Below are 72,089 nucleotides of genomic sequence, written 5' to 3' on the forward strand. Positions count from 1 at the left end.
GACTAGTTACGCGCCAAACTTTCATACGGAAGAAGAATAAAATGATCTTGCTGATTGGTTGCTATCCATGGTTTGACCAGTAGCAAGCTTTGTACCTTTTATTACATGTACTCTATAACTGTTCAATCTGGGTTCCAACTAAGTCACAAAGGCCTGTGATAGTAATGTAACAAAAATACAATGGTGATCTGTATGTTAACTGATACATCTTAAAAGAGCTGCCTATGACATTCTAAATATATTATATCCTCATTCCCAGCTCCCTTGTATTTCCATTCCCTCCTATGTTCTCTCTGTATTTGTAATATAGATTTTCTCATTATTGGAATCTATTGGCCTGAGTTTGCAGCGCACGTGTATTCTGATGATGTCATGTCAGTCCTCGGCCCCATAGGATTCTCCTAACTACCTGCCAACATGAAATCTTTGAAAATCACAATGACCTCAAAGTTAAAAACTGCTTCAAGCTGCTTTTTTTTTCTCTGTAAGGCATGGCCGGATCTCGGATATTAGGGGCCCACTATGAACAATGTTTATTTTTCTAGGCTAGGAACCCCAGTTGTCATAACATGGACAGTAATTGGGGAGCTAATCCAAAGCCATTTGAGATTTCATACTTGCAGTTTAGGCATAATCCTTTCTGTCTGCAAGTAGGAAATGTTGATTTTCCAGCTACTTTTTATTCCTTTGTTGACAAAGATTCATTCAAGGCTCTGAAGCTTCCGATGGCTACTCCCAGGAGTGTGATAATCATGCTGATAGTGGTGGTAACTCAGAAATACAATATTTATTTATTTTTGAGTTACTTTTTTTTGTGAAGGTTGTGACTAGTACTAGCTCCCAGAAATTGGTTCCACAGGCTGCTACAAGTGATACTGAGATTCCCAAAACATATCTTATATCAGTTGTTTTTAACCTTTTCATTTAGGGACCCACCATTTTGCTCAGGAAATATGCTTTATAAACCAATTAAGACTAAAATCATTTGTAAGATTAAGGAACAATATTCACTGCAAATTTATATTTCCAGTTTGCTTTTTATTCTTTACTGGTGAGCTCCTTTCCCTCCAAAGACTCCACATTTACTGATCAGTTCATTGGACAACACATTTTATTTGTGACCATGGAGTTATATAAAGTTTACATTTTAAACCCTTTTTTTTCCTTGCTAGCATATGGAGAACCCCCCTTTCTTCACCTGTAGGTGTCCTTACTGTGGGGCCGATTCACCAAGGGTCGAATATCGAGGGTTAATTAACCGTCGATATTCGTCTGGGAATTAAAATCCTTCGACTTTGAATTTCGAAGTCGAAGGATTTTAGCGCAAATAGTTCGATCGAAGGATTTTAATCCAACGATCGAAGGATTATCCTTCGACCAAAAAAATGTAGGAAAGCCTATGGTGACCTTCCCCATAGGCTAACATTGACTTCGGTAGCTTTTAGATGGTGAACTAGGGGGTCGAAGTTTTTTCTTAAAGAGACAGTACTTCGACTATCGAATAGTAGAACGATTTTTACTTTGAATCCTTCGATTCGAGGTCGAAGTAGCCCAAAAAACACTTCGAAATTAGAAGTTTTTTAACTTCGAATCCTTCACTCGAAGTTAGTGAATCGGCCCCTTAGTGTTAATATGGAACTGAAAGGCATGGAATAGGAGTTCACCAAGAGTCATCATAAATTAAAAAAAAAATTGGTTTAAAATATGCCAATTATTTTTTTGTCTAATTCACCATTCTCCACTAATAATTATTTTTTAAAGAAAATGTTATATTTATTTTTCCTAAGAGACAAGACTCAAATAAAATACAGTGGCAACCAAGGGTGACTCCTATAAGGGTTACCTTCAGCTTTGGATACTCTTACAGTTGCCTGGTTGTTTGACCTAATAAAGTTTTCACTTTTTACAACAAAGAGGTGCTGCAGCGGTATTTTTTCCTGTATGTCTATGCAAACCCCTGGCAAGGGTTTCCGGACTGCTTTGCACCCAACCTACAAGGTTAAATAAGGTGGTTGAAGCACACACAATATTTTCTATTTAGGACCACCATTAGAAAAACACATGTTGCTCTGGGACTCTGTAAAGTAAAACACTTTGGATGCAATTCGTCCTTGATAAATAGTAAATTTTGTTTTTCACTCTTCTACGTATGGTTACCAAAAACCATATGTACATACTGTATGTGCAGTCAATGCAGTCCTGCTTTGACTTAATTTATTATGTACTCTGATTTAGGTGGTCCTATGCAGTTTTCCCCTTTTTCCTCTCTGAAAGCTTGGTTTGGCAAATAAAAGGATTCCTTGAGAACATACATGATGACCTGTTCCAAAAGAATAACGGCAATTTGCTGTATTTTATACTATAGAGACATGATTCATATCTTAGGAAGGAACATGTAATTCTCACTTTTTAGCTCTGTCAAGGCAGGTGTTCTAAAACCCCAAGGCATCTTCATTCTGTCTGAGAAGGCTACTAGATCAACCACATGCACAGGAAAAGTACAATGTAAATACAATGTACACACATGAAAATACAATGTTCACAAGGTATCTCTGGTGCACTAATAACATTGAATATAATACACCAACTGTCCAGCCCCCCCGGATTTGTAAGAAGACCAAAAAGGCTCAGGCATAAGGCAGCAAGATTTTAGGGGCTGCATCCTAATTTTTTTCCAAAGCACTGGGGGTGCCACTACTTAAAACAAGGCCTCTGGGATACAGATCCTGTAGTATAGACCTGTGTGTCCCTTGCAATATTGTGTGTACTGCCACAAACTGAAATATACAGATCAGTCTAACCCACATGCTCTCTGCCCCACTTGAGACTTGATTATGACTTGACAATGATTATATTGATAATTAAAACATTAGGATTTGGGGAGAAAAAGCAACAGAGCATTGAAAATAGGGTTTAATGATACAGAAGAATCTGACCATCTCTGTATGTCTAAATTCTATCCATTGAACTCTGCCGACATTATCTTGTACTTCTAAAGTGCTGCTCCTACTGGCTTTATGAGTGTTATCCCCAAAGCTCTAGACAGGTAATATACAGCACATAAGACAGGACTTGTTATATATCTATCCCAGGCATCTTAGAGAATATTTTCTATGGCTATAGTCTGCACTGAATAACATGTATTCACCTACACCTTCTGTATGTCCCAGCCCTACTGTGGCTACAGGTTGACCTGTGTCAGTCCCTAGTGCAGATAAATATAAGGAATGCCTAGCTGCTTGCTCCCAAAGCAACTGATGCAATTACAATGCACTTTGTGGCACACCTCTGTTAGTGCGCCTTGATGCTCCAGAGACTCATATGCGGCAGACTCCCGGCCAACTAATAGGAATGAGTCACAATGGGCAACCGGTGTTGACCTTTGCTTAAACAAAATTAAGATTGGGAGGGAAAGGAAAGCTAAACAAAGGCAACGATACCCACAATACTTTAAATATACATATACAGTATATATAATTGATTTTCATGAAAATGCTCGTATACCAGAACACTGCAACCGTGTAAAAATGAGATGGGTCAAAGCACATTATGCGATATTGTTTCTGTCTTGGAAAAGAAAATTTCTTTAAGGGTTAAACGTCTTCCCACAGTTCCCTCTCCCTCCCACCAAACAATCCTCTTGTTTTTTTTTTCAATCATTTTCTGCCCTCCTGAGCTGGGCTTTTGTCTATGTAATTATTAGCTTCACTTTCCGCTCAGATCTAAACGCTTTGTGTTCTTTGCTTGTGAGTTCTACTCCAATTATCTCCCTCCCAATTAAGCAGCCTCGAATAATCGAGTTCTGTTTTCTCGAGGGTTCTTTGTGCTTCCCTGAGAGAGCCTGGAAAGGCTGTAACCCCTTAGTTGCTGGAAGGATCTCTGATCTATTGCCCTAAAGCTTTACGCTGCTGACGGGGTTAACTTGCGGGTAAATGAGAAATCTTTATCCCATGCAGAGGATTTATTCAATACGTTAAAATGAGCAGATTAAGCAGTTCCGTGTGTGCGTTTTAAAGCGGCAGCAAAAAGTTACTGATCTTAAGGGCAAGTTATTGCTCCTTAAAAAAAGTAAAAGCCTCTCTAAAATCATAGCTCATTGTGCAAAACAAAAGGCATAATTTACAAAACAACTTGCACCTGGGGTGATTAACGTTTAATTTAACTTTTATCAACTGTCAATTGGTTTTCAATTATTTATTTTTTATAGCTTTTTTCATTATTTTTTCTGACTTTTTCCAGCTTTCAAAGGGGGGTCACTGACCCCATCTATGACCATTAAAACAGATACTCATTCAAGCAGGCCTGAGTTCAATTGCAGGGTTACCTGTTTGGGACTTTGGATGAAGAGGAATGAATGTTTCTGCACCTCAGACACTTTAAATTATGTACCTTCAGCTAGGAGTTAATTAATAAGATGATATTAAAATATCCTGTCGTACGCTTTGCAGTGTCACAATATGGAATCTACATGGGTTCAGTTTTATTTCATATATAGAAAGAAAGAGTGCAATCCTTCAGCTTTGAATTCCGGCACCCCCTGAAAGGTTCCCATTGCTGGTCCGTAGTGTGCTTTATGGCCCTGGGCAAAATTAACTACAGTTGAACAAATTGCTGAGTAGCGGCAGTCTAATTAGAGGGAAGTCATACAGAGCAGGGAGTGGCAGTGCCAGTGGATGGTGCAGAGTAAACCTCATAAATATTAGGAAGAGAATGAGGCCCTTTGTCACCCTTTGCCTCTTCCCCCTTGGTCCAAAGTCAACATTTCCTCCCATGGCCCCTGCGCCCCCATGAACCACCCCCCTCCACCCTAAATTGGCAATTTACATTCTTCACAGCTGCCCCCAACTACGTGTTAATCTCTCAATCCCTCCTGTATTGCGGGGAAGTGGGTTACCTAATGCAGGAGTCTCTCAGCAGGCTGTCACAGCTATACATGGCGGCTGCATACACAGCTCACACGGCATAAATACATCTTGCAGGCGCAATAAAACACACGAGTATTAAATAGCCGGATCTCCTGCGATGTTCCATTAAGACACACAGACCCCTGTTCTGCTTCTCTGGCAGGCCCAGTTGTGTTATGTTAAACGCCTGCGGCGCTGCTCTAGCGACTCTCTAACCTGCCAACACAGACTAGTTATATTGTACCACTGACTCGATACATATAAAAGTGACTGGCTGCAGCTCACTGTTTATTACAGACCCAACCATACTGGGAGGAGACTGCCATTCCAGGCAGCAATTGTTGTACATACAAATGGGGTCAAGTTATAAAAGTCACAAAGTTTGAACTTGGTCTAGTAACCAATTTGATGTTTGTTTTAAAACAGGTGCACAATAAATGTTACCTGCTGACTAGTGATGTGCGGGTCGGGTTCAGGGTTCCTTTTATAGACCCGCCTGCTGATGACGTCATAAAAGGGGCGGGGCGAGCAGGCGCACATCTATAAAAGTTGATGTCGAAAGTCGGCAATGTAAGGTCGCGGGCTAGGAGAGCAGGTAGAAGAGCAACCTGGAAAGGAGGGCGCAAGGTTGGCCTGAACCTGGTATTGGGCCGGCCCGCACATCACTACTGCTGACAAGTTGTTACTGGTTATTATTCAGGATGCACTGAATCCCGGATTCAGTTTGGGATTGTTCCGAATCCAAGCTATTGTTTAGCAAGAGTCGGATTTTGCAAATCCAAGAGCCTGGCTGAACCGAATCCGAACCCTATGTGATTGAAAAAATCAGGGCACGTGCTTTGCTTCGGGTTTTTATGCTGGCATCTCTGGAAGGGTTCAAATTTAATTAAGTATTCAACCAAATTAGTAACCTTAGATTCGGGGATACTGTTGAACACGAAAATGCAGAGTTCGGTGCATCTCTAGTTGTTACACATGCTGAGGAATGTAATTAAAGTCGCAAAGAGCAAAACAATTCACACCAATAAGACTAAAAATACACATCTCGCAATGCAATATTGTTCCTTAAACTGTTATTACATTGCGACTTTTAATTGCACATGCTTAAGAAGGGCTTGAAGGTGTCGTAATCTTTTAGCTCAAACATAACAAATTTTTTCATTAAGAAGTTTGATTACATTAACTGCGCATTGGCGCAAACTATAAAATTCGCAAAACGGTCTTCCCCTGTCGGAAACGGTTTCCGGGTTCGCAAAAGCTATATTAAACTCGCGCAAAGGCATACGTTTTCGCATTGCGAATCGTTTTTCTGTTAGCCACTTTTATAAAATTCCCCCGATGGTGCGAACTACTTTCATATTCAAGCCTACTGCCATTAGCTGCCATTACATTTAAAATCACCCTTTCCTATACAGGTATGGGACCTGTTATCCAGAATGCTTAGGAACTGGAGGGTTTCTGGATAATGGATCTTTCTGTAATTTGGATCTTCATACTTTAAGTGTACTAGAAAATCATTTAAACATTAAATTAACCCAATAGGCTGTCTTTGCTCCCATTAAGGATTACGTGTATCTTAGTTTGGATCAAGTACAAGCTACTGTTTTATTATAGAGAAAAAGGAAATCATTTTTTAAAAATTTGCATTACTTGGATAAAATGGGAGATGCCCTTTTTCATAATTCAGAGCTTTCTGGATAATTGGTTTCTGGATAATGGGTCCCATGCCTGTTTTATGTATTTTTTATTGATACATATGTATATGATAAAATAATTTGAATTTGAACTCTCCCACCAATCATGGCACCAGTTTCATACATCCACCATGTCCTTTATTTTAGAATTCAGTTACAAAAAGCTTGTGCGAATAGCCTTGGGCATGAATAGCCAAAAATATCTAACTGTACTTCCTGCTATTTATTCACATTGAAAGCTTCTGTCATGCCCTCCTTCCTTCCATGCCGATTTGGCCTTACTTAGGAACTTGTGCAGATGTACTACAGATCAGCCTTTACCTCTCCAAATATGGAAGGGCCAAGCGTTGCAAAGAGGCTTTTGTGCAGGCATATAATAGGGCCCATTTGGCAATAAGGTTTTGCTTCCTGACGGAATGTGTCCTCAGAATGCTTTCACCGACTTTGTGCAATTGCTCTGAAGGACAAAATAATATCTTGCTTCAATAGTTTGAAAAGGAATAATAAGCCATGTTTATCGGTCGAGTTTATTGTCCATGTACTTTACATTAAATAGGAAGTCAGCATGCTGTATGCACAGAATAATCTGAATCTGCATTTCTATGCATGGGAGCTGCCATATTAATTTCCTCTGCTTTTCTTTGTTGCTGTCTACTGCTTTTATTAGAATTTTATAGTTATTTGCCCTCTTTCAGCACTGCTGGTTCTGTCTCTTGAAAAAATGTAGTAGAAATCAATCAGCCTGTATTCTTCATTCTAGGAATGTTAATCAGCTCTGCTAAATTGCTGCAAAAGTCATAAACAGTAGGTACAGACAACTACTTTCAAATACAGTATAGAATTACTTTAAAAGTTTGGTTCAACTTTATATTAACTTTTAGTATGATGTAGAGAGCGATATTCTGAGACAATTTGCAATGGGTTTTCATTGTTTATTATTTGTGGTTTTTGAGTTATTTAGCATTCTAATCAGTAGCTCTCCAGTTTGCAATTTCTACAATCTGGTTGCTAGGGTCCAATTTACCCTATCAACCATGCATTGATTTGAATGAGACTAGAATAAGAATAGGAGAGGCCTTAATAATAGAAAGATGCGTTATAAAAAGTACCCGTAACAATACATTTGTAGCTTTAAAGAGCATTTGTTTTTTTTAGATGGGGTCAGTGACCACAATTTTAAGGCTGAAAAGAATCAGAAAAAGAATGAAAATTAATTTAAAGAAAAAAATAAGTCATAAAAAGTTGCTTAGAATAAGTCTTTCTATAACATACATAAAGTTAACTGAAAGGAAACTAAACCTAAAAATGAATATGGCTAGAAATGCCATATTTTATATATATTGAACTTATTGAACCAGTCTAAAGGTTTATCATCTTTATCGTAGTAATGATCCAGGCCTTCGGAGTTGTCATAGTAGTTTCCCATCTTGGATTTTGTTAGGAGTGTCTGTGACACTCACATGCTCAGTGGGCTTTGAGCAGCTGTTGAGAATCTAAGCTTAGGGGTCATTGCAAATCATCAAGTATCAAATGAGGTTGACCTGTAATATAAGCAGATGCTATAAGGCTGATTATTAAATTGTGATGCTAATTGTGCTGGTTTCTGAGATGCCGTTTACCAATAACAATTTACTAATCCGTTTCACCCTTTTATTATGACATTTATATGATATGTATCTTGTGCGTCGGTCCCTAAGCTCAGTAAGTGACAGCAGTGCAGAGCATGTTCAGTGAATCAGCAAAAAAGATGAGGAGCTACTGGGGCATCTTTGAAAGCACAGATCTGCCCTGCTAAAGGTTGCCTTGGGCTTGTATAGGGCTTATACAACATTTCAATTCTTTAGTTAAGCTTTAGTTCTCCTTTAAACGGGAACCAACGCTTTAATAGGCAACATAATATTTTTGGTTGATATCCCCTTTAATTTTTGACAGTAATGATAAAAAAAAAAAGAAATCGAGGCAGGGCAAGGTGGCATTTGATTTGTTATACCAATGTCCCACTAGGCCCCATAGTACAATTTTTGCATTACAGGCTGTAGGCTACATGGATATAGCCTATAAGGGGCAGTATAGATCCTCCTTTCCAGGAGCTAAATTGCTGCAACTTGTTTCTCAACCTAGTATTGCCCCATTGCACTGCTGCTTCTATCTTTTCTATGTATTTGTAGCTAGCACTTAGCAAGAATGAACTTCTGCCCATGGGGATCCATAAGGATCAGCACAGGATGGTGGCACATTTAATAGAAAGCTGCATGTCAATGGGAGACTTGATGTAACTGCACTTGTTGCGCAGATTATGATTTATAAAGTGCCATCGTCTCCTGCCGTGCTTTACAGAATAAGGAAAGGCTTCTGGTCCCCTCATGAGAAGCAATAGGCGGGGGGCTGTAGTAGGGGGAACGGAAAGGAATCGTTTAGAGTCTTGCTTTTTCATTTCATGTTTTCATGTCATGCTATGGGGTTTATTCAGGGAAACTGGAGGCAGTAAAAACACACGTCAGGCATTCCTGCTCTGAAGGGACAATTTACACCCATTGAGTTAAATAGCCCGGTGACAGTGATGGCCCTTAACTCCAAGCCAAATGATGTAATTACGCCAACCAGACATGTCACTTCCCTTCTGCTCATTAGCTTGTCTGCTGCTGGTGGGTTTTTTTTTAATTTTATTCTTGTTGATGTTTTCCGACACTTTCTCTCCGGAGTCTTTTTCTACTTTTTTTTTCCGCACACACATCTTCCCTTTACAGGTTCATTGGCAAGCGCCGGCCCTTTATACAGAGTACAAATCTGTAATTCATATAGCAGCCTCCTCCGACAAGAAAAAAAAAAAGTTCTCTCTCTCTTTCTTTCTTTTCAAATTCTTTTTGAATTTTATAATAATCCAGCGATAAACAATTCATATGATAAATTGACATTTCAGAGTAAATCCAAATAAAATAGTTAATTAAAATATATTAACCAACACTAGTAAAAACTAGAAATAACTAGTAATAAGCAATAGCTAATGTTCTCTCTCTCTCACGTCAGCCAGACATTGCGTCCTCCCATTTTTCGCACGTTGCTGGTGCACGGTTAACACACATTTTTTAATCCCCAGGCGTGAGTGCACACAGGTGGGTGCTGGAGTACAGCCTGTAGCTCCATATGCTGCTAGTAGAGCTGGCTCTAGAGAGGTTCCCTTTCATTACAAGGGATTAAGCCTTTCTGGGGATTAATATGAGAGTTATTGGAAACACTGAGCAGAGCTTGTAAAGCTCTCACAGGAGAATGGGAGGCAAGGTGATGCACATGAATTGCACTGACAGGTGATGGTGGCCTGAGATGGGCTGATACCATCAGAAATGCTCCATGCATGAGACATCCCCATACTGAGATATTAGTGTCAGTCAGGCCGGCACAGCTGCGCCATGTGCTTGCTGTCATACCTCTGATTTATAATGCTTCCCGCTCTTGTGTTATTGAGACGTGCACAACCGTGGAAATGGCCTCTCCTCGGGCTCAACTCCATAGCAGATGCACTGCCGAACCATCCACCCAAATGTATTAACCCCTTTCCCTTAACCTAACAACAGCCCACATCTGACTATAATCATAAAACCCTCTTTCAAAAAAAATGGGGGATAATAAAAATGTGGAGATTTACGGCACGCAGCAGGTATGTTAGTAGGGCGCACCGTGAAACTATCCCGGAGGTATTTGCGTTGCATCTGCATCCAAAGAGCTTCACAGTGACTATCCCCTTTCCTGCTGGGACCTCACACAATGGGATTTATTTAGATGAAACCTCCTGTATTTGCGAGTAATTTCTCACCTAATGGATGAACTCAAAGCAGGGCTGTCTCTAAGCGAGCAGATTGTAGCTGGAACCAATACTGCAGCCATTATGGTTTCTTCACATAATACTGCCCTGTTACAGGGGTGTGTATGAGTCGGCGTTAAGGTGTTATTTTAGGTACAATTACACCATTAGGGGGATTGAGACAATTTCAGAGCAATTTGCGTCCACTCCACTCAGCTTGTATTGTATGACAAGGCATGGGCGTGTAGAGTGCTGAACATAGCAAGCAAAATACAGGTATGGAATTTGGGAAACCCGTTATCTCCAAATTACGGGAAGTCTCCCATAGACTCCATTTTAATCAAATACTTGACATTTTTAAAAATGATTTCCTTTGTCTTTGTAATAATAAAACAGTAACGGAACTACGAGGCGCGGTCGCATCCCCAGCAGTTCCGCCCCTGAGTACCTTGTACTTGACCCAACTAAGATATAATTAATCCATATTGTATACTGATTCCAAATTATGGAAGAATCCCTTATGCAGAGGCTTCAGCTCTTAAGCATTCCGGATAATAGATCCCATACCTGTACAGATAAACCATGCCCAATAATAATATAATTATCATCAGCATCATAATACAGGTATGAGATTCATTATCCAGAATCCAATTATCCAGAAAGCTAGACTCCATTTTAATCAATTCTGATTTTTAAAAATGTTTTCCTTTTTCTCTGTAATGATAAAACAGTGGCTGGTACTTGATTCCAACTAAGATATAATTAATCCATATTGGAAGCAAAACCAGCCTATTGTGGAAAGATCCCTTATCCTGAAAACCCCAGGTCTCAAGCATTCTGGATAACAGGTCCTACACCTGTGATAATAAAGAGCACGGCACTTATCCCAGCATGCACATTACTGATATATTCATTCAAACTAATTGCATTATTTACGTGTCTCAACTAAAACAGTCATGTTATGGTGAAGCAGCAGTGCTTAGTCCAATCAGAATCCGTTCTGCGTGGCTGCCCAATCAAAAAGTGCCTGGCTGCACTGTATAAAGACAGAATTTACAAGGTCCAATAACTTCTGTGCAGAGTCTGCCTGTGTAAACAGAATGACATCTTTACTGCGGCCTGTGTCTTTCAGACGGTTTAAAGCCCTTTATTTATTTCTGCTTTTTTTTCTGCACCAGGTTTGGAATGGGGAGCATAAAACTTGTCCGTTTAGAATCGCTGACACCCCCCTTAAATATATGGGAATCTCCTGAAATTACAGCCATACGCGCTCAGCCGTTAACACCTGCTTTCTAGTACCTAGCACTTGAAGAAAAGCCCGGCTGTCAGAGCGCTGTTTGTGTTTTGGGTCTCTACATATCACAATGTTTATCTGTTCAGTTTCACGTGTCAGCTGCTCTGAGCTTGTGTTGTTGTAATTCTTATTCATGGGTCATCCTAGAATAATAATAATAACTCTAAAATTCTCATTATTGCATCAAAACCCTTTGGCCTACCAATTTGGATTCCTTACATGTTAAACGCTGTAATTGGTTGCTTTATTTTGCAGTATTTAAATCTTTCCTAACAATTACTGCATACAATTACTGACATTTTTGGGTTCTTTCCTCTAATTAAAGTGGTCGTCCACGTAATACTTTTTTTTTTTTTTACATAATGGAAGAAAATTTAATTAGAAGCAACTTTCCAGTGTACACTGACCATTTTCAGTGGTTTAAATTAATTTATGTCGTTGAAAAACTTGTGGAGCAGACACTCAAAATAAAGGCATTCTTCAAACCAGGCAGATAAAACCAAGTAGAAAAAGTTTATGTCCAAGATTACAGCTTTACACGTTTTGTGTTAGTAGCCTTTGACTACGTGTTTGTAACACGAAACGCGTAAGCCTGTATTCTTGGACATAATAAACTTTTTCTACTTGATTTTATCTGCCTGGTGGAAGAATGCCTTTAGTTTGATTACCTGCTCCACAAGTTTTTCTGTTGATCCGCTCCCTTTGCTGAGGGCTCAGGGCGGTGCACCTTGGCATTTTCCTTAATGTGGTGATTTTATTACTTTTCTGTGACTTTTGATCCATTTATTCCTACTTGATTTATGTAATTGCCATTGGAAGCAGTTCTGCACTACTGGTTCTGACTCCCAAAACAATATAGAAGCCAGCTGATGAACAGAATTGGAGGAGAACTGATTGCTGCTATGTTGATAGACCGGGGAACAGAAATGGATAAACACATTTGCAATTGCTTTCAACAGCAAATTACATTTACAAATAACTGTAAAAAGCCATTTTTGATAAATGGTTACTGGAAAATCGGCTGCATTTTGTTAAAACCCACCGCCTGAAATTTTACACTGTACTGCTTAAATAGGGATGAGTGGGAAGTACATATGCTTTATAGTACAATGATCCATCATCCGGAAACCCGGTGTCCAGAAAGCTCAAGAATTATGTCTCCCATAGACTCCATTTGAATCCAATAATTAACATTTTTAAAAATACAGTACAGTAAAACGTACAGTACCTTGTACTTGATCCCAACTAAGATATAATTAACACTTATTGGAGCCAAATCAATCCTGTTGGGTTTAATTAATGTCTAAATAATTTTTTTAGTAGACTTAAGCTATAGAGGTCCAAATTACAGAAAGACAACTTATCCGGAAAACCCTAGGTCCCAAGCGTTCTGGATAAGAGATCCTAAACCTGTAGTCCTGAACAAGGCAACAGTGGTATAAATGACAAAAGGGCTTGGCTGCAACCTCAACCGTGTGCATTGACTCATGGAGCTTAAAATCATATTTTCTGTTTCATGAGCACATAAGAGTGTCAGTGCAATTAAGACCCACTTGACGTGCAATATTCCATAGTTTTGCACATTTGTAAGAAAGTCCAGGGCAGTTGGAGATGCCTTTAGCAACAAGAGCTTGCAATCTGCAAAGAGATCTGCATTTTAATGCTGTAGCTATGTCTGGGGCAACAGTCAGGGGGTTAGACTTCTGATCTGGCAGAGAAGTAGTTAAAGGAGCAGGACAAAGGATCAGGCGTGGCACCCCGTCCCTCACCCTCTCTATTCAGAAGGAATTAACGGACTTCCCTTGTGATTGGTGCCTCTGCCAACGTCGGGCTGTAATTACCGGGGTGAGCTCAGATATTCGGCAGCATTCTCTATCAGACGCTATTCACAAGCGCACAAAGGACAGTTAATTATCCCGCTGTTCTCGCAAGGAAAATCTGCTTTTACTGTGTTTTCTTTCTTCATTATTATTATTATTTAACTCTTACACAACTGCCTGCTTGGCAGCATATCAATGGCCTGCGTGGTGAAGCCCCTGCCCACTCACCCTATGGGTAACAAGCAGTGCGCTCATTCTGCTTGTGTGTTTTTACATTGCCTCTGTTTTGTAATGTAGATAGTTGCCGGGTCCCTTTGTATGAACGCTTGGATAGATCAGTGGATCAGGAAGCGGGACCCTAAGCTCTTCTTTATACCCTCTTGTGTCTTTGCCCAATCCCTCTTGTAAGGCTTTGTAGTATTATGCTGGCATTTTAAATAAACAAATACAATATGGCATTGTTTATACAGAGCTTTAACACGGTGGGCTGGAACCGGAAAGAGCTTGTTTTTTTTTCCATTTTCAAATAGGGATCCGGGCATCTGTTTGTATGATCTGTCCATACCATGAATACACCAGAGGACCTACTTTACATTTTTATTTTTTTTAAAAGAATTGTTATTAACAACTCCAAGAAAACTTGATCCCCCTTGGTGTCTTGCTGGTGACTCCCTCTGGCTTGTAAAACCCTTGGCAGGCGTGTACCTATCCCACTCCAGGGCCAAGTTTTTGTGCTGCTGTCAAGACTTGTGCAGAAATACACAACTTAGAGGAAATGTTGTTGGGTTCTCAAAGAGACCATGTCAGGCCTGGACTGACAATCTGTAGATTTTGACAAATGCCAGAGGGGCTGCTGTAAGATGATATAGAAAGTCAATATTTAGTAAGCTGGTGTGGGGATGACTGGGCCTCTGGATTGCCAGGGCCTATTTTAACTCCCAGTCTAGACCTCAACACTGGTGTTAGCCAATATTTTGAGAGCTACAAATGCTATCCATGGTACAATCTATTAGTAAATCCCATGATATTGGCAATGTTAGCATCAATTTCTGGTATTTTTATGGGAAACAAAGACAGTTAGGCAGTGGAGTCATAAGTGCTACGGTGGCCATACAACTGACAATCTATAATGGGTTGTTGGTAGAAGAGGACCACATCAAGGCACTAATGTGGTTTTTCACCCCCATAGGATTTTCAAACCTACCAAATAGCAATCTGGGCAATTGGTGGATTTAATTATCAAGGGGCCCAACCAGCAGCTTAAATCCGCCCATTGTGCTCCACGAGGTTCAACGTATGGCACTGCAGGGAGTAGTTGCTCTTTTTGTTTTGCCATCCCGTTATTAAAATATAGATTATAACTGTCCAACCTATGGCCCGTTTGTCTGTTATTGAACTACAGTTTCAGCACTCATGAACATCACAGAAATGTGCCAAAAATCGGGGTAGATTTTCCCAAAAGTTCCAGGTTGATTTAGGGAAAATTTTGTAGCGTAACGTCAGACTTATAATGTACATAAGAATTTTACAGCACATAGAAGCTAATGACTGGCGCATAATGACAATTAACCATGCTGTGTATATAGCTGTGATAAAGTGCTTGGCAGCCACATGAAGAAGTAGGGATCATTACTTGATAGATCTGTGGATTGAAGGCCAATTATGACTTGGGTACACAGTTATATGAAGCAGTGATCCTTGAGGCTGCCAGCCATTGACCATGGATCCATACATTACATTTCAGCTTTAGTCAGAAAGCTTGTGATTGCATCAAGTGCACATCTGTATGAGACAGGCCCTTATACATCCAGGTTGTTTTCATTTGTATAATGTTAGAGAGTTGCATTTAGGGCATATCCAAGTTAGATGATAGCTGTGTGTTTTTCCCAGCTTCATTTATGGGTTAAAGGGATTTAAGGGGTCAATACAGGGTAAGCTGCACCTGCATAAAAGAAAGCTTCCCAGCGTCCCAAATTACCTGCTTCCTCCTCCAGGCATTCCCATGGGCACTGCATAAGCCCTGGGTAATAATGATAAACAGATACATGGAATGCATTGTACCTGTCCTGTGGTTTTAAAGTAGAGTAAGAAGTGTCAAAGAAGAAATACCACATCCATTCCACCCCAGCCCCTGCATGAAAAAAATACCCTGATTTCCTGCTAACTCACACAGCATTCCAGGGAGTTGGCAAGAACAGTGTGATGTAGGGTTTCAGCTTCTTTTTAATGGAGTTGCAACTTTTAAAGTTGTGCACCTGAAAAATTCAGCCAAGCACCACGGGCCCCCCAACAGGCAGTGTAAAGCTGTCACCTTCATCCTACTTCTCTGCAGAGAAATATCACTATTTATGCACATATCTTAATGATTCCCTCGCCTGCCTATCACTGGCGAAGAAACACCAGGGTTCCCTAGAAATTGACACAAATAAGGTCCTGTATAGTATTTATAATGCTGAAAAATAAATATACCAATCTGGATGCAGTAGGGGGCATATTATCTAGACTGAGACCATGGGTTTTCCTGATAAGGGGCCTCTCTGTAAACTGGATCTCCAGACCTTAAGTCTGCTAAAACAATATTTAAACATGAATTAAACTCAATAGGATTGTTTGTCTCCAGTAAGGATTAAGTATATCTTAGTTTGGATAAAGTCCAAGGTACTGTTTTATTATTACAGAGGAAAAAGGAATCGTTTTTAAAAAAAATGTGAATTATTGGATTAAAATGGGGTCTAGGGTAAATGGCCATTCCTGTAAGTCAGAGCTTTCTGGATAAGGGGAAGTGCTACACAAAATTACTGGTACAGCATACAGAGCAAATACAGCTTGTGGAATGTATTTTTTTTTCATTGACCGTTGGTAAGAGTATATAGTAACGTAGTAGTTGGAAGTTGAAAAAAAAGACACGCTCATCAATTTCAACAGTTTTGAGCTACAAGATCCTTTCCCCGCACCTCTACCCATAGCTTGTTCTACCACATCACAACTATGTAGGTCTTGATGGCTTCCATGCTTGCAGTTATTTCCCATTCATTTGAAGGGTAAAACATGTTCCCACTGCAAACACTGGCACTTTCAGACAGGGTCACCTAAGAACTATGGTGTCACTAGATGATGCTGGGCCCCACAGCAAAATAATTTTAGGGACTCCAAAATATCTAGAGGTTGTCCCATTTTATCAATATATGTTGACATTGCTCATTAATTAGGGCCTCATGGGGCCCCTGTACTTCCTGGACCCCCTCCCCTGCAACCTCAGGGTCTGCTTCCTCTGTAGTTGTCCCCCTTCCTAAGAATACAGGCAACACGTTTCCCATTCATACAAATGGGAAGCAACTCCTGGCAGGAAAGGAATGGCCGCTGCAAGTCTATCTGAAAGGTCTTGGGTAGTCAAATTCAGCCACTGTAGCCTATTTGATGCCTTTCCCATTGCCAGCAATGGGATGCAGCAAGGCTGCAAAGAAAGCAAAGTTATCTGTTACTCCCTTTCCAGAGCCTAATGTACTTTTTATTTCTGGTGGTGATTCTGTGTTGCTTGAGCTCTCAAGATGAGTTTGTGGTGTATTGTTAAGCTGTAGGCCCAGGGTAACAACCCCTGCTTGTAAAACTAGTAAATGTACTGTAGGTCTGTCCCAGCAATTTGGTGATGAGATAGATGTTACCCTATCACAGCCAAGGATGAGATAAAGAACAGCTGTATGTGCTCCTTTAAAGAAAAAAAAAACCTTTAAATGGGTTGTTCACCTTTCAGTTAACTTTTAGGGGCCCATTTACTTAGCTCAAGTGAAGGAATAGAGGGAAAAAAAACTTTGAATTTCGAATGTTTTTTTTGGTTACTTCGACCATCGAGTGGGCTACTTCGACCTTCAACTACGAATTCGAATTCGATAGTCAAAGTACTGTCTCTTAAGAAAAAATGGACCCCCTAGTTCGCCACTTAAAAGCTACCGAAGTCAATGTTAGCCTATGGGGAAGGTCCCCATAGGCTTTGCTAGCTTTTTTTGGTCGAACAAAAATCGTTTGATCGATGGATTAAAATCCTTCTAATCGAGCGTTTTTTTGTTTGATCGAACAATTTTTCGTTCGATCGAACCAATAGCGCTAAATCCTTCGACTTCGATATACAAAGTTGAAGGATTTAACTTCGACAGTCGAATATCGAGGGTTAATTAACCCTCGATATTCGACCTTAAGTAAATTTGCCCCTTAGTATTATGTAGAGATTTATATTCTGAGACAATTTGTTTTCATTTTTTATTATTTGTGGTTTTTGAATTATTTAGGTTTTGATTCAGCAGCTCTCCAGATTGCAATTTCAGCAATCCCTAGTCCCTAGCAACCATGCATTGATTTGAATAAGAGACTGGAATATGAATAGGAGAGGCCTGAATAGAAAGATGATTAATAATGAAAAAAAATAACAATACATTTGTAGCCTTACAGAGCATTTGTTTTTAGATGGGGTCTGTGTCCCCCCATTTGAAAGCCGGAAAGAATCAGAAGAAGGCTAATAATTTAAAAACTATAGAAAATAAATAATGAAGACCAATTGAGAAGTTGCTTAGAATTGGCCATTCTATAACATTCTAAATGTTATTAAAGATAAACCACCCCATTAAGAAAAAAGTGCCCTATCCTTGTGGAACACTGTAAATCAGCAACTGCTTGCTGCTCATCCTGGGAACAAGGGGGATGAGATAAAGCCCTATCAATAAAACCTTAAAGGGCAAATATACACAACATGTAAGTAAAGTTTATCTTGTGTTTATTTTCCCATTGACCTGATGGTAAATTATAAGGAAATGGTTTATCCTGTGCTCACAATAACTTCTTATCTGCTTGTTTGCAGTTACATGAGTGTGAGCTGGCATGTGGCTTATCATTGCCGAGGCATTCTTCGCATAAAGAGCCATAGCAACAGCTTTATTTTTTTTCTGGTCAATGGAGGTACTATTATCTACTATGGCAGCCCATATGACAGAGCCTTTTTAATATATAAATGGAAATAAACAGACACTTGTGCTGAGTTTTAAAAGAGCTTGTATCGTACAGAACCACTTCACTGCTTTCTTAAAGGTAAATCAAAGCTCAGCAAAGAATTAGTCTAGACATGCGGCAACTTGTTTTGGGCTTCTGTACCAGCTCAAGGCCACCATATCCCTTTGACTGTAACAGTGTGTGCCTAAGACAATGCCTTTAGTAGCTCCCCATCTTTCTTTCTTCTGATTTAAAAGCACAATTTAAAGTGTAAACAGGATATCAAAGTGTTCTGTATATGGGTTGATAAATTAGCAGCCCGTAGCATGAGATTCTACAACAGATGTAACATTTCTGGGTATGGGATCCATTATCTGGAAACCCATTATCCAGAAAGCTTCAAATTACTGGAAGTTTGTCTCCCACTGACTCCATTTTAAGCAAACAATTCTAATTTTGAAAAGTGACTCCCTTTTTCTCTAAAAATAAAGTAGTACCTTGGACTTGAGCCAAACTAAAGGTGGCCATAGAAGCAGAGATCCGCTTGTTTGGCGATGTCCCCAAACGAGCAGATCTCTCCCCGATATGCCTACATTGTAGTGGGCGATATTGGGCTGATCCGACCGTGGGCCCAAGGGCCTAACGATCAGATCAGAATGCATTCGAAACTCCAAATGCATCGGGGCTTTTTCTTGCAGTGACTTTTTTTTGTCTCTGCGATTCTTTTTGTCCAAAAGCATTAGTCAATTGGCGGTTTTTTCTTGCAGCAAATTTTTTTGTCGCTGCAATTTGTATTCACTGGAAATTTTTGCAGCGGTTTTGTGAAAAAATTTGAAGATGTGAAATGTGGAATCCATGCCTGGCAAAATTCGCTCATTGCTAATCATAAAAGCAAATGTCTGATTGGTTGCTATAGACTTGAGCACAGTTTGCTAGACCTACATTCAGAGCAAGCATGATTTACTCAATTTGAGCTGAGCATGCCCAATGAGCAGTCTTAATTTTGGACTATAAATGACTGTAAAACCCAGCGTCGGACTGAGGGTCTGGGGCCCACTGATTGGCATTGTCAGGGGCCCCCATACCATCCCCTGGCCCCCCTCCGCAGACATAACCCCCATACCTGCGCATACCTTTCTTCCTGCAAAACACAAGGCAATTGGGCCAGGAAGGGAGGTCAGGGAGCAGCACGGGGAGCAGGTCTGAACTGATGGGGCCCATAAAGGGCCAGAGTGTTTTCTCCTGGTTTCCCGCCAGCTCAGTTCCACCCTTGTAAAACTTGCTTTCACCGTTACATTTTCTGTGAAACAGTAAAGTGAACCTTCGCCCTGAAGGACCTTGTTCTAACATGCACATGATAAAAGTTTTTTAGAAAGCAGCAGGACAAAGAAATATGAACTCGCCGTGTTCCGGTCGTCTGGGGAAAAGCCATTTTCATGTGCATAATTCTACACATATAATGTACATTTTTGCCTCAGCTTCACTGACAACTGCCGAGACATTTTCATGTCATTCATTTCAAATAAATTCAGTTTGCTCTTTACAATACAAAAAGGTTGCGTTCTAACTGGCTCAAAATGGCATTTATTTCAGAACAGGATGCACAACATTAGTAATGATTTCTAAACCTCAGTGAAAGCAGGAGAAAAGCATGTTTTTGTTTGGGGAGGGGGGATTTATGTATGTGTTGTCTGCATGTTTGCCGTCTATTGTGGAAGCCGAGACATCTTGCCAGAATCACAAAAGTACTTCTGTGTCATGGTGGAGCCCGAATACCAGAGAAACCACTGCAGAAAAGGCTAACAATGGAATAGAGGTTGGCTGAAAGCACTAGAACATTTTTTATTTTATTTTTTTGTTCAAAGGGAAGTTTAGAAAATAATTCCGTGCTTTTGTGATATGGGCTTTCTGTGTAATGAAGAGAATTCCTATAAAACACAGATTGTGGGCCTGGCTTATGTTCTTTCACCAAGGATAAGTACCATTTCAGAAATGTTCTCTAGTTGCTAACTGTATGACCAGAAGATTGACCCTGGTGTTAGGAATGCATGTTCATGGTCTTGTCAGATGTCCTTCTAGCTCATGAGTACTATGGCCTAGATTCGGCCTAGGATTCAAAATAGGCCCTGGCATTTCCAGTACAGAGAAGCTTAAACAGCTCCCTACTAGCCCAATAAAAATTGACTGCCAATGGCATCCTACAGCAGCCCCATTTGTCAGAATCCATAGATTACCAGTCCGGGCCTGATATGGTCTCTTTGAGAACCCAACAACATTTCCTCTAAGCTGTGTATTTGAGCAAAGCACACACAAGTCATGGCAGCAGCACAAAAATGCGCACAGGGAATCATTGTCTGAAAAATGAACGAAAATGAGAAAATTCTCCCCGTCCACTATGGTGATGAAATGCGTCTCGGCAGTGGATAGTTAGCAGCCGCTAGTTCAAACATACAGTAAAAAGTTTTGCAGTGACATAACTAGATGCTACTGAGCCCCACAGCAAATTAATTTTAGGGTCCCTAACATATCCAGAGGTTGCCCTGTTTTACCAATATATGTTGAGATTTCTCTTTAATTAGACATCATGGAGCCCCCTATACTTCCTGGCCCTCCTGAAGCCGCAGGGTCTGCCTCCTCTGTAGTTACATTCCTGGTGATTTGGCTTCTGTCTCCCCCGATAGAATAGGGATCATCCCCGCTCATCTAGAACATATATAAGTACATATACACTTATTAAAACAGATTAAAATTTATCTCCCTGGACATATAAAAGAACTTTTCAGGCCAAAAGGCCTCAAATATCAGCCACAGTATATAAAAATCACACAGCTGCAATTCCATCCATGGTCCGAAAGAAAATCTGACTTTATCAGGCTCTACACAGTTCTGTCCCACCCCACCCTCTGTTCTGCTATGCGCACACTTTGTAAGAGCTGTAAAGGCTCCTTGCACACCTGGCCTACAGAAAGTTAGAAGGACTGCTGAATTGGTCATTTACATATCATATTGTTTTTGATTGTTATGTCAAAGCCTTCAGCATTATATTTCCAATTTCCATTATCAGCCAGTGAACCCAGTGCAATGTCAGATGCAGATCTCCATGTTTTGGCATGTTGCGCATATTGCTCCAATACAGGTCTGGAATCCATTATATGGAAACCCGTTATCCAGAAATCTCAGAATTATGGGATGGCCATCTCCCATAGACTCAATTTTATCCAAATGATCTAAATTTTTTAAAATGATTACCCTTTTCTCTGTAATAATAAAACAGAACCTTGTACAGTGTATGGGACCTGTTATCCAGAATTCTCGGGACCTGTGGTTTTCCGGATAAGGGATCTTTCCATAATTTGGATCTCCATACCTTAATTCTACTAGAAAATTTGGAAAACATTAAATAAACCCAATAGGCTTTTGTTGCTTCCAATAATGATTATTATATCTTAGTTGGGATCATGTAAAAGGTACTGTTTTATTATTACAGAGAAAAAGGAAATCATCTTTAAAAATGTGGATTATTTGGATAACATGGAGTCTATGGGAGACAGCCTTTCTGTAATTCAGAGCTTTCTGGATAATGGATCCCATACCTGTACTTGATCCTACCTAAGATATAATTAATCCTTATTGGAAGCAAAACCAGCCTATTGGGTTTATTTAATGTTTAAATGATTTTCTAGTAGACTTAAGGTATGAAGATCCAAATTACTGAAAGATCACTTATCTGGAAAATCTGAGGTCCCGAGCATTCTGGATAACCTGTTACATTCCTGTAGTCAGTCACTTTTGGAAGTGGGAGAAAAGGATTTACCAGCAAGAAAATCCTCCTTTCCTTGCATCATGGTGCTCACTTGTATGTATTCTATCCAGTGGGGTGTATTGGCACTTGCCCCAACTTGCAAAGGAGCATGTATGGAGTGGACACAGGTACATCTACGTTCTACGGTATTCACATCCAAGTCGGTGCAGCGCACTCCAAGGTCAAAAAGGATCGCTCAAATAGATTGTTGATTAAAAATTCATCCTTTATTGGTTACATCAGTTAAAAGAAGAAATGCCAATACGTTCTACGGTATGCCTGCCTAAATTTGCTTCTGTCTGTATGCTTATCACTTTCCCCTGGCAGACTGCAAGTGTGAAGTTCACTTAAGTCGGTCTCCCATTTATATCTGAAATATTTCTATGCAGAATTTGATGAGCGATATCAGAAATAGTAAATCATTACGGAAGCCATGATTTTCGTGCAACATTCAATGAGTAGGATAAGTTACCTTTACATACCCCTTTACATCTAAATTCTTTATAAATAGCCAAAATATTTGTATTTGGGGTTTGAAACTGGCTTAATAGCTGAAGTAGAAACATTTGTAGGCTTTGATGAAGTTCACCTAATTTTCTACATATTTTGATAAATTAAAACATAGCCCTAACGAAGGGAGTAAACAGAATTCAGACATCATTACTTATTTCACACAGACTAATTACATTAATGAGCAGAATACACTCCATAAATCAACAAGTGCTAGGTTGCCAGGAACCCAAGGTAATAATAGTGACAGGACTAACGGGGGAGTAGGGGGTGGGGGCCACAGCCCGCACCCCTCAGGGCCCCCCCCCCGCAAGCCAGCGCGCCATTGAAATGTGGGCCGTACGGAGGAGGGCGGGGGCCCGGCTGCGCGTCACGCACCAGGGCCCGCCCCCCTCTAGTTACATTACTGGGTAATATAAAGATATAATTAAATATAAGGATATATATATATATATATATATATATATATATATATATATATATATATATATATATATATATATATATAAAGAAAGAAGGACTCGCACACCACTTTTCAGTGAATAAAACAGTGTTATTTTATTCTTTGATGCATTTCCAACGTTTCGGCCCCCATTAGGGCCTTTATCAAGGATGTATATATATGTATGTGTATATATATATATATATATATATATAATTAATTTCTGGACAGTGAATGCAGAAAAATTTTCAGTGCCGCCCCCAGCCTAATCTTGTTCCATGCTCCTGCACAGTATAGTACATCTACCATTGTTAAACATGAATTTACACTTCTATTCTACTTACCCAGACTCTCCAAGTCTAAACAATAGAGATGCACCGAATCCACTATTTGGGATTCGGCCGAATCCTTGGTGAAAGATTCGGCCGAATACCAAACCGAATCCTAATTTGCAAATTCAAATTAGGGGCAGGAAAGTAAAAAGTGAAAAAAATTCTTCTTTTGTGACAAAAAGTCACGTGATTTCCCTAATTTACATATGCAAATTAGGATTCGGATTGGCTGGCACAAGGATTCGGCCGAATCCTGCTGAAAAAGGCAGAATCCTGGCCAAATCACGAACCGAATCCTGGATTTGGAGCATCCTTACTATACAATGATTAAATTTTTTATTCATTGTTAAGGCCCCATACATGGGGCAATAATATCTGCCAACTTTTCCCTTCCAGAGTGTTTTTGCAATTTATTGGCCCATTTATGGGCGGGGGGGGGATATATGGCCATACATTGGCTGTGATTTGATTATTGCCGCTGCACCAAAGGATTAGATTAGCCAGATTGGCACTCAACTTGAATTATTCGTATGTGGCTAGTTTTGCTCCCTGGCTGTGAACATATCAAACAACTCACAGGGAGAAACTGTGACTCTTTACTTTGAACCTAAGCATATCTCAATATGCCACAGGGCAAGGAATATGAACTATGTTAAGATGAAGAACTTAAAAAAAAAAAAATAATTAAGTCAAAGCAACAAAATAATTTGGATTTAAAAACTGTGGTTTGGACTCCATTCTTTCTTAAATCCTTCATATCCTGGTAAAAGCAGATGTTTGTGAGTATTTAATTATATGAAGATGTCTTTTGTGCTTGGTTTCCTCTTGCAAACATTTAAAGTCAAACCATCACGGATGTTTAGGCTTTTCGAAAAACCTTTTTGGTCATATTAAAAACTTTGTAAAATGAGAGGGCATCCTCTTGTGCTGTCCCCCAGGCAAAGGCTTTCTGTAATTCCTCATAATAACAATAACTGACTCTGGGACATAGTTATCATTGGGAAGGGAACAAAACTACTATTGGGGATCATATACATAAAACTGTAGCTAAAAAGGGTTCAAACTGATGATCTCTGTGTCTTGCTGAGCACTCTGGCATAGACATGTGAAGTACCATCCACATTTTTGATGATGATGTTTGCCTACAGCAAAAAGCCCACAACTTGTTATTATTCTGATTTACTAAGCCAGTATTTGGATCCTTTATTTATATACAGGCATGGGATCTGTTATCCAGAAACACCCTATCTAGAAAGCTCCAAATTACGCAAAGGCCATCTCCCATAGACCCCATTTTATCTAAATAATCCAGATTTTTAAAAATGATTTCCTTTTTCTCTGTAATAATAAAACAGTACTTTGTGCTAGAGCCAAACTAAGATATAATGAATCCTTATTGTAAGAAAAACCAGCCTATTGGGTTTATTTAATGTTAACATGATTTTCTAGTAGACTTAAGGTATGAAGATCAGAATTACGGAAAGATCCATTATCTGAAAAACATCAAGCCCGAGCATTCTAGATAACATTTCCCATACCTGTATCCATTTGTGTTTAAATGGTTTTGATAGTTTTTTCTCTGTGGTTGGCTGCTCCATTGCTCTTTGTTTTCATTATCCGGAAAACCCAAGGTGCCAAGCATTCTGGATAACAGGTCCCATACCTGTAGCACCAACATATTCCACAGCCCTTTTACAGAGATTATACATCATTCACATCAATTCTTGTCCCAGTGGAGTTTATAATCTAAGGGGCAGATGTACTGTATGAAGGGTCGAATTTCGAGGGGTTAAATCCCTCGAAATTCGCCTGGGGAGTAGAATCGAATAGGGAATTCGGGCGAATATACGCGCTGGCGAATAGTCGAATGGGCGAATAATTGCCAGGCGAATAGTCGAGCGATTGAATATTCGATCGAAGGATTTTCATTCGATCAAATGATCGATGTAATGCCTTTTTATTCGATCAAAAACTTAGAAAAAAAGCCTATGGGACTTTCCGATAGCAATTCGGTAGGTTTAATCTGGCGAAGTAGGCAGTCAAATGATTTTTAAAAGAGACAGTACTTCGACTATTGAATGGGCGAATAGTCGCAGCGTTTTTTCGCTCGATCTATTTGAATCATTCTACTCAGGCGAATTTACGCCAATTCGATAGTCGAGGAGCACAAAAAACACCTCGAAATTCATTCATTCCCCCGATCTTAGTGAATGTACCCCTAAGCGTCCTATCACATTCACACAATGCACAAATACTAGGATCAAGTATTTAAAGGAGAAGGAAACCCCCTGGGCGCAAAACCCCTCCCCTGTGTTGCCCTCCTCCCCCCTGGCCTTCCTGCCCCCCCCTGGGCAAATGCCCCTAACTTGTTACTCACCCCTTTGCGCAGGTCCTGTCCACGGAGTTCACAGTCGCCATCTTCTCCCACGCGTGTCTTCTTCCTGCTTTGACCGGCGTCTTCTGACGCATGCGCAGTAGGAACATTTACCGGTACGGCTCTACTGCGCATGCGCCGAATGTCATGAAGTTTTCCAATTTCACTTTGTGACATTCGGCGCATGTGCAGTAGAGCCGTACCGGTAAATGTTCCTACTGCGCAGAGGGGTGAGTAACAAATTAGGGGCATTTGCCCAGGGGGACAGGTAGGCCAGGAGGGAGGGGGGGCAACACAGGGGAGGGGGGAGGGGTTTTTTGCGCCCAGGGGGTTTCCTTCTCCTTTAAGTTGTGGAAGCAATTCAGAGTTCATGGAGGAAACCCATGCAGACATAGGGAACATATAAAAACTGTTTGCCATGGCTGGTAGGAAGGTTATACCCCAGTCCTATGTGGCAGAAATTTTTAACTACATAAAGATTATTGGTTGTTATGGACTGGTTAACTGAGGCAAATGTTTCCCTTATTTGCCCATATTGCTCCCACCTTATGGCACATGGTATTTTACCTTGCATGAATACAATTATGTCTGTCTTTATGCAATGACAGCGGTTACATTGTCCATGTCAGTTTCATATGATTACAATACACTTCAATGGAAGATGAAGACAGGCAGTGAATGACATTACAACTCTGTTTTGAAGGAGCAGAAAAAATTGTGCCATAGGTTTTAGGGTGTTCCACAAGGAAAGCCTAGTTCATCCCAATGCAGTGGTAATCGGACCCCTTTGAGGCCAGGGTCCTCCTTAGATCAAACATATGAAAATATGGTTGTATCAGCCATAGTTCCAAAAATATCTAGGACACCAAAGAAATGATCACTCTAAATCTTGCTTCCATTGACCGCCAACCTGGGCTTCCAAGAGTATCTAGGAAACCAAACAGACATTTGGCTGAAACTGAAGGTCATTAAAAAACCAAGTGGTGGGGTGCTGAATGCAACTGGAATAATTGGTAATTTGCTTTTTTTTGCTACTCTCCCAACAATGTTATGGTGACCTTTTATCTAAATCTGTCTAAGAACAGCCAAATAAATCTGTTGCATGGAAACCTGTTGCCTATAGCGTGTCAGTACCTACTAGTAAAACTTAGGGTAAGGCCAGACGAGGAGATTCGGGGAGATTTTGTCACCTGGCGACTTATCGCCACGTCTTTTGCGCGACTATCTCCCTGAACTGCCTCAGCGTCTTTTCCGCATAGACTAGACTGAAAAGTCGCCTGCGCTAATGCACACGCGGCGATGCGTTTTCAATAGTCGCCCAAAGTTGCCTCACTGAGGCAACTTTGGGCGACTATTGAAAACGCATCGCCGCGTGTGCATTAGCGCAGGCGATTTTGCGCTGTAGCCTATGCGGAAAAGATGCTCAGGCAGTTCGGGGAGATAGTCACGCAAAAGACGTGGCGATAAGTCGCCAGGCGACAAACTCTTCCCGAATCTCCTCGTCTGGCCTTACCCTAAGTTTTACTAGTAGGTACTGACACGCTATAGGCAACAGGTTTCCATGCAACAGATTTATTCGACTATCTCCCTGAACTGCCTCAGCGTCTTTTCCGCATAGACTAGACTGAAAAGTCACCTGCGCTAATGCACACGCGGCGATGCGTTTTCAATAGTCGCCCAAAGTTGCCTCAGTGAGGCAACTTTGGGCGACTATTGAAAACGCATCACCGCGTGTGCATTAGCGCAGGCGATTTTGCGCTGTAGCCTATGCGGAAAAGACGCTGAGGCAGTTCGGGGAGATAGTCGCGCAAAAGACGTGGCGATAAGATGCCAGACGACAAAATCTCCCCGAATCTCCTCGCCTGGCCTTACCCTAAGGGTGAAGACATACAGAGCTACTAGTAGCAGCTACTTGTCATGACTTCAAACTAGGCCATAGTGATAATTGGCTTTGCTAAGACTGCGTTTTAGCAGAGGCAATTCACAGTATTGTCTATGGCAGAGTATTTTGTAGCTACCGGAGCTACTAGTAGAAGCTACATTTTGTGGCTACAAAATACCCTGCCATAGACAATACTGAGAATTTCCTCTGCTAAAACACCCATAGTGACTTAGCAAATCCAGTTATCACTATTGTCTATTGTGTAGCCATGACAAGTAGCTGCTACTAGTAGCGGTGTGTTTCTTCATCTTTAAGGGCTAGTCCACACGGGGAGATAGCGACGCGTTTGCGGTCGCGGCGACAAAGCGCCGCGACAGTCGCCGCGACCGGCGCAGGCGACAGTTTTGTATGGGCGCCTATGTAAAAACGCCTGTGCTAACCACACGAGGCGATGCGCTTTTCAACAGTCGCCTGAAAAAGCCTGGCGAGGCATTTTCAGGCGACTGTTGAAAAGCGCATCGCCTCGTGTGGTTAGCACAGGCGTTTTTACATAGGCGCCCATACAAAACTGTCGCCTGCGCCGGTCGCGGCGACTGTCGCGGCGCTTTGTCGCCGCGACCGCAAACGCGTCGCTATCTCCCCGTGTGGAATAGCCCTAAATTCTCCCATGTCCAACACTTCCATACAACTTGGGCATCAATACTTGTGCACTGAGTTGGATTAAAAAAAATAGGGACAGAGGTGTAAGAACTGGCTAAAAAGCCAAACAAAATAAACCTGTGAAGCCTCAATCCTTTTAACTTAAAGGGATTCTGTCATGATGTCGTTTTCATTCTAAATTACACTGTTTATACTGCAAATAATTCACTCTACCATATGAAATTTAATTCCTGAACCAGCAAGTGGTTTTTTTTTTTTTTAGTTGTAATATTGGTGTGTAGGAGCCATTTCAGGTCATTTTGCCTGGTCATGTGCTTCCAGAAAATGCTAGCACTTTAAGATGGAACTGCTTTCTGGCAGGCTGTTGTTTCTCCTACTCAATGTAACTGAATGTGTCACAATGGGACCTTGATTTTACTATTGATTGCTGTTCTTTTATCTATCAGGCAGCTGTTATCGTGTGTTATGGAGGTGCTATCTGGTTACCTTCCCATTGTTCTGTAGTTAGGCTGCTGGGGGGAAAGGGAGAGGGTGATATCACTCCAACTTGCAGTACAGCAGTAAAGAGTGACTTAAGTTTATCAAAGCTCAAGTCACATGACTGGGGCAGCTGGGAAACTGACAATATGTCTAGCCCCATGTTAGATTTCAAAATTAAATATAAAAAAATGTTTGCTCTTTTGAGAAATGGATTTGAGTTCAGAATTCTGCTGGAGCAGCACTATTAACTGATGCATTTTGGGGAAAAAAATTTTTTTCGCATGACAGTATCCCTTTAATCTTAGTGCTGCAACTCCCTTCACCCTACCTCTGCCAAAAGTTAATCTATTTATTCTTGTAGAGCAACATGTTTCAGCTCCAAGCACCTTTTACCAAGCACGATGATGTTGCTGTAGCATGAATAAATGGATTAGCAATAGTACACTGCCTGTTTGGTGCTCCTTCACACAGCATTTATTTTAACTGGATAAAAAGATTTCATCAGCCTTAAAAAAGGGAACCCGGCAACACACTAATATTATCAGACTAAGAACTCAGCATGAAAACTAAGCATACCTACATTTTTTTTCAATATGTCATTTTTGTACATTATGGCTTTCAAAGGCAATGTATAAATGAGTAGGTAACTACAGATATCCCTAGTAGATTCAGTGGTGCAAAGAGAGCAGAATTAATATAAATATATATATATTTTTTTATAGCCTTTACTTTCACTATACTAGGGTCAAGATCTATTTCCCCTTTTACAGGGGTAGTTCACCTTTAAATTAACTTTAAGGATGTTATAGAATGGTGGACTTTGTGACTTGATGGAGGGTCGCTGAGGTGGCAACCCAGGTGGACCCTGGACACCCAGTCTGACACTGGATTAGATCATATTCAGTCATGTAATGGATAACTGAAGGCAACAAATTTTCTTTTTGCTCAAATTTGAATATGCCAACTAGGAGTTTGGATTTGGTTCCATGTTTGGGTAGATTTTAAACCCAGGATTCTCAAAATAATCTGAGAAATTAATTTGGAGGGTCTCCGGTTCTGTTTATCTATATTAAAGGAGTACTTCACCTTTAGGTTAACTTTAAATATGTTTTTAGAATGTCAAATTCTAAGCAACCTTTCAATTGGTCTTCCATATTTATTTTTTTTATAGTTTTTTTTCATTATTTGAATTTACTTCTTCTGACTCTTTACTGTTTTCAAATGGAGGTCACTGACTCCATCTAGAAACAAATTCTCTGTAAATCTACAAATGTATTGTTATCACTACCTTTTATTACTCGTAGGCCTTTCTCCATTCATAATTCATAGTCGCTTATTTAAAGCAATGTGTGGTTGCAAGGGTAATTGTCTGCATAAAAGGCCAAATAACTGGAATACCATAAATAATAAAAAAATGAAAACTAATTGCAATTTGCATCAGAATATCATTTATATGCCATACTAAAAGTTAACTTAAAGGTGCACAACCCCTTTAAACTATTGCACTGCTCCTGCCCTGCAGCAGACCTGACTTTTTACAAAAAGGAGAATTGCAGTGCACCAAGCAATGACATTTTAAGTAAATTGGATTTTTTTTTTTCAAATCATTGAGCAGCTGTACAGCATGTTTGTAGGATTAGCACTTTGTACCAGGTTAAAGAGGCAGCATTGAGCCTTGCATGTGAGATAGAACATACAGCCAGGGCATAGGGCATGGCTCTGAGAGGCCACCTTTACAGTTACATGCAGTCTTTTGTAAGTGATTAGACTGTCATCACTTTTCCTTCCAGATCCCGCTCCGCTGGCCCCCAAAATAGCCAGATGATGCAGTAAACTAGCAGTGATACCCTGGTGGAGCGGAGCCTTGCACTGAGAGATAAAGCCTGCTGTATGAATATATGCAATTCGCAGAGAGCTGGAATTGGTGATATTTCAGCACTAAAAAAAAAAAAATCTTACATTAATAGAAATGGCAAATGGAAAACTTTCCGAAATGAGATTTCATTCATGTCTCTAGGATGCTGATGGTCAAAACCAATGTAATGGAGCATAAATCTGTGACGGTCACAGCGTATGAAAGTTGGCAGTTTGGTCTCTGGTTAATCTAAAGGGCTACGTGCAGAGTTGGGTATGTGGTATATTAGAGAAACTGCTGTCCCCTCCGAAAATAGCTCTGTTTTGTCTGCATAAAACATTTGCTTTCCTTGAGATAAGGCTGTCTGTGTTTTTCCCCTCGTTTCTTTTTTATCAGTAATTAATCTTTTTTCCTCCTTGCAGATTTGCAATTTTTTGCTTAGAAAGTCCTCCATGCAAAAGCTGTGCTTCTCTATGTGCTTGGCCAAAGGTACGAGCCAGCTATTTTGGTCACTCATTCCAAACGTCTGCCTGTATGTTCTCATAGAAGAGCCCTTCCTTCTGGCATAGCTTTCTGTTGGAACACGTCTAATATGAATTGGTGGCATTAAAACAATAATAAACATAAGCTCATATGTTTGAAATCGACTAAATTTATAAGGCAAAAGAAGCGCCACATACAACAGGGAAGAAATTATCACAGAGGGGTGTAGATAAAGGTAAAGAGATGAGACGATGTTTGTTAATTTCATCTTTTGTCTGCACTTGTTACTGTTGTCAAGTTGGCTGCAACCCTTATAGACTGCTATGTAATGCCATATAGGCTGTGGCATGACTGTGATAACTGACCTGCATTATTATTTATTAATTGATTGTTTTATTCAGCCATGTATTGTACCCCTTATTTATTCAGTCATGTACTGCCCCCAACAGTTTTATCCCTTGAGCCACAGTCAACTTTAAAAAGAGTTGGAGAGCAACACAAGCATGCAAAAGGTCTCTGGGGGGCTAATTATGGAGTGTGACTGACTATTGGTAGCCCTATGTGGACTGGCAGCCTACAGGAGGCTCTGTTTGGCAGTACATCTGGGTTTTATGCAACCAAAACTTTCCTACAAACCAGGAATTCAAGAATAAGCACCTGCTTTGTGCCACGGGGAGGAAGGGGTTGTTGAGAAACATGTTACTCATGAGCCACTGGTTGGGGACAATTGCTAGAGAAGGACCCTACTAGGGGGGGCAGGGGGTACCACGGGGCCCAGTGAAGCATTGACTGAAAAGTAGTTTATGAAAAATTTATTTTGCCAAAGTTAAGGGCTGGGCAGTGTCACATGCCTTCTAGGTAAGCCACTGCTCTTTTCAATATGGTATACTGCCTGGGTACCCCGGCACCAAGGACCTTTTGAGTTGAACACTTGAAGAAGAGAAATCTCAATTGGTGCGCACTAGCTTTTGTTTTTCCCCTGTGGGCAGTAAAGGAAAGGAAAGACTACAGCTCCCAGAATGCAGTGACATCCTGTTTGTCCTACAGTGACCCTGTGAAATGCAGTCACCACACTGCCCAAGACAGCTAATCACAAGCTATAGGAACCTCCGCCAGGCACGGCTCTCAACCCAAGCCCAAAAATATTCCCACAGACACATGCATCCCATTACCATGTGAAGCAAAGCCAGCCTGTCTATCTGATCCCCTAAGCCACAAGCAGATATTGGCTATTGATGTGCGGGGCTGAATTACGCCACTATACACAGGCCTGTTGTGTGCTATTTTATATTGTGCTGGCAGTCGTTCTTGCAATAAAGTGAGAGGCTAATCAAGTGACACCTCAAGGCACATTTATTAAAGGATATGATAGGGTGAGCCTGATAGCTGGTTTACACCACATTTTTAAGATGGGGGATCTGACTTTGCTGTTCCACATGTGCAAGTATATGTCTCCCAGCATTCATGTTAACAGTGGCTAAGAGGACTTGGATTCATTGTTAGAAATAGCTGATATACATTCTACAGCTTTAAATCCCAGGAGTTATAAGGCGAACTAAATCCTAAAATGATTATGGCTAGAAATGCTGTATTGTATATACTGAACTTACTGTACCAGCAGAAATATTTATCAGCCCAATTGTAATGTACTCGTCAATCAGGAACCTTTAGGAGGTGGCGGGGACACTCAGACGCACAAGGGTTTCCGGTGTTCATCGATGCCCTTGACTTTTGGGGCTTTCTGCAGCGGAACCAGGGAGGAATAAGTGTGTTTTAGTTGCCACAAGTCCTAAATGAGGTACCGGAAAGGATAAGGCAAGAAACTTAGTCAATCAGGCAAACGGGTCAAGGGCTGAATTGAATTGGTGGCGTCAGCACCAGACGCTCCGCCTCAACCTGGAAGAGACACACTGAGAGGTAAGGATGCCAGAGGATCTCCCGGCGCGTCTTATACCTATACCAGTTAGAATCAAAATTTTGCATAAGAGCTCTCCATCTTTTCTGTGTCAGTGGCACTGCACATGCTCAGTGTGCTCTGGGCAGCTGTTGGGAGGCTAAGCTTAGAGGTAATTTCAGTAACTCATACCAACGAATCAGAATTTAGCTTTAAACAGTTTGTTGCAGGTAGAATGACAAACACATGCAGATTGGTTGCTATAGGTTAAGCAATTTTGCTCAACAACAGGCCCAGTGTCTAAAAAACAGTGTGTGTGTGATTGTATGTTATTAAGACATAAGCTAATAATTATAATATTTTACTAGTGTGCACTGTTGCTTAGCAACCTTTGAAGCACCATCAGGTTAAGAAAAGTGCTGGACTCTTGCGATGATTGTGAGGATTTTTATGATCAATTATAATAAATGTGATGATTTCTGTGATCAAGAGAGCAATGAGTGCTACCATGGAAGCTGTACCAAGGCATGGCAGGGAGTTGACATAGATATGAAATATTGCCTTGTCTATATAATACCCCTTGGGTTTCCTTTTTCATGTCCTTTCTATAGACTTATAGAGCAGACAGAAGGACAAGGATGTTGATTATGATCCTGCTTGGCATCTGGTTGGACCCTTGAGCCATTTTATCAAAGAGCTGTGGTTACAACAAGCAGGGACAGGGAAGGACATCTCAAGTGTGTGGGGGGTGGGCGGCTTTGGCATTTATGAGCTTAATCGCTTGTCCACTATTTGTAATGGAAATTCTATCTCTGCTTTTCTTATGCATGCCAGCAAACTCAGATCAAAAATCACTCTTTGGCCATGGCCTGGTCTGCCTATAACCTTGCCAGTGTGCTGGTAGGCTTCAGTGCCAAGTTTGCACCTGAAATTCATGGCAGTTCCATTAAAAACAGGTTGTACTTTTAATAAAGAACCACAACTTTTACATTTCTACATGGGCCCCTTTTGCCTGCTTTTTTGACGGAAGTACTTAGCAATACCCACATGAATTATAAATATGTTTTTTATATAGTACCATCATGTTTGGAAGAATGTTTATCATGTGCATCAGTCCCTTGCAACCAAAGGTACCTATCGTACAACACAAATATGTAGGTTTTATCAGGAACCAATTAACCTGCCTGTATGTGTTTGGGAGAAAATCCACCCAGTTAGAACATCCAAACTCACTACAGATAGTGCCCAGGCCAGAATCTGCAACTGCTAGTGGTTGAGCCACCATTTGTTTTAAGTATCTGTGTATAACTGTAGGAGGTTGTACAAGATGTAGGAGGTAGTACTTGGTGGTGGTTGTTGTGTCTGTATTGTGTCATTGTTGCTTGTTTCTGAGGGACAGCACCTGCAAAACACCAAGTAATGCTGCTTTGGCCACTGTGTCCCCTGCTGCTGCTAGAACTGAAAATTATAATCTTTGAGAAGCCTAAACCTGCCAGTCAAAAACCTTCATAGTCTAGGACAAACAAAACAGGGGGGAATTAACATTTCCATTAGACAAGCACAAAGGCAAAATAAAAAGCAGCATGTAATAACTTGATGCACACCATGTATCCATTCCTCTATTTTATCCATTTCCTCATTATGTGAAACCATCAGTAACATTTTGCAGCCAGTAAATGGAATAAGAACTATAATTTGTATGAATGAAACTGTTGTAAAAAAAAAAAAAAACCCTGTCGGTTGCTATAATGATTTTTCTTACGGGAAATACGATCTCTTATAAGCGCCCTCTAGAGGCTTCCAGTGATGCTTTGTATCCCATCTTTTCTATACAAGGTTTGGAACTTGGAATTGGAACACTATGAAGTGCTGGCAGCTTTATATTTGAGAATCAGTTTGATTCAATAAGCAGGTTATTCCTTCTTCTCCTACCAATGTCCTTCTGTGCAGCAGGTAAAATGCAGAGAGGAGGATTTTAAAAAGGGGGATTTTTATAAGGGATAAACTGTCTGTCATGTATTTTGCAATCACCGGGCAGTTTTGCTCTTCCAGTACATAGATACAGTATTTTGCATAAACAGAATAAAATAACCAGATGCATGTGACACATATCCTCAAGTTTATGGGGACTCAGATTTTCATGCTAATTCCCTGGTACTTGTAACTCTGCTATTCAGTATCTTATGAGTCACATGTGGGCTAGAAAAGACAAGCTGTTCTTCTAGTCATTGTCTATATCCTATAGAATTAGCAGAGACTGGCATTTCGGATAGAAATTATACCTCACAGAATTTAGTTTATCTCAAACGATAAGCTCTGAGACCATAACTGGATAACTGGACACAGCATTGCTGTTCTGCTAAGACTCCTGCTCTTTGCAAGCTTGCCACAGGAGCATGCAGGAGGCTTTTGGAGGAGGCATGCTATAGGCAGAATCGGACCTGGCCAATGGGCTCCGGTGGGATCTGCCATCCTGCCCGGACCATCTCCTCTCCTTTGCCCCCGGCTGGCCCAGATCAGGGTAAGAGGGAAGTACACATTATCGGGAGACGGGTCTGGGAGCTAGTGAAGTTCAGTGCGGGTAGGAAGGCCCTTTATTTTCATGGTGGACCCTGGCAGTCACGTTACTAGTCCAACCCTGGGTGAGGGGGCAGCTTTGTAGCTTTTTGTAGCTATGTTAAACAAGGAAAGTAAAGCATTTTGGGGTAAAATAGTTCTCCTGGGCGACGAGAACCCAGGTAGAGCCCTGCGCAGGTCTGATTTTACAGATCCGCACCCGGCCTGGACACGCAATCCAACCCAAACCCCCACATGCCTCTGGCATCTCTACCTGCACAAACCCATCTAAAAGAGCTCCTTCCTGAGCCTGCCCTGTTCCCTGCCATACACATCTGTAAACAGGAGTAGAACAGACTTTGGACCAGAACCAACTTCACAAATTACTGAGAACACAGGGGAGCTCAGTTAAGGTTTTAAATGACCTTACAGATAGGTACCCACGGTCCCAGCAGAGTCAGGACATGTGCTCTTTTCCGCCTGAATCCTGACTTAGTTTGTGGGTACCCAACCTGCTTCAGGACTTCAAATCAAGGGCTTAATAGCAGTGGAATTGAAAGTTTCTAAGGGAGCAGTGCAATGCATGCTGGAGTGTTTTTCAAAACCCACACCATCCATTACCTTTCACCTTTATGTCTGTATAAAAGATTAAAGGCATCTTTATGTCCGTATAAAAGCTGAAACAGACTCTTGGACCCCAATGTGTAATTGGGAACGGTCATATGGCCTATTTCTTGCATATGTCAACTGTTGGTGTACACACAGGCATATTTTAATAAATGTAAATGTACTGTAATGGGAAGCTGTTTATATATTAAGCTTTACTGGAAGCCCTTAAACTGTGATGTTCTAAATTTGGCCAGGGGGCTGGATAAGTAAATCTATGGCAGTTCAGCCACGTGCATGGCTGGCCATATTAATCACACTCACTAATTCATTCATTTGACCCTTGGGCTGTATGAACTGGAAAATGTTCCTCAGTTTATGCAAATGTACCTCTTTGGGCCCTCCAGGTCAGTGTTCTCTGTCATCAACCCCCGCCCCCCTTGCAGACATCTTACCCCTTCGTTAAGAAGCACCAGCACTGCATAAGGAAATCTCCATGATCAGCAATGTGCTCCCTCTCTCATCTTTGAAGGCAGAAGTCCCTTGTCCCTAAGCCCTAGGCCTGGGTTATTAACCAGCAATTTCATGAACTTGACGCTAAATTGGTCCTTTATCTTGGTGGATCTTATTATGTCTCATGAAGAAGGCACTGCCATCTCTACCCTGGCTCTGGCACCTGTTTAAAACATATTCATGGTGTATCTTCATTCTCTACAGCAGGACACATGCAATTCTTCAACCCTAAACAATCCACAACTCCCAGCTACCTCCTGATGCTGTAGGCTGTATAATATGACAGTCAATATTTCTGAGCCACAGTCGGCTGGACACACCCACCCTTGTTCCATAAAAACTCTGGGCATTTTTGTGCCCAACAGAGATAATAATCATATAATAATAATCAGTTAATAATAATCATAGAGAAAAATGAGCTGTGCCATTGCCAGCCCAGCCAACATTATGACCCATCAATGTGCACAGATAACTCATACTATTAATAGATTATAATTTTATAATGTATTCATCGTCTATATATTTTATTTTTACTTCCCTGTAGACAATGTAGCACACAGTCACTAAATGTGTTTATCAAAGCCATCTACTAAAACAGTTCCATGGTTAGCTAAATGGAAACCTGATAAATTGGCTGGTACCAGTCTTAACAATTAACCTTTTTTCTTTTCTTATCAATGCACCTAGACTCGCTGGCTGAATGTAGGGAGCCAGGAGTGTGGTGCTAAGATTTACACTTGTTGAGAGAATTAGTGATAGCACACTGGTGCAGCACAGAACGGCCATGGGTGGTTAGCACTCACATTGTCTGCTCTTTTCATTGAGGATCAAATGCCGTTTGACCGCTGACCTTCTCGTTAATTGCTCCTACCACTCATCTCTGTAGTGCTGCCACTTCTCCTGGATGCATATTCTGAACAGGCAAATTAAAACGATTCCACCCCAAAGGCAAGGTCTTTAGAAGAACAATACATCAGCCGTAGCAGGGCCACTTTAATTAGTTGAACACGAAAGCCACCTGTCTAATTTGTTCAGTTCATTTATTGGTTAGGGCCCGACTACTGAGATGTACATAAGGAACACATGAGGAGAATACATTGACAGACATGGAATAATAAAATAATATAACACAATATGCAGAATAAGTGTTAAAAGACACTTGAGGAAGGAGTCCCTGACCTGCAAAGCTTACACTCCAACCTTGAACATAGGGCCAAATCATTGTTCCCCATTGACTAGTGATGTGCAGGTCGAGAAAAGCTCTCCCCCACCACCCCACAAACCCACACCTGCCCGACCTGCACCCGGCTTCCCTCCTCCTTTTATACATCCGCACCGACCCACCGATGAAATCACAAAAGTGCTATTAATAACCGTTGCCTCTTAAAAGAATTACACACTGGAGAAAATATGTGGGACGCTTTTATACCTGCAGCCCCACCTTTCCCATTCCTCAACCCAAGGTGAGACATTATTCTTTGGAAGGTGCCAGGATCTTTCCTTTAGTAAATAGGTGTATCAGATTGCTCATCCTGGCACATGCACTAAAGCCCATTTGGTTTTCTGCCTGCTTTAAAGGAACATTAACACCAAAATATGAGTGTTTTAAAGTAATGAAAATATCATGTACTGTTGCCCTGAACTGATTTGTGGTTCGTCTTTAAGTTAACCTTTAGTATGTTATAGAATTGCCAATTCTAGGCAAGGTTTCAATTTCAGCAATCTGGTCACTAGGGTCCACATTACCCAAGCAATCCTGCATTGCTTTGAATAAGAGATGGGAATTTGAATAGGAAAGGGCCTAAATAGAAAGTAATAAAAAGTAGCCATAACAATACATGTGTAGCCCTTTTGTTTTTTAGGTGGGCCCATTTGAAAGCTGGAAAGAGCCAGAAGAACAACTAATTAAAAAAACTATTAAAATAAATAATGACAACCAATTGAAAAGCTGCTTAAAATTATCTATCTATATAAAACATACCAAAATGTATCTTCTTTAATGTGAACCACCTCGTTAATCATCCACAGCAATACAACAGTAGTTGTCATTGTTTCTTCTGTACCCTAGATCTTGAGCTTGAGGCCCTGTATTTGTCATTGCACTAGCATCTCTTCCAGCATCTCTCGACATCCAGTAGCTGTAGGGGGTCTTGCGATATCCAGTTCAGCAACAGCTGTCAAGGCACGTGTCTTTTGGTCGGTATTTTTAAGCTAGCACATTCTGTCCTACGCAAACATCTGTGTGCCAGTCCCACCGTTCCATGTATATGGGGCCTGAACGTTGGGAACAGCCTGTTTCCCAGTTCCTCCTCCAGCCCGAGGGTGGATTTGATCAGTTATATTTATTTATTTGTTTATTTTTTCCTGTCTCGTTTTGTCCTTTCTGTTGGCAATTAACTAACAGGAGCGCTCTGAATATTTTATAATTTATCACAGCTGCTTTTTAAATGTTTCATGATCTTTAAATTCAGCCATTAATGTTTCAACAAGATCCTATCAGCATGCCTGGGAAATCTACCCTTCTCCCCACAGCTCTGTTTCACCCTTTCATCTGACATTTCTTTCCCCGTGCTCTCATACGGTTACCCTGCGAGAGGGCAAAGGCAGGGAATTCTAGGGATTTCTCAGATTGCAGACTTGCGCGCGCACACACACAATACACAAAAGTAATACATTTTGTGATTTGGCATTTTCACAAACACATGCACATTGTCTCATTTTGATGAGAAACGGATGTGAACTGAGACCACTTAATTTTATTTAGATTGCGTTGTAAAAAAATGCAAGATTATTTGAATGGAATGCCAATTGTGCTGTGTGCCAGCTGGGGTGCCACCTTGTGGTTGGCCCCTTACCGGCCCTTGCCTTAGAGATGGGAGCACAACCGAATATGACATGACGGAGTGGGCCTATGACGCAAATGGGGACAGAGCTGGGTTGCTGGTGCCAAAGGCAGAATCGGGGGGAAAAAGGGTTGAAAGAGATAATGAGCAGGATTGACGGGGAGTAGGGAGTGAAACTAGACAGATCAGGGGTTGGGTGGAGGCAGAACCAATAGAGTTTGCAAATCTACCGGCAAGTACATAGTCGATAACTTGGTAATACCAGCCCCACCTCGACAGGTATTTTACAGTCTATGGCCGGAGAAATACCACCAGGTAGCAACCATAGTGCCAGATCTACTCATGGCACAAATAAACTAAAAGGTGGCATCTACCCAGATTTGCCACCAAAAACTGTGCCAAATCAGGCTGATCTGATCATTTGACCCAACATTGAGATCATATGATCAGATATACTACCAAGCCCTAGGTCCTCGAGATGGAGGGGAGGGAGGAAGGAGAATGCGACGGAGGGGATGTCGACAGAGGAAAGGAAGGGGAGTAAGTGGTGCAAACCCAGCTAGGGGTAGACAGAAGACAATTTTAGAGGTAGCTGACCAGCTCCCCCTATCATTGCACCCTTAGCAGCTGCCTCTTGTGCCTACCCCTAGCTACGGCCCTGCATACTACAGGCCTATGGAGACCAGTTTCTTTCATTTATGTTTTAAATAGGTGCTAGAGAGATATACAGTAATAGAAGGATATTTTTACTTCAGGTAGCACGTCTAATAATTAAATATGTTTTGGATAATTAGGTTTTTTTTTTTTTTTGCTATTGAACTTTCTTTTTTCTGGGAATTCTGCAATTAGATGAAGCAAACAGTCTTTTGGTAACACTGAGTGTACTGTTTTGATCGCTAAATCGCATGGAAACGCACCACAAAACATTTTGTACCCTGGCAGCCTTCTAATTACAGTTCTCTTTAATGCTAAAATGATCCAAATGGGAACTATCTGCACCTCTTTAAAAGTCCATCTTAGGCCCAATAAACTGCTCCCACATCCTCCAGCACGGAAGGAATTCAGAGAGCGGATAGAGATGAGTTATTAGATTAATCTCAGATTGTACTAGACATAAGTTGCTAAGCAACGGGACTCTTGTGTCAGTCTACTCTTCTTCTACATCATCTACTGTCTGAAAACAAAATGCTGTGTACAAAGAGTTGCAAGTTGTGTACATTAAAGCATATGTGTTCAGAAAAGCAGGAAGCTGTGAGATTTCCAGGGTCAGTGACCCCAAAGACCAATAGCAGTTTCAGTTGAAGCAGTGCCTGGCAATCTTGCTGGGCATACCAGGCAACCCAGTTGGCCACATCGCATTCCATCCTGACCCCACCGGCTGAGAAGGCGGAGGCACATTCGCATCTGTGCGCAAAGGAGGACGTGTGTGCACAGGCCACTAACTGAAGGTTTGCTTTGATTAGGTCAGTCTATGACCTATTTAAAGTGAAATTAAAAGTAAATTTTCCCTTTAAGCCTTTCTACAGCTGCATTTATAGCAACTTGCACCTTGATTTGGATAAACTTTCACCATACAGTGGAGCTTTGGCCAACAGTAACCAGCTGTTTAAAGCAGTGGGAAAACGGGACCCTACTACCACAGTCCGATGCCCTCCCACCAGGGCAGCCATCAGGGGGGAGAGTTTTAGGGGGCCCGAGGGTAAATGGGGGCCCGGCCATGCCGCACTTTCTTGATTAGCCGGGCCCCCCTGCTTTCTGAAAACTGTTGACTTCGAGAAGGCAGGGCGGGAGCACAAGGGGAGGAATCTTCTGTCCATTACTTCCCCTTATTGGTCACTGAGTTTAAGTCCCGGTTGAGCTGCTCAGGGATTGGATAGCTGAGGTTTGAACTTCTCCAGCTTATCCAATCACCATGCAGCATTACCAGGACTTGAAATTCTGTGACCAATAGGGGAAGAAAAATCTGTGCTCCCCTCCTCCCTTCTGTAGTTGACAGCTCACTGACAGCAAGTGGGCCACACTAATGAAGTAAGTATAACATGGCAGGGCCCCCCTAAAGGTAACCCTTTGTGGTCCCTGTTGTGTGGTGGAGCCCTGGGCACCATATTTTTTTTTTAAATTCTGGGGGAGGGGACGTTTAAGGGGGCCCTGGCCACCAATTTTTTCCCCATGTGGGGTCCTAGCCACCAATATTTTTTAATGGGGGGCCCTGAGATTGTAATCCCTTTTTAAAACATCATCTTTTCTCCAATCCATAGGTACCATACCAGATGAAAGTGAATCTGAGAAAATCAGAAATAGGGGCTGGTCTAAAACCCGGGGTGTATGCCATCAGGCCCTGGAGCCTTGTTTACATTAATTTTTATTAAAGCTTTACGAATCATATCCTGAGTCAGCCACTGACTAGATTGAGCTGAGCCATTAGTGCAGTTATAAAGTGAGCTTGGGAACTCAGATTCCTCTATTGTATACACTGAAGAAAAGAACTGATTTAGCACATTTGCCTTTTCTGTATCTGTTACAACTATACTGGTACCATTATTTAATGGAGCAACACTCTCAACCTGCATCTTTTTACAATAAATATATTTAAAAAACTTTTTCGGGTTAGTTTTCACCTCCACTGCAATTAACTCTTCATTTCCTTTCTTTGCCTTCTGGATTGCTGATTTACAACATTTATTACAGTGTTTATATTCATTAAATGCAGCTTCTGTACCAACAGATTTGTAGTTTTTAAATGCATCTCTCTTCTTTCCTATTAACTTCTTTACTTCTGTTTTAAGTCACATAGGATGATTCTTAGAGCTTCTTCATTTATTCCTTAAGGTAACAAATTGAGAACAGTAATGATTTAATATCATTTTAAATGACAACCATTTCTGTTCTGTGTTTTTAGCTGAAAACTTAATGCCCCAATACTCTGTAGGGCAGCCCTCAAGGCACTAAAATTAGCATTTCCAAAATTTATGTTTTTTTGTTGCCCCAGTATATATTTGTTTTTTGCACCAGCCATTAAATGATATAACATTATGGTCACTATTACCCAGGGGTTCAATGACTTGCACATTTGCTATAAGTTCTGGGTCATTTCAGATCACTAGATCCAGTAGAGCATTTTTTTCTGGTTCGCTCCTTAACAACCTGTGCCATAAAATTGTGATACGACAAGTTTATAAACTTGTTCCCATTAACTGATCTGGCCGTACTGTTGCTCTAGTCAATATCTGGGTAATTAAAATCCCCCATTATCATTACGTTACCCAAACTAGCAGCCTTTTCTATTTGCATCAGGAGCTTAGCCTCCTCCTCCTCACTTACATTAGGGGGTCTATAGCATACGCCTACAATTAATTTGCTGGACTCTTTACAATTGGTGAATAACTCCACCCATAAGACTTCTGCCCCCTCACACAACCTCCTCCTTTATATAAGCTTTTAAATCCTGCCTAACAAACAGACATACCCCTCCTCCTTTTCAGCAATAGAATCTTTGAGTCGAATATAGCCCTTATTCAAAATAAGAACACTTTCTCCACATTTGGTCTATATGGGAGCTACGAGGTATGGCATCCACCCTAACCCACTAAACTGAGACTATTCCTAACTCTGATTTATAATAATGTAATTATTCTGAATAACTCTACAAACTATATGTACCCAATTCTGAATTCTGAACTTACATTTCTAACTTTCAATCTTAAATTTGAGTTCCAATTATACACAGGCCTGGATTTGTGGAAAGGCCACTTAGGCCCGGGCCTAGGGCAGCAGGAATTTAGGGGGGCGGCATGCTGCCCAACCACATCCACATTGGTTCAAAAACACTTCTCGTGCTGGAGATACGATAATTTTTTAAATTTCCCGTGCGTCAATCCCCATTGCTCCTGTCCCCCTGGACGACAAACGGTAGTGGGCCTAGGGGCGCCCACTATGTAAATCCGGCCCTGATTATACACCCTTAGCATATTTTGATATGGTTTAGGCATAAAAGGTAAATGCTGACATAATACAGAATGTAGGCCATAAAGGCCCTAGCACTAGATGAAGCTTCTTTTGCTATAATTTATTTATATGCAAGTAACAAATGGTACAATGTTTGAACACGGTTTGTAAAACCTTGAAAAATGGCAATAAAAAATAAGTTACAAAAAAAAGCAGTCATCAATTACTTTCTTGCAAAAAGCTTGCTTTGCTCTTAATACATCAGGTGCAAGTCCTGATTGCCAGGTGTCCCTCTTGAACATTGGGGCAGGGTGCAAAGTTGGCCATTGATGCAAAGATCTGATCGTACGAATTGCACGGGCCGCGTATGGAGAGTCCCGACATTGAGATCGGTCGTTTGGCCAATCAAACAGGTTAAAAGATTTCTATTAATAGTAATATCTCTGCATGTACTGCCAACCGTACGGTTTTCAGAGGGAGACTGTCTCCAGCTTTTGTCTGACATAACTTGGGTACAATTGCTGTCAGGGGCAGAACATTTGATCGGAATGGTAAGACTTTGATCTGAATGGTTAGTTGCAGGTCGGGAGATGGGGAAGTCCGATCGTACGTTGATTCGTACGATCGGATCTTTGCGTCTGTGGCCAGTTTAAGGAGAATGAAAGCAGGTTGTAAGAATGTACCCTAACTTGCCTAAATGATATTGATCAGTAGTGTGACTTTTCAAAAGGATAAGGGGGACCAAGAACTGGTGTTGGAAATCTACAACTGCACAGTCCACTTTCACAGTTAGTGGAAGCTCCTTCATGCTTGGCCTTTGCTATCCTAACCTGAAATGGGCTCAGAGTTAAATTAATAAGTATCTCACAGATAATCATTTCTCATGTGCTGATCCTTCTCCTGCTCGTCTGTATATATTTGTGTGTGTTACACTTTTGTACTTCAATATTTATTGCAACACTGACTGATAAAATATATCTATTTATAACATTTCAAATGTATAGGCTCCTGTTATTTCCAAGCCGTAGGCCACAGTTTTCTATGAGCTTGTCCTTTCCACTTCTCCATCCTTGCAATCATCTCCATTCACATGTGATATTCACCTTGTTATCTGCTGCTGCCAATGCCCTTGCAGGCTGTACTTAATAGGAAAAAGGAACAGCAGCTTAGCAAGGCATATGGGTAATCATCATAGTTCAATTAGCAAGTCATTGCTGCAGGGAGACTATGACAAGACAGCCACCAGGTTGGGGTCGCAATGGGCCAATCTGTGAGCAACATGCTTGATTATTGGCTACAAATCTCCTCCACTGGGCTCCACTATCCTTCACGTCTCATAATGTGTGAAGCCTGAGGGATTCATGACCTGCATGGTCTTTTCAAAACCTTGTCTATTTCTTATTTAATGTACATACATACACATATGATAAGATGCACCATTTACGTATGCAAGATATGTCAATTAATATCCTTAGCAAGTAACAAATAAGGTAATTTAAGCAAAAAATGGATTAAGATACAGAAGGTTTATTGGAATAATCTATTTATCAGCCTAAAGAAAAACAATATAGTCCATGTCTCTGGACATTAACTTGGGCATTTGCATTTTGAAGCTAATTTCAATATAAGTGTTATATTCCTTTGTGTGTATTAATTAGTGTTGCAAATCTTTCTTCTCTCAATCACAGCACTCGTTAATCCTGTTAGGGACTCTGAATCAGTCAGTGATATAAATTGTGGGTTTTAGGTAGGCTTTATGACCACTGTACATGAGTGCGGAATTTTGGAAAAGATTTTTTGGCAAACCAATTCTACCAAAACTGCTCTAGTAGACCTTATTTTAGGCACAAACTCAACATTTATATTTTGATGACTGTCCCTAAAATCTCTGGATTTTATTAGGGTATATATATATATATATATATATATATATATATATATATATATATATATATATATATATATATATATATATATATTTATTGTCCTCCTTTATATATTAAGATAATCCAGAGATACTTACTGTAAACTGCCAACATTTAAAACCTCCTGAGGGAATACATTTGCAGCACCAGCGTTCTTTAGTAAGGGAAGCTAGCAATCAAGCTTTCAAAATATAAATTGACTTTGTCCTATAAAGGGGCATTAATGTAAAAAGATCACAGGGTATTCAGTCTGTGTGCTTCAAGAATAACTAAAAAAAACCTCAGTGGAATGACAGTTGATTTGTGACCTGGAGGTGCTTTATGGCCATGTAGAATTAGATATTTTTCTTAAAAAGATTAATATAGGTGGATATAAGGGTTGCAGTAAAGAAAATCGTGATCACGGCATTGGAACTGGGGCTGGAGGGGTGGGATTTCCACCCTGTTTCTGAATGTTGATGAGGGCAGGCAAATGGGCAGAAGAAATTATCTTCCATGGTGCCTGGCTCATTGGAGTTCATGGACTGTAGGCAATTGTAGGCAAATAATAAGCAATGCAAATCATTTGTAGTAGAGAGCAAACCATTTTTTGCATTTTACTGGGGTAATGGCCAGTGACATATCTGCCCTTATGAGCAAATATTCTTTGAAACTCCTATGCTATTGTCTAGATGCCGGCACCCAAAATACTACTTAGACGAACCATTCCATTTTATGTATTATTGGATGCAATGTGACATGTCAAGTTAATTGTATTATTACTTCTGTTCATTTGGCATTGTTTGAATAGACCCTTTATGAGGAAACAAAATTTCCTTAAAAGTTTCCATAAAAGTTCAGTATGCCACTAAAAGTTCTTGTCACAGGAACCTGGCTGTGAATTCACCCTTAGAAAGAGTTGCCCTGCTTTTCAGGTTTCTTGTAGTCCAGGTGGGAATCTGTTGGCGCAGTGTTCAAATAATTCTGATTTCTCCACTGTCATAATAACAGTACTTTCAAACCAGAAGCATAAGCACAGCATGTGCCCTACATGCATCCATTGTGCAGAATGGTCTTCAGGGCTTTTGAACATCCAAAATGAAAAGGTTAGTCTATTACTGTCCTCTTCTATGAGATTATAACCTCTAATTAAGCCATCTGGCCATCCGCACAGGAGCATTTGCCTTAATCAAGGTGGACATCTGTGCTAGGTCACCCTAATGTTCTTGGCTGCAGGACATGTGATGGTCACTGTCCCTCTGTGTGTGTATTTGTACTGGATGTGACTTTATTTCTAAATCCAGTTGTTTGACAGAGAAGAAGAGGGGGAGACTTACACACACATAGGGATGCTGAGAATAGAAGGTGTGTTGTTAACTTGTTTTTAATCACTTCAAATATACAGCGCTACTGGACACAAAACATTTAATGGTTGGGGCTATTTTCCCAACCATTAACTCCAAACATAATATATAGATTGTGATGACTTGAGACAATTTATATTTAGTGTTTTTATGTTTTTTTCTCACTCTCTCTATTTTTATTTGTCCTTGTATGTATATGCCTTTACATAATCTCACATAGACATAGAAAATTGCCATTTTAAGCACTAACATCCACTTTCTGGCCTATATGAAGCACCATACCCACACAAGTGAGACTCTGGTTGACAAAAAGTTGGCCTGCACCCAACCCCTAAGTCCACCCTCTTCCAACCCGCGACATGAGTACCCACACCCTCCCCTCTCTGACATGCTGTAAAGTGTAAAAATAAGAGGCAATGAAGGAGGAGGAGTCAGAGAGCATTGGTGTCACTAGTGGAGTGGAGCCATGGACTGTTACCCGCCAAGTGACCTGCACACAAACCAAGGGCATGCAAACTCGGTTACATCAGCCAATGGATGGACAGAACTGTCTCTTTTACACTCTTTGTCACAGCTTCCCCTCCGTTCTCGGCTTCGGATCTTCGGGACTTTGGCTCTTCGCTTTAGCACTCTCAAGGGGGGCCCGGCTAATCGTAAAGCACAGCTGGGCCTGCTGTAGGCCCAGGTCCTGTATGACTGTACGCCCTGTGCCCCTTGATGGTTGCCCTGCTCACACTGATTCCTGTTTCAGCTAGATAGAAACTCCATGATTTTCTGTCAAGTGATCAGTGAGGGAACACACAAAATGGTGGCTCAAGAAACAAGATGTAAAATCCCTTGGTGGTCTATTTAGCTGTGTAAAAATTGGAGTGGCACATACACACACATTATTATTATTATTATTATTAACATGTATTTATATAGCGCCAACATATTGCGTAGCACTGTAAAGTAACTGTGATTATACAACTACATCACATGAATTACATACATAGAATATATGGAGTAACAAACATCACAATCAATACAGGTACAAAGAGGTGAGGAAGGCCCTATGCATAGGCATACAGTGTAAAGGGAAGGGAGTAATACACAAGGTGTGGGAGTGGGTAAGATCGAATTAAGTGGGTGAGAAATGTGGTATTGTATGTGGTGTTGCGTTTGGTAGTTAAGCAGAGTGAGGGTAGGCTTCTCGAAAGAAGTGCGTTTTCAGAGATTTTTTGAAAGCAGAAAGGTTGGGAGAAAGTCGGACAGATCGTGGGAGAGCGTTCCAGAGGAGGGGTGCAGCCCTTCCAAAGTCTTGAATGTGAGCATGTGAGGAGGTAATGAGAGAAGAGTTGAGTAGCAGGTCAGTAGAGGAGCGAAGTAAGCGAGTGGGTGAGTATATAGAGATGAGTTCAGAGATGTAGGGTGGAGCAGAGTTGTGAAGTGCTTTGAAAGTCAGTGTCATTAATTTGAATTTGATTCTGAAAGGTAACGGAAGCCAGTGCAGGGATTGACAGAATGGCGAGGCAGAGGATGAGCGGTTACTGAGGTGTATGAGCCTCGCAGCAGTGTTCATTATGGACTGGAGAGGTGACAGTCTCTGGAGGGGGAGGCCAATTAAAAGAGAGTTACAGTAGTCTAGACGCGATATGATAGCATAGCAGTGATGTTGCCCAGAGCAACCAATCAGCAATTACATTTCAATAGTTAGAAAACAACAGCAAAGATCTGATTGGTTGCTATGAGCAACATCACCTTTACTTTTAAAGGACAAGGAAAGTTAAAATAAAAAAGTAACTAGAAATGTTTTCATTATGTTTTGGGCTTCTGTACCAGCCCAAGGCAACCACAGCCCTTTAGCAGGGAAGATCTGTGTCTCCAAAGATGCCCCAGTAGCTCCCCATCTTCTTTTCTGCTGATTCACTGCACATGCTCTGTGCTGCTGTCACTTACTGAGCTTAGGGACCCACTCAATATACAGTACATATAGAATAGAAATGTCACAGTATAAGGCTGATTAATACGGATAATTACTACATGGCAGCGCAGAAACCAGTGCAATTAGCATCAGAATCTAATAATCAGCCCTGTAGCATCAGCTTATATTACAAACCAACCTCATTTTCTGCTTGATAATTAGTGACAACCCCTAAGCTTAGCTTCTCAACAGGTGCTCAGAGCCCACTGAGCATTTGAGTGTCGCAGACACTTTCCAAGATGGTGACTCCCTGTGACAAGTTTGAAGTCCTTGATCATTGTTGCTATTGAGAAGTTGAAACTGTAGGCTGGTACAATAAGTTCAGTAATATGGCATTTTTAGCCCTATTCATTTTTAGGGTTTAGTTCTCCTTTAACACAGCATGATAAATAGACCCCTTGGTGTGGCTTTTATTGTCAGTTGTTACGGCCACTGCCTTAATGGATACTTGGGTCAGAGGGTCTTTAGGAACCAAGTAACATTTTAAATTCAAAACTGGAGAGAACTATTTTAAATAATTTAAAAGCCATACAAAGTGAAACCAACTGCAGACAAAACAGTCTACTTTATACTAACATGAAGTCGACATCCCAGTGAAATCAAAAGCATTTGCCTCCCCTCTTGTGTCTTCTTGTTAAGGGGCATTTAATTGCAGTGTATACTCATTTGCAGTGCTTCCTACTTCAAGTGGTTTGTATTTTTATGGAACACTAACAGCAAAGTATTGCTGCCGCAGGCAAACATTAGGGAAGTTTAGAAATGGCACAGGCTGTGTATGGAAACTTTTAGTTTTTGACCATAATGGCTGGTGCTTCTGTAGGCCACTGAGTCACACACTCCTACTATAAAATGTTTTCTCGCTAATTTGAGTTTTCTGTTTTTGATTTAAAGATGAAGACAATGGGAGGATGTGTGCTTTTTGCAGGGTTGTAAAAGTGAAACGTGTCGTGAATTGTAGCTGATTGTAGATGGGCTGGAATCCATATCTAGGGTAATAGCAGTCAGTGGGGCCCTTAGGAGGGTAAGTAAAAACTGCAGGTCAGGGCAGGAGTATGTACCAGAAAATTCAACATTAAAGGTAGGGACCAGGTCAGGGGCAAAGTCAGATTCTGGTTCACATAACCAAAACCAAATTATAGGGAATATGGCCAACTGCCCACCCAAAGAACTAGAAATGTTCCAGCATAGACAGATCCTGGTACAATGCATTGAGAATACAACTCCCACCTTCCTGAGCACTAGCTGTTTTAGTTAGTAAATGACTAATCGAAAAGAACTAGACCAGTGTAGTAGTATTCAACACAACAGCGTTTAGGGGATGTAAATGGAACCCACACTGATCACAACCATGCTTTAAATTGGCACCGAACAACCAAATAAAGCCTTGAAAGTTGGCAAAGATTGCTCAGGTCTCAGACTTTCATTTTTCTAATTGCATAGAACAATAAAAAATATGATGGATAGAGGAATATAACCACACTTTAACCTCTGGGCTGGGGAATGCCTTGGCACTTTATAATACCTCGTATTAATAATTATAATCATAATAAATAAAATTACTTTGCAACCCAAGAGCTTGCTAAGAAGGCGTTAATCTAGAGCCTTAAGAGGGGCATGTAACATATTTGCGAACGTTAGCGACCATGTTTGTGTCCTTTTTGACTGATTAAAGACCTCAGCGACTTCATCGCAAAGTTTGCGACCAAATGGCTTTTGTGAACATTCACAGCATATGTATGTAATAGAATTTCGCAAGCACAAAGTGTTTTTTTTGCAAAAAAAAATATTTAACGAAACAGCGCTAATGTGCAAAGTAATATTCTGCGAGCAGTGTTAAACATTCACAAAGACGCCATTTTAAATAATGCTTGCGAATTTTACATTCCCCCTGAAATGTATTAAAAGTAAAAGGATCATAATCTCCTCTTTTAAGGGTCTAGAGTACATTTTATATAAGGTTTCGATGAACACAATAAACTGGATGGTTCATTGTTTAAACCCTAGAAAATTCCAACATTAGAGCTGTAATTCTAGAACTAAAAAACAAGGCTGTTTGCTCCAAAAGAAAAGGATTTACATGCACTTGTGCAAGCACTGAAATAACAGGTATGTCGACTGACACAAATAAGTTTCACTTTTGGTGACACTTGTCCTTTATACGTGTATGGCATTTAAAAACTGTACCAAGCCGTTGGTGGAAAAATGCAAATATCAAGGGATTAGTGGGGGGCTGACAATATAACATATTGCTCTGTTTCATATTACAGAATTTATATCCCCTGAAAATGCTAATTCAATAAAAATACATATATTTAGCAGACGCTGCCTAATCTAGATCTCCGTTTATACCATTTGGACCGAGAGTCTCTAGTATACAGATCCAGTAGGTCTCCAGTTGGCTCAGTTTGGCAAACCTAATTGCAAATTGCATTCTTATGATTATCTGGCCTGCTTTCAAGGCTTGTAACAATAAGCCCTTTCAGAAAGGATTAAAGTGTTTTAGAATTCTGTGGTTGTTTGCTTTCCTCTTAATATCCCTGATGTTTTCAGAAAACCTCTTGAACATTTAAGCATGGCCTCTGCCGTGGCACTGTAGCAAGCTCCAGACGTGGCAGAACAATTAATAGAGTGGGGAAGGCTGAAAGGCTTTGTTAATGTGAGACACATTTCCGTTTGCATGTCTCTAATTTGATCATACACATTTGCACTTCTGTTAAATACCCATAGCCTTACCCTTAAGTGGGTAGCAACACCTACAGGCACCATCATTGCCAAATGCCCTGGGTCAATTCATAATTCATAAATGTACCGCCTTGTTTTTTCACAATAACCAATCGTAGAGGGTTATCTGTGGGGTTTCTCCCTCATGTCAAAAGGAGGTGGATATCAGCATTTTCAAGCAGCAGTAATCAAAACTCACTGTGTGCTGTAGCTCCAGCAGTTCGTAACAATTGCTGTCTTTCCCAGACAATCTGTTGACTACTCTTTCGGGATAATTGTCTATTCTGTATGACCCTTTCTGACTCCTTAGGTCAAGTTTTATGTGGTCCAATTTGCGGTATCTGAAGAGTTTTTCAAAGGTCGTAGTTGTATCGAGGCAAAAGATCAGGGCAGGCAGCACATATCGAAGTCACAATCAAGGCAGGAGGATCAACTCAAAATAGCAATTTTGTAGCATCCAGAAACTTTACATTACATTTGGAATTTTTCCACTGAAACATGGCACAATGATGGTGCAATGATGTCACTATGCAGCCACTGACATCGCCACCTTGGAGATGAAGCAAAGCGCTCCTGACAGTCATACATACATTTTCTCTTTTCCTTTATTCTTCCCCATTATAAGTCCACCACCATGAAAGCATATACTTTGTAAACCTTTAGTCATTTTCTCCTAGTCTGTCTTTTATGACGGGGCCTGTTGTATAATTCTAATGAATGGTGTTTTTAAAAAACCTCAGTCTTTTTTTTTTTCTTTCTATTCATTGCACATTCCTGCCTTTGAGTCATCAGGTGGTTGTTCTGTACAGTCCCAACTTTCTTCCATTAATGCAGCATAAAAAGCCACAGAGCCTTCATGCAGTATTTTTTATGTTCCATTTTTATTAAGAGATTTTTCCTCATTTAACCCAACCACCTCCACCACTATCCTTTTTTCAAGGTATATGTAGCCTATGTGACTTATTAGAGATGCTCTTTTGCCTCAGCCTCATGGTAAATGTTACAGACAAAATATTACAATTGTTCCTCTTGCCAAATATACAACTTACATATGACTTTGTCAATGCTTGTCTTATACTTGTGCGAGAGCTGGTGTAAGGCTACTCACCGCTGTGTGGAAGGGATGTCTGGTTCTGTTCGTCCCTGCAGGCAAGTAGTTGGTCGCAGTCGCCAGCGAAGACGCGTTCGTGCGCGAGCGTGTGCCTTGATGTGTCTTGGTGAACGTACGTTCGTGCGTGCGTTGCGTCGCCCTGTGTTTCTGCGCATGCGAGTTTACGCTGGGCCTATATCAACTCAGTTGACATACAAACAAATTGCTAGGTTATCTTAGTTCATTTCCAAGAGACCCCAGCATTGTATATTAGATCTCCTGTTGTTGACCCGGCTATTCCTGACTCGCTTGAACTCTGCCTGCACCCGACCTCGGCCTGATATTAACTACGAACCTGATCTGCCTGCATCTGACCTCGGCCTGACTCCATTACGAACCTGAGCTGCCTGCCTTTGACCCGGATCTGTTTGACCTCGTCCTTCTCACCCTTGTTACTTCGCCCGGACTCTCCGGCCTCTTTTCACAGCGCATTCTTCCTGTCTCACCTTCAGGTTAGTCTGTCGCTGGTGGAAGCTGCTTGTGAGCCCTCCTCTTCAAATTGATCCGCATAAAGCCTTATAGCTGGCCAGAAACCATCAGGGCCAGCAGTTTACCTATGGCTCCGGACAGGTTTGACGAACAAACTGGGTCACCGTTTCAGATGCTGGTTGCCCACCACTACAAACATAACTTGTCATTTGCACTGATGTTGGCTTATCTTACATTGGTGGGATAGTGTTTCCTAAATCCCACCCTCCCCCAATATCATTGCTAACTTCAGCTGAGGGGCAGCAGGTTAAGCTCTGGCCTTTTAAGTCCTGTCTCACTCAGCCTAGTACAGACTTTGGAAAATGACCAAGTTGAGCACCAATAATGTCATGCTCATGCAAAGACTAACAACTGTAGTTATCAAGGAGTAAGGGAAATTATAATGTTCTGTATCAACATCCCAGAAGTCACTCCCCTAATTTTCCTGCAGTCTGCAAGGATCTTCCTCTACTACAGAACCTTAAAAACAATTTCATGTATTATTGGAGAATTAATGTTCCACCTGTACTGAAACTATATTGTATTCTGTTCTCCTATGTGTAGATATAAGGCGGGGGGAGCTAACATTTTTTACATGTGAGCAGCATTCATATGTAAAAAGAGTTGGGAGTAACACAAGCATAAAAAAAAAGAAATGGAGAGCTATGATTGGCTCCAAGCCAGGAATTCAAAAGTAAGTACTTGCTGTGAGGGCCACTGGGAGCAACATCCAAGGGTTTGGTGAGCAACATGCCACTGGTTGGGGATCATTGATTTAAGTTCTCAGAAGTGGGCAGGCACAGACAGACCATCACTAGCAGGGTTAATGCAAATATGGCTGACAAGTATTGTCACTTGCAAATAGATTTGGGATTATACCCACCCTATGTTACCTCCTATTTCATTATGTCTGTATTGCTCCTAATTCTCACTAGGGCTTCCAAAAAATTGGGGAAACCTGTTGCACTTCATTGTACTATAAATGGTTAGGTCATGTAAGCTACTCACAATAATATTGGACCATTTGGATCAATAATTTTGCAGTTTTACAAGTTATGATCAAATGCACAAATAGTATTGATATGACTATTGTATTGCTACAATTGCTGACCAGATCTATCCCCAGTGAGTTAATGACCTCAAGATGCATTGAGCTTTAGTCAACTGCATTTTGCTAGATTTTCCATTCTAGATTATGATCTCTTGTGAAATCACATTAGATGGTGATTCAGAAGAAACTGACTGACCTAATTTGGTCACAAATTGCTGAACTGGTGACTTGATCACAACGTATCTTGCTTATCTATGTTCACCATGGAAAGACTTACAATTCTAGAAATATAGAAATCATAGAAATATGATTTAGAAATATTATATATTTTTTTAATAATCCTAAGGATCTAGTTTTGATTAAACCACATAATTGTCATAATTATTTTAACCCTGCCCTTATGGTCAGTTGACTATTCAATGCCTCTATGATTTTGTGACACTAAGGGGCCCATTTACTAACAATCGAATTTCAATTTTTTTTCCATGAATCTCTACAAATTTGTGGTTTTCCTATTTTTTTTTTGAAAAGGTCTAAAAAACTGAGATTTATTAAGTGTATAAGCCACTAAAACCACTAATACAAAACTTTGTCAGGTAAAAGTTGTAGAGGTCCTATAGAAGTCAATGGGAGCTGCTCTGATCCTATTGGACTGTTTTACATCAATTCAGACTTTTAGAGGTTTTTGGATTTTTTTTCGCTAGAAATTGTCTGAAACCTCGAATTTTTTGAGTTTTTCGAGATATTCGTATTTTTTAGAGCATCGTTCAGTGTATAATTCCATTCATACTTTTCTTATTTGGATCTTTTAATAAATGTCATGACATTATGGTAGTTTTAGACTTTGTGAATTTAGTTGTGGTTTCAAAAACCTCCAAAACTAAAATCTGACATTTGATAAATAGGCCTCCACATGTAATCACTGTTGATGAAAACTTGCCTTAACTGTAGGGATAAACCTGCTGCTGTACTTTTATGAATTCTTTTTAGATCCATTTATGATGAATATATCTATAATCTATAACCTCAACAGAACTTGTGAACATGTAACCTTTTTTATCCTTATGCTACTGGCTGACTAGTTGAAGGGACAATTTACATGACTACCCAAAGTCAATAGAAGAGGATTATAGGGCCAATATACCTGAAAATTTTGCAACAGTATTGTGCTTACTGCAGGGTAATAACAAATCAGCAAATGTTGGCTCTAGATTTAGGCTTTACTTGGACAAAACATTTTTGTGAGCTTCTTTCAAACCTCATCTACTATGTATAAAACCTACAGTATAATTAGTTTTAGAGTAATTATTTGTATAGGCTATGAGAAATGCTATTGAGTTCTATGGAGAAGTCCATTTAAAGGCCTGTTGGGATGTCATGTCATGCACCCTGCTTTGGCAGGAACAAGGCAGCCCTATATTTACTGTCTGCCATAGGACAGGTGGTAAGGATAGAACCACATTCTACTGACCAGACACTAGAAAAAAAAACATATGTCCCCATAGGCCCTGCTGACCCAGGCCTGCTTCCTCCACAGAATCAGTGACCCCTTCCACACAATTGTTTTGAAGTGGGGGTTGGTTTTCAAGAGGAGGAAGGATGTACAAGGTACCTGGTGATGGTGGGGCCGATGGGCATGGGGAATCTGTGATGAGATTTACCCTAAGGTGGCTCAGTCTGATGCTACCCCCAACACTCCCTAACTTGTGTATTTAAATGACATGCAAATTAGGGAGCAGGATGGGGTACCCCAACATGAGCCTCCATCCATCCCTTCATAAATACATCATTGTTTAATGCAGGCAGTGCTTTTTCCATTGGAAAGGTACTGGTCCTTTGCCCACAGGCACTTGCCATGGGGCAGGAAGCTAAAAAAAAAAACTTGGTGCCTTGCACCTGTTTTTTGCACTTTGCACCCTGCCCCACCAATTGTAAATATTGTCAGTGTTCTATTAAGCAGTTCTGTCTGCACTTTGCATAACAACAGAATTAAACCTATAGAGAGGCACGTTTCCGACTGAATAATTTTAGCAGTTTGGGACGTTTACATCTTTATCCTATTAATTTGCCCTATAAATTAACTTAAATCAGGTTCTGGCAAGTGGAAATAATTTAGCTATTTTTATGACTTAATAAGAAATGGCATGTTTGTTAAATTGTATATACAGAGCATATTAAGTATTGTGCTTTTTCCTCAGGCAGCGCACATTGCCCTTGAGGAATGATGACTTCTGCTGAGAAAGGGCAGAAACTAATTAAGTGTGTTAATAAGAAGTCCTCTGCCATCACTTGGAACTAGTGTTTTCAGTCCTATATTAGGCAGCGGCAGTGGCACGTACAGGGTTGCATGTAACATTGCTAGGGCTCAGGGCAGGCAAAGTGACCAAGAATTTCCATGACTTTCCCAGCAATGTTTCTTTTTACTTATGTACATACAAGGCTCAACGTGATTGAATACAATGCATTTACATTTCATTTAAAAAGTTAAAATATTTGTATGCATTATTCATTGGCTATATATTGAAAATTTGTTCCCCATAATATGGCAGCTGAGTTATAGGCTTAAATAAATAACCTAGGGCTCATATAATATCATAGGGTCACATTAGTTTCATTGCAGTTAAGCATAGCAACCAATCAGCATTTACTTATGATTAGTCAACTGCAGAAAACATGGGTTACTGTACTGTTGCAAATCACTACCTGTGTAAGAAATTGCCATATAGTTTAACCATTTTTTATAGTCAATTAGGACCCTATCTCAATAGAGCTGGAACTTTTCCTTCTTTAGATTGCACAAACTTTGCTTTGGCATTACAAGAAAAAAGTGGAATAATAAGGAATGCACCAAACAGTTGCTGGATTTAGATTCAGCCGTACGATTGAGAAGAGTCGACTGGGCCGACGGGACACTGTGAATAAACTCAGTGGGCCCCAGTCATGTGGACCCCACCGACCCAGGCTCGCTCCCTGACTAAGGTTACCACCCGGCCGGTATTTTACCGGCCTAGCCGGTAAAATACCTGCCGGGGCCGGTATTACAAATTTACCGGCAATGTAGCTGCCGGTAAATTTGTAATACCATTAAAAGGAGCCCTCGGCCTGCCCCCAATCCCCTGGAACTTACCTTATCTTTTACTTCTTCTAGCGACGGTGGTGCGGCCCCGCCCCTTTTGACATCACGACCCGCCCTTTTGTGACCCCGCCCCCAGCAGCAGGTAATACATTTTAAAAAAGGTGACAACCCTATCCCTGACGGAATTTGGATGAACCACTTCCCATTGCGGCTGCAAGTAAATGGAATGTGATTACATGGGGGGTGGCGTTGCGCGTGGCCTTTATATGCTAGACTTTTCCTCTGGGTGGGGGTCATCCCTGAGGTGGCAGCCCCAGTAGGCCCTGAACACCCCTGGTCAACACTGGATTAGAATTTAATCAGTGATGTAATAACGTTCTGGATAACTGAAGGCGTTGCATATTGTTCTTATTTTTCATTTTGCTCAGATTTGAATATGCCAACTAGGAGTTTGAATTTGCTTCTATGTTTGGCCAGATTTTTAGCCAAGGATCTGATTTTCAAGCTAATCCAAAAAATGCTGAGTATGAAGGGTCTCCGGCTCTAATAATCCATATTAATGGTGGGAAATGGTGAGGAATATGAACCCAGTAATAATTTTGTCTGTCTGTAGCCATCACTTTTTTACAAGGTTTACAAATCAGAGGAAAAATAAAATAGTAAAATTGCACTGAAATCCTGTTATTTTAATAGCATTTCAATAAGAAAACTTTGCATCATTTACAAAGGAAGCCACAAGGTTTCACGAACATGTAACTTTTTATTTGGTTTTCCAAATAAGGGGTCTTTCCATTATTTAGATCTTCAAACCTTATGTGTATTAAATAAACATTAATTAAACCCAGTAGTATTGTCTTGCCTCCACTAAGGATTAATTATATGGGATCAAGTACAAGGTACCAGTTAATTAATAATAAAAAAAAATGAATTAGTTGATTAAAATTGAATCTACAGCAGTGATGGGCGAATAAGTTTGCCTGTAGTGAATTTATGGCGAATTTCCGCATTTTACCAGTGTCAAAAGAATTTGGACGCACGGCGGAGATTTTGCTCGCGTCAAAACTGCAGCGTGTTAACACTATTTTGGACACCCATTGACTTTAATGCCAGCATCAAAATTGAGTTAAAATTGGAGTTTTCACCATGTAGCGGGAAATTCACAATTTTTTCGGGAGAAATTCGCCCATCGTTAGTCTACAGTAGATGGCCTTCCCATCATTCTGAGCTTTCTGGATAACGGGTTTCCATATAATGGACACTATACCTGTACTGGGATACGTTGGAGCTGCCAAAGCCCTGAATATGGTGGTAATTCAGCAAGTTGCATCAATAGGTGCAAAAGAATTCCACAATCCCCATTCTGGAAAAGTGAACTGTAACTTTCACCGGATTTGCAAACACATGCAACTGTATTTGTTTTAATGCATTTACCCCATGCAGTGGTCATAATAACTCTAGAATTCTGGAGGAAAAAACAACATTCTGCATTGAAACACCCACAGCATTTTGTATCTGGCAATCAAAGCTTTTTCTAAATGGGGAGGGGGGAGATAAAAAAAAAAGTGTTGTCAGGGATGAAACAGTGGCATTTAATTTTTTGTAAGTAACTGAAATAAGAAAAATAATAGAAGGTTACCAATTTGAACCCATTTGTTTAGTTTGATTCTTTTAAAAAAAAGGGTTTCTGAGCCTTCATCAGAACCTCCTGTTGTTTCCGTTGTGTGCAAGCCCAGCTATAACCATTTATAATATATGTGACATACCTGCAGATGCCCCATAGCTTCCGTGTGCGTGTAGTCTGTGTCTGTGTGTTCTCTGAATTGTCAAATGCGTGAGGCTCTTCTGTGGATGAAAAGCTCTGGGGTATTTGGTTTGTAGGTTGCATGTAGTGTGTGTGCGAAAGCTGCTGAATGAAGTGAATGCTTTGGATGCCATTTTCCATTCAATCATATACATAATCACCTGTTATTTGTACAGCACCAGCATATCCCTCAGTGCTTTACAGGGTAAAAGTTCACATAAGTCCCTGCCCTTTTAGATCTGATAAACCACTTTCCCAACATCACATATTAACTTCAATTCCAATTGAAATTTCGGTAATTTTTCTGCAAATTTTCAGTAATTTTTCTACAAATGGTGTTTTTGTTCAACATATTTTGACATTTGAAAATGCCGAATTCTTACTGGCAGGCAAAACATTTTGCTTATCACTAATTGTAAGATTTTTCAGGGCAATCAATGTTTCTCTTTCTGTTTTCCTTCTATAGTTCTGTAACTCGGTATTCCACTAATTTTCATTATTATCAGCTTTGATGTATATGGCTCTAGCCATCTTGTTCACCCAAGCACAATTCAATTTCATCAGAAGGCAATGGAACTTCTTGTATGTTTTTGGGGGCAATGATACAAACTTATTGAAGTTTGTCAGAATCAAAATCAGGACCCAGCACTGTTTTAAGATAACAAGACAATGTTAAGTTCTCATGAGCTGTTCTCTGTGGGAGGTTCATAAATACATAAATGTGCATAAATGTGCGTGTGTTTCAGGTATGGGGTTGTTGACTCCACAAAGTTAGTGTCACATCTGGGTCTCTAGAAGGATAAGGACAGTCAATTGTTTTCAGATATTAGAAATGGATGTCTGCATAGTTTCAGCCGGACATATTAGACAAATAATATTCAACCATTTTCCATGCTGCAGATTATCTAGTCATAGTTAATTCCTAATATCTATAACTGGATAATCATGTTGCTACTAAAGTCTAGAGAAAAATCCTAGGGCAGAGGACTTCTTTCGCCGAAGAAAAGGCAAGTCTGCCATGGTGCAGCTAAACCAATACTCAGAGGCTGGCAATATATATCTCAGATTAGTATAAAAGGCACCGCTCACACACCCTGGCCTTCTATAATGGACGCCTGGTGCACAGTGATGGAGGGATCAGCACCCTCAAAGTAGGACTCCAGAAAGATTCACTGGTGCAACAGCCTTTAAGTGCCAGTGAATCTTTTTGGAATATTTTGTGAATCTTTCTGAAATATTAATCTCAGAACCAGATCTACACATGAAAGAAGAGAGCAATCAATTGCACCCTATTCTGGCAGGTTTCCTAGTTCTGGACCCGAGAAAGCCCCAACCATGAAGTGATACAGCAGCTCCAACTCTACAAGCAAAAGCAAATATATACAAATGTTCTCTGCTCCTGATAGACTGGGTGAAAATACTTTTCTGTTTAGAAAGCAAAATACAATGAAATTCACTAATTTTATATTTTCTATAGCTAATTCTAGATTACCTATTCTGATCAAAGATCCACTGTTTATATTTAATGCTCAATGGCATGGAATGGCCTTAATAAAAATACTTTATTATTACATCCTTCAAATATGTAAATTGCCAACATATTACACAGCACTTTGCCAGAAGAACATACGAATTAAAGAAAGCCAGAGATGCAAAGCAGCGATGCTAACCATTACACCACCATCTGAAACAAATTCATTATGTAACAGAATAAGACACCTTTGTAAGAACTAAATGGGATATGAGTGAAAATAGCATCTGTTGACCCTCTGACACATCTTTTAAGACCAATTTAAAGCACAAGAACTTCAACAAACATTCAGCTACTTCCCAGGCTAAGCAATTGCCTTCTGTACCCCTACTCTATAACACATTAACGCTCCATACAGTGAAGGGCACCTTCGGAGTGGCCAATCCATCAGCTAGACAGTGGGGTTAAAAATTAGCATTTTCAATCACAGGGCCATTCATGATTATCAGGGGAAATTTCATCTTTCCAAGGGTACCTTTACATTCCTATCCCCAGGGACCTTTCAGTTTTTAAACCATAATGAGGAAACCTTTTTTACTCTTCATTTTATCTGTCAAGCCAGAAATTAACCTAAACAGCTTGATAGACACCTTTTTTTCTTATAAATAGACCGCTGATGTTAGCTGCAATGGTTCCTCTCTTTAATGTTATTCTCTTGGGTGCAACAGCATATTTAGGAATTCAGCTTAGTCATAAAATAACTGCACTGTATATAGATTCCAGTTATGCATACCAAGACGAATAGCTTTGGATCAGTACAATATCTGTTGCAGTTTATGGATAGGTAATTGTTTTACACCTAGAACATGGTGTGCTCTGCTGCAGTAGGAGATTGGATTATAGAGGTTTAGCTAGACAGCCAATACAAACAAATGTTCTTATCAAGCAAACCTTTCTAGTTTGAATGATACCTCATTATATGATATGAAGCCAAACGAAGTTATTTACAGCCATGTTTGCTTCCCGCTGAAGTGCTAAGTATGAGAACACTGTTATATAATGCATTTGCAATTGTTAGTGTAGGCAAGACTTTACATTCTTAGCAGAGCACAGTGTCTATTTGGCATTTCCTGTCTAGCCAGCATGGCGGAGATCATTACTTGTGTATTTAGTTTCAAAAGTGAAAGGCCGGACCCTTGATTGTCTCGCTCGTCCACGCGGAGAATAATGCAATTGTTTTCCGCAAAGACCCATTGCATTTGCACCTCTTGGTTACAGCGGCATATGTATTTTTCTCACATTTCTAATTAATAAGTGGCCCTGCTGTTGGAACCGTGAGAAAAAAAAATCCCTTATAAATAGTCTGTGAGCTCAACTGCTTCATAATGAGGCTTTGTGCTTGTGTTGTCACATAGAGCCCAGAGCTGGGAAAAAGTGGCTGCACTTTTTAAAAAGTAATTATTGCCATCGTCATGAGCAGAATGCATGCTTGACTCACCAAATTGCCTTGGCTCTATATTGGAGTCTTTTAGGGGGAAATTTCTAACACTCGTGCTGGTGGCCAGTGGGAGCGATAAAGACTTTCGACCAACGCTTTTTAGAACAAGAAAGGGACACACAGCTTCTTTTAGCATGGGTGTAATTATCCACTGGAAGCCATGGCATAAGGCACAGTCTTTGTTCTAGAATGCAGAATTATATAACCTTGTTAATGCCTGATTAGTTAACATAACATCAGCCGCCGTGGTCATGCTCCTGCTGTAAGTGTGAACAACCTATTCTTAGGAGCCTTGTAATATCCAGAACACTACTTACTTACCCAGGTTAATGAGACTGGGAGGAAATATCCTTAAAAAGTGTGAGAACAACATGTCTGACCTTTACCTTTTTTACACAGGTTTTGATAAACGTACCATAAGACACGTAGCAAAGTCTAAAAAACATTGGCAAAGTGCATTAAAAGTATATAAAGCATATTTAAATACCTAAACCGCTCTTGAATTATTTTATATTTCCTCGGACTCCTACAAAACGATCAAACCTACTAGGATTTTATTTACCACCTGCCTCTGAAATACTAGGACAAAGTACCTCTCTTGTTAAAATAATTAACAGTACAGGCTTCCTATAATGAAATCCCTCCACCACACACCTGTAGTCGGTTTTGTTTCTTTAAAGTTTTGCTAGCTTATATTGTGTTAGTCTCTGTTTCTATGTTCACTCTGTTGAATAATTTATGGCCAGAGTTGGATTAGAACAGCATCACAGCAGCAAATCTTGCTATACACATTAACTGCAGGACGATAGGAGTGTTTCTTAACTGTGATGGGTCTCATGAAAATTTCCAGATTGCTGGACAACCAATACCATAATGACTGCCATAGTGGGTCACATGACTATTTCTAGAATGGTGGACAACCGAGACTCACAATGACTGCCATGTTAGGTTGTATGAGTTTTTCCAGGGTGGTGGACACCCGTGACCCACAATGACTGCCATTGTGGGTCTCATGAGTATTTCGAGAGAGGTAGATAAACAAGACTGGTGGGTCGCATAAGTATTTTCTTCAGATTGATGGACAACTGATGCTCACAATGCCATAGTGGGACGTATGAGTATTTCCAGAATGGTGGATGACCGAGACTCACGTGACCCCATGTGGTGGATCACATGAGTATTTCTAGAGTGGTGGATTACTGAGACTCACATTGACTGCCATAGTGGGTCACATGAGTATTTCCAGAATGGTGGACAACCGAAACAAACAATGACTGCCCTTGGTGGGTCCCATGAGTATTTCCAGAGTGGTGAACAACAGCGACCCACTGTGACAGCCATGGTGGGTCCCATAAGTATTTCCAGAGCAGAGAACAACCGATACTCAAAATGACTGCCATATTAGGTTGTATGAGTTTTTCCAGGGTGGTGGACACCCATTAACCAACAATGACTGCCATAGTGGGTCCCATGAGTATTTCCATAGTGGTGAACAACAGCGACCCACTGTGACTGCCATGGTGGGTCCCATAAGTATTTCCAGAGCAGTGGACAACCGATATTCAAAATGACTGCAATGGTGGGTTGCAGAAGTATTTTTTTCAGATTAGTGGACAACCAAGACTTACAATGACATGCCATGGTGGGTCACATGAGTATTTCCAGAGTGGTGGAAAGTGGTGAGACTCACTATAAATACAATGGTGGGCTACAAGAGTATGTCTACATTGTTGGACAGTTGGGATGCAGACTAAAGGGGGTGTAGATAGGGGTATTGTCTAGGAACTTAGCTAGTCTAGAAGCACTTAGCTTCAGTAAGGAGTGTGAATGCTTTTGTTGTGATGTCTGCACTAGTGAGACTGTTCTGCATTTTTCCACCAAAACAAAAATGTCCGAATAATGTAGGTGTGCTGATGACACTATTTTAAGGGAATGCTGAATGCATTAAATTGAAAAACTTCTACTGCCCAACAAGTCTATACCTGATAGTATATGTATAGCTCTTGTCCCACTTTTCCTCATGGTAAAGAGATTAAAGTTTGATTACGGGAGTATAATGAGCCAAAGAGGGTTTACCATTTAGCAGTACACTAGCATTCCTGAAAATATGTCTGCAGTCAGGGGCGTGCCTGCTATGAGGAGTTCCTTTCTGCAAAGAAATATGTGCTGTCAAACAATTAAATGACAAAATTAGGAACAAATGCAAAGTCAGTGGGGCTCATTTATCAACACTGGGCAAATTTGCCCATGGGCAGTTCGTTACCTATAGCAACCAATCAGTGATTAGCTTTTTAAAGACAGCTGCAAGTAGAACAATGAAAGCAGCAATCTGATTGGTTGCTATGGGTTACTGCCCATGGGCAAATTTGCCCAGTGTTGATAAATGACCCTCAGTGTGTCCAAAACAAAAATGTGAAGGTTAAAAAAAAATGACCTTTTACAAAACTGCAATGGACCGAAATAGGCTGCTACGTTGATGAGAAGCGCTAGATATAATTCTGTGGACAACAATCTCACCAAAAAAGTATAACCTATTGTTCCTTTGAAATCCATTGTTCAAGTTCAGTCCAAAATGACTACAAGATAATCAAGTGACGTTCAAGCAGCATAATGGATGGAGGATAATCTGACAGTAAACAGGTTTACACTGGAATGATAAAATAGGCATCAAACTGCACCTGAAATAAATGTAAATTTTGACCTTTTTTGTATGAGATAAAGCAGGGCACAGAGTAGCAGAGTTCTGCCAGGATAATTAAATCATCACAGACATACCATCTTGCAACAAACTCAAATTTGTATCTAGACATGAATAATTTTGGATGGACGGCATCAAAGAGACATCGAAATTAAAGAAGATTTCTGTGAAAAATGGCAAAATTAATAACAAGTCCTGACTCTTGCTTAGTCGTTTATCTAAAATTACAAAATTTTAAATCTGTCTTTAAAAAAAATAATTTATAATATGAATATGTGACTTGATACATCTAGTGCCTGTAGATAAGCAATACCAAAGATAAATCTAAATAATATATCCCAGTGGTATGGTCACTGAGCCAGTGGCATGCATTTTAGGAAGCAATACAACCCTTGCTAACAATAAGGCTGGAATACCACCTGAAAGGGTTAAAATGAATATGACAATATGTTGATGTTAATGTGTTACTCACTGTATGTCAGCAGAGCTTACAAGTATAGCAGCGGCCAACATAGATCAATCTATATTCCAGCAGAGGAAAAGGTAAGTGCTATAGAATTCTCAAATTACCGATCAATCATTTCTTTCCCGTGCAAGATAATATGCAAAATTTTGCAATCCAAGCTATAACAGCACTTGGGCCACATGGTGCAAGATGTCCAAGTTTAATTTAGATGCGGTTGAGGTAGAAAAGATCACATAGCAAACATTGACAGGATAAAAGTGTATTTGTGCTATATCAGCCACACTAAAGCTTTTGACTGCGTAGACAATTCTAAACTGTGGGTAAGCTACTGAAGATTCTGGATGGCCAAGAAGCTGTAGGATATTGAAGAATATTAAGGAAAGTTTGTGCCTTGTTTAACATGAGTTAAATACAGACAACGTGTGCTGCACATACTTTTTCCTATTGTTTTAATTAAGAAAAGCCAAGATAAACATCAAGAAGAGAAAAAAGTGTTGCCCGATACCATTCTGACTTTTGAACTTGAAGAAAATGTTCAGAATATCTTGTTGACTGAAAGAATGAGAAAGAGGATTTAGAAATCATTTTAAGCCTATGTTTATTTTATTGAGAATCGCGGTGCAGCTAAGTAAATGTCAAATTCTGTTCCTGTCCTCTGAACTCTACATGAACAATCATTGGGCCATGCAATTCATAGGTGCCTGTTTATTGGGACGTCAGCAGCTGTAAATCTGAGCACATTCAAGTGCCGAAGCATCACACTAACAGGAATGCTTGCCCCTTCAAGGATGTGGTTTTCCAGATGCAAAATATATTATAAAGAATGTTGGACAATGATAAAATGCGTAATTTAAAAGTGGGAGTACCTGGGAGTGCTTTGGAAATGCTCATAGTAAAGGTGAATTTCATTATAGACATTGTAGACTTACAGAAGACTATAGTTACATAGTTAAATTGGGTTGAAAAAAGACCATCAAGTTCAACCCCTCCAAATGAAAACCCAGCATCCATACACACCCCTCCCTACTTTTAATTAAATTCTATATACCCATATCTATACTAACTATAGAGCTTAGTATCACAATAGCCTTTTGTATTGTCTGTCCAAAAAATCATCCAAGCCATTCTTAAAGGCATTAACTGAATCAGCCATCACAACATCACCCGGCAGTGCATTCCACAACCTCACTGTCCTGACTGTGAAGAACCCACTACGTTGCTTCAAATGAAAGTTCTTTTCTTCTAGTCTAAAGGGGTGGCCTCTGGTACGGCGATCCACTTTATGGGTAAAAAGGTCCCCTGCTATTTGTCTATAATGTCCTCTAATGTACTTGTAAAGTGTAATCCTGTCCCCTCGCAAGCGCCTTTTTTCCAGAGAAAACAACCCCAACCTTGACAGTCTACCCTCATAATTTAAGTCTTCCATCCCTCTAACCAGTTTAGTTGCACTTAGTCTCTGCACTCTCTCCAGCTCATTTATATCCCTCTTAAGGACTGGAGTCCAAAACTGCACTGCATACTCCAGATGAGGCCTCACCAGGGACCTATAAAGAGGCATAATTATGTTTTCATCCTTTGAGTTAATGCCCTTTTTATTTTATTTGCTTTAGTAGCCACAGAATGACACTGCCCAGAATTGGACAACTTGTTATCTACAAAGACCCCAAGATCCTTCTCATTTAAGGAAACACCCAACACACTGCCATTTAGTGTATAACTTGCATTTATATTATTTTTGCATTTTATATTATTTTTGCCAAAGTGCATAACCTTGCATTTATCAACATTGAACCTCATTTTCCAGTTTGCTGCCCAGTTTTCCAACTTAGACAAATCACTCTGCAAAGTGGCAGCATCCTGCATGGAACCTATAGTTCTGCACAATTTAGTATCATCTGCAAATATAGAAACAGTACTTGCAATGCCCACCTCCAGGTCATTAATAAACAAGCTGAAAAGCAAAGGACCTAGTACAGAGCCCTGCGGTACTCCACTAACAACACTGGTCCAATTAGAAAATGTTCCATTTACCACCACTCTTTGTAGTCTATCTTTTAGCCAGTTCTCTATGATGCTTAGAAAGACAATGCAAAAGTGAAAAAAATTAAAATGTACCATTTGCATTATCTCATGGAAAAAATTAACTTTTTACATACAATTAAAAATTCTGAGCTACATAAGTAGAATCCTTATTATTCTACTTTTAAAGAATAGTTATGAAATGCAATAAGGCTACAAATGTTGTATTTTATATACTGAACTTACTGTACCAGATCAGATGTTCAGCAGCCCTATAATAGTAACCAGGCCTTTAGAATTGTACACAGGAGTGTGCCATCTTGGATTAGGCCATCTTTTGAGTGTCAGTTACAATGTACCTGCTCAGTGTGCCCTGGGCTGCTGTTGAGCAGTTACTATAAATTTAGGGTTGTGGTCAAAACATTAGCAGAATGTGAAGCTGATGCTAGCATTGACCAATTGTGATGCAAATACAATGAATTTTATGCTGTCATGAATATATATGAATCTAAATGATATAATATATGTGAATTATATGAATCTAAATTACTTGTCAATGTTTTATTGTGAATTTATATTTTATATACATGGTATATTGTGAGTTGTCCCATTTGCTCAGGTAGCTAACAGCAGTGCATGTGCAGAAAATAAGATGGGGAGCAACTAGGGCATCTCCAGAGGCACAGAACTTAACTGCTAAAGGGTTGTGATGGTCTTGGGCTGGTATAGAAGCCCAAAGCATAAGCTGTTGCAGTTATTCCCTAATTCTTTGTTGATCATACAGTTTGCTTTAACTCCAGCGTTGAGAATTGGGGGTTCTGTAGTTCACAGCTAAATAAGATAGTATAAAGGCTTTGGGTGGTTCCATTGCATAATTTATGGCTTGGCCCACCCATTCAGTCCATTAGAAAACACAAGTACCCCTCCTACATCAAACCCACGGACCCCCCCCAAAGTTTCTGGACCTCATTGTATTGGCTGCACTGTGGATAGTTCTGCCTCCGCAGGGCCTGTTTTCCCAAACCAGTGTTATGACAACTATGTGAAGGCAAGTAAAAACATCTGGTGGTGGATTTGCAAGACTTAAAAAGGAAAAAGTAAGCATTTATTTGGAATTAGTTTGCATCAACAGTTAAGCTGAAACAAGCAAGTTGTCAAGCACACTCCCATCTTTATATGTCTGTTTGGGACAATATTACTTTTAATGCATAGCAAAACATTGAGGCCATTGATCTTATACATCTTCTCTCCTTTGTCTTCTGTGATGTTCGGCCCTGGATATGGTTTTTACATGTGAGTTGCAGTTCATATTGGAACATTTCATCTGGAGCTCTTGCCTCTCCATACAACTGATTGATTTGTAGGGAAAGATCTGTTTGCACTAGTGGGACCCCATTTAACAGCCAGGGCTGGGGTACAGCTGTAACCCTCATATCTATATCCCAGAACCAAAATATATCTTACTGTAAATTCTGCCATTCTCCCAGTACCTTAACTTCCTGATAACCACATGTGAAATGAAAAATATTTGGCAGATGAAAAGTTTGTGGTACTATAAAAACTTTAACATTGAGCATACATTGTATGTAGGTGTAAAGACCAATACCAGGGAAAACTCCTGACGGAGCACGGCATGAAATGCAAATGATTTGGACTAGGCCACATGGGAAGGCTCAAGTAGCATGAGTGAGTACACCTGACCCAAGCCCCAAAAGAGCAGAGCCAACCACACTGTGCCTGGCACGCTATTCCTATATTTTTTTTCTTTGTCTGTTTTGGGTCATATCAGGAAATCTGAATTTCCAATGTAAATTTTCTGTTTAGCTGTACTTTATGTGGCTAGCACCATGTACTGGTAATAATTCCATCCACTGATGACAGGTTTAGGGGCCAGCACTAAGCTGACATGACTCTTTCTACCAGGAAAGCAGTGCTGCATTAAATATGCCTTTTTACTGATTGAACACAATGTTGCCTTTAAAAGACTGCCTTGTATTGACCTGCAGAGCTTACACTCAAGTACTGGATCCAGAGTGTAATTTCAGGTTTGGAAAGTACAGTCTCTCAGAGGTGAATTCTCCCTATAAATGTGATATTAATCTCTGACTTGTCATCGTTCCGGCTACAACATGGTTTTTCCTAACCACTGGATGTAAACGGGCAGGCGCAGACTTGTGTAAACAGACGGGAGTCTTCTGCACACATGGCAGAGCTGGCGGCATGCACCTAATACATCACAGATGTCTGTGGGCCCAGAACTCAATGATAACACTGCTCTGGTAGGGGCATATATATGCTGCCCACTTTCCTCTGTCTACTCTGCAGCTTTTATAGTCAAACAAGCTCCCTGCTGCACCCCTGCCCTTACACATGAATCACTTGGCACAGAATAATTGCCCTGTATTTGATGGGTATGTTTGCTATCAGGTATTCCAGTGAGGAATTAGGAATCTGGGTGGGCCGCTAAGATTCCGATTCTCTTTCAAGTCCTGTCCTTTATTTACATAGAACAACCTTAAGCTAGAGTTGCCGACAGCTGTTCTGCATCTTATATGGTATGGTGGGTTGCACGCTCTTTGTAGGGTAGTCAGAGACTACGGCATCTAAGGGAAAAATTAGCAGCCAGATAAGGGCATTAACAGATTATTTTAAATAGGAAAGGTGCTACTGTAAGAATCTATGGATAACGTGTCATTTGTGTTGCTTATTTATAAATACAGCATTGTTGCTTGCAAAGTAAACCACTCATATACAGGAATGTGATCCGTTATCTGGAAAGCTCAGAATTACAAGAAGGCTCTCCCACAGACCTGTTACAAATAAATGTAACAATGACAAGCAAATAATTAAATTTTTTTAATATGATTACCTTTTCTCAGTAATAACAAAACAGTACATTTTACTTGATCCCAACTAAGGTATAATTAATCCTTATTGTAGGGAAAAAAAATTTTAGTAGATAAAGTATGGGGGATCCGAATTATGGAAAGATCCCTTATCTGGAAAACCCAAGTCCTGAGTATTCTGGGTAACAGATTCAATACTTGCACTGCAAATACCCATGACAGCAGATCATGCTGGGAACACCTAGCAAATACTACTGTGCTGATTTGCGTCAAGAGAGTACACAGAGTTAAAACTACAAGTTTAGATCCTCTGAACTTACTCTGGATTGCAGGGGCACAAACAGAGTCAAATTAGATACTTAGGAGCAAATTCACTAACAGGCGAAAATTCGCCTGCGATGACTTCGTGCACATCGCAACACTTCGCCAGGCTTAAATTCGCCTGGACAACACTAATTCACGAAGATCCGAATTTGCGCACAGGAAACCGAACGCTAGCGAAATTACGCTCAGCAGTTCGAAGTTACGCTAGCGTTGGCTAATTATGATATGGCGTGCAGTTAAAGTACAATGGCCGTATATGCTGCAGCAAATACATTACACAAGGCCAGGGAACCTTAATAAAATTATATAAAAGTTGTTATAATGCCCTACACATGTGCCCACAGTATAGTTTAGGTGCCATATGTTAGCAAATGTAGGGGGGAAGGAGGAGACCCGAAAAAAAAATTTACGATCTTTTTCAGTCTATCACCCTTTCAATAGGAAAAAACGCCAGCGTTTTTTGGGACTTAGAAAAATTTTAAACCTTTTTTTGAGGAACTCCTATCTACTCTATTGCACTTCGCCTGGTCTGAGGTGGCGAAGGCAAGTCTGGCGATAGAGGTAAGGGTCAGTAAAATCAAAAACGTAGTGAATTTATGTAGTAACGCTCTTTCGCCAGACCGTAAATTCGCCTGGCGTTAGAGTGCTAAGTTGCGCCAGAATCTATCTCCTTTTACGCCAGCGAATTTACCGTTAGTAAATTGGCGCAGTGCTGAAATGACATCACACTGGCAAATTTTCACCAGCGTTAGTCACTTCGCCCTTTAGTGAATCTGCCCCTTAGGGTTATGCACAATCATGGGTACCCTAACTGTAGTCAGCAGTTGTAATTTACATGGCCTTCATCAGGTCTGGGCTGGGATTTAAAATAGGTCCTGGCATTTTAAGTAGACAGAGACCCAAACCAGCCCCACCAGCCCACTAAATAGTGACTGTCTATGGCATCTTACAGCAGCCCCTCTGGCATTTGTCAGAATCACTTGGAATCTCTCCCAATTGATTTGATCTGCAGTTAACCTGGAATTGTAAGTGCAACCATGTATTGAAATATAGGTGCAACCACATGTCCGGTGACTGCTGCTCAATTTAATGGAAAGCAGTTCCAATCATATAATCTTTGTCTGCAGAGTAGTGATGTGCGGGTCATGAAAATCTCAATCCTTACCGAAACCCTAGCCAACCAGTACCCATTCCTAACCCTGTTTGAAGGCTTTCTTGTAGTCTTCTATGCCAGCTTGGGTGACACTGGAATCTTGGATTTGATTCAGACCAGGGCACTATATTCATGAAGTCTGTATGTTCTGTAACCCTCCTGCAATCCGAAAATATACAGGTAGGTTCATTGGTTCATGTGAAGATACCAAGGTAGAATCTTGAAAGTGTCACCATTTTCTCCAGGCATTCCATATCCTGCCTACATCAAGTGGTTTCTGTATTGCATATGGGTCTAGGCTCAACGTCGGACTGGGATGCCAGGGGCTCAGGAAAATACCTTAGGCCTACTCTTCAAACTTCCTCTCCACATGCAACCACTTTATTCTCATAGCGTCTCTTCTATACATATTATAGAGTATCCTTTCACCTTTTTGCCTCTTGTGAAATAG

This window comes from Xenopus laevis, chromosome 8L, assembly GCF_017654675.1.
Source record: "Xenopus laevis strain J_2021 chromosome 8L, Xenopus_laevis_v10.1, whole genome shotgun sequence".
In the NCBI taxonomy this organism is placed as follows: domain Eukaryota; kingdom Metazoa; phylum Chordata; class Amphibia; order Anura; family Pipidae; genus Xenopus; species Xenopus laevis.